This window comes from Thermobia domestica, chromosome 5 (genome assembly GCF_964235325.1).
Source record: "Thermobia domestica chromosome 5, izTheDome1.hap1.1, whole genome shotgun sequence".
In the NCBI taxonomy this organism is placed as follows: Eukaryota; Metazoa; Arthropoda; class Insecta; order Zygentoma; family Lepismatidae; genus Thermobia; species Thermobia domestica.
In genome coordinates, this window is record NC_137458.1 from 261,071,848 (window position 1) to 261,143,936 (window position 72,089).

Here is a 72,089-nt window from a genome sequence, read left to right on the forward strand (position 1 = left end):
TAAGTGTGGAAAGCATCAACGAAGGGTATTGGAAGATGACATAACCACATAACCAGATAAAAAGCATTTGAAAGATAACTCGAAAAGGTAATCTATCAGCTATAGCACGTTTACCAGATACCGGCCAAAATGGGTGACTAAAATGATTTTCGGTGAAAGAGAAATGTACAAATGTGTGAAGCATTCAAATATGGAATGTTAATCAAAGCCCTCTTCGCATGTGGCTGTTAGATGTGTTAAAACCACACTAGGTGTTAGAAATAATTTGTTGTGACTCGCAACAGGAACGATGTTTATTAAGAGAATGTGAAAGATGCAATAAGAAAACAATCCTTTTCAAGGAATTTGATGATCACGAAGCCGAATATTCAAAGTGGGTTACAAGAACTGAAAATTATACAGAGAGCAATGGATCGGTCAAATCAGTGCAAAAATTTGTTACAGAAAAATAAATACGACAGTTTCGAAAATATCAAATGAGTTAACAGAAACAGTAGATGATTTTTTGGAGCATGCGGCTCGAATAAGTCACCAACAAAATAGTTTGAGTTTATAAAAGGAGACCATATCTCAAAGAGAAGCAATAATTCATATGTTTTTTTAGCGAGAAGTATGCTTGTAAATATTCAGAAGAAATACAGTCATTTAACTTTGGAGGATCAAGACAACAAGTGGCAATGTACACGGTGGTGGTTTACACCCACGACAAAAGTGAGTCTAACATTAATACACAAAGGTTCTGTACTCTGTCCAGTATCCTTCTACATAGAGCACCTGCGGTTTGGGCCCATCTTCAACCAGTGATTAAAACACTGTCTCCAACTATAGATATAATCCATTTCTGGAGTGACATCCCTGTTACTCAATATAGGAATAACTTGATGTTTAGTGTTCTGTTCAGTGATTTTTTAAAATTGTAGCCAAGCATATCTAAAGCCACCTGGAACTATCATGAAGCCTGTTCATGGTAAAGTCGCGCCAGATGGCATTGGAGGTACATGCAAACGAGTAGCAGACAACATAGTAGCACAGGGTAAATATGTTGCAAACTCAGCAGCTTTAGTCAAGTGTTTAAAAGAGAGCATGCAAAGTGTAATCATGGAAGAGATACCATCGGAAGATATTAAACAAATACAAACCAGGAGAAAGGTTAAAAAATAAAAAATAAAGGAACCATGTCTGTACATCAAGTTGTCACTAAATAGGACACAAGTAACAGACGATTGCTGAGAATGAGAATGCTGTCTTGTTTTGATTGTACAGGCAATTGTTCTCACTATGAATTAGGTCAGTACTCTAATTCTCAAATTCCAACCAAAGAGAAACTTAGAGTTGAAGACATTTATAGTGGTGATGATGACCCACCTTGTGCAAACGTTTCTACTTCGCGACACATTAAAGAAGGAAAATTTATTCGCGTTAATATAAAGGGTAGAAAAAGGTCATTTCAGTACATTGCAATGTGTAGAACTGATGAAGTATGATGAAGTGAATATTGAGTATCTTATTCAATGTGATAAAAACACGAGACAATGGAAAAGGAAGCTTAATGGTATTACTTACAGTTATAATGTTCATAAAGTTACTGAAGTTCTTCCACAACCAGAAATTATTGTAAAAGGACATCATGCGTTCCATAAAATTTAAGAATAGAATGGTAATCAAGTACTCTGTCCAAGTTCTTTTAAATTCAATAGTACATTTGCTTCTATAGTATTATGAAAGCTCTATTACATGTATTATTGAACACGGACAGAAGTCACACTCTTTTAGGTAAAATCTTGTTTTATAGAAGTCATGTGAAAAATATATCAATTGTTTTAAATTTATACTTTCCAACAAAGCTTGTATGATGAAATGGTATGTTTATTTTCAGACTTCTTGTCTAATAGCCATCGTGTTTAAGATTAGAATTTGTGTGATAGGCTATATTCTCTAAGATAGCATGTTGTTGTTCCTAGTTTCGCAAATAAAAATCTAAATTTAAATTAGATCGAACGACTGTTATATATCATTTTCTAAAACATGCAATATATTATATACGTTTGTATTCATCTTGTAATTAAAACTAAGTATTATATCATAGATGGTGCTTTATTATTTTATGTTCTCCCTATTCTTTATGTAATAATACAATTTTAAACTTTGTTTCACACTCTGACCCCTTTACTTTTTAACTATAGTTAAAGATTAACCTTGTGTTAACGCTTAAGGTTATGTGAGTCTCTGACTGCCAGTTATGAGCATAAAATTAAAACATTATGCCATTCTCCTGATGCATGGATTTCCCTTTATGCTGTAAAAATGGTGACAACTTTAAAAAATGAATTGGCCCCGACCATGAATGGTTTAAATTCTTAATGCGTATGATGAGTGATAATTATGAGAACGATATTTCAATTATTTAAATTTCGCCGTTTTTAGCCTACAAAAAGCCAATTTATTTGCAAATGACCCTTATGTAGTAAGCAAGAGGATGCCATATACTTCTACAATATACCTCTGTCCGAAGACCAGTTTTCTCTGTGTGTAGTTGTGGAGTACAATGAAGTTCTGATATATTAAATTGTATTAGCTTAAAAAAAATCTTCACGCCCTTTCATAGAGTTTTACAGGATATATGATTACGGAAATCTTGCAATCGGTAAGACTAACGGTTACAAGATATGGAGAAATGAAAGAGACACCATAGATATATTACATTTTTGTATTAGGTGATAGAAGATTGGAAAGATACTCTAATCCAAAGATATTTCATGGCATTAAATTTTACCGCGAAACAAATATGTGTCTTAAATTTTCGAGATTCGCGATATTTTCCGAGCGTCAAATTCTGAAAAATAATTAAGAAATTCATTTAGCCATATGTTTTTGAACATCATAGAATCAATGTATTTCTTAAATACTTTTCACCATATAATCTAACATATTACTGATATATCTTTATGCAAAATGTTTGAAAGGTTTACATCTAAAAACGTGACATAAATATTTGAAAGTTAAAATAAGGATTACGGGAGTTTATCTATCCTTCATGTCGATGAGCAGAATCTGAAACATCTGCTGACTCTCCAGGGTCAACAAATAGTTTCTTATTGTCGATTTGTCAGACAATTGAGTATTTTTTCTGCAATATCATCTACTTTTCGAGTCACAGTGTTTCTCGACAACACTGTTGTTTTTAACATAAATTAACTTTCTATGTACACATTTCTTCTGCTAATGCAATCGTTCAATTCTTGATTAATTCGCTCTCAATAAATGATTTCCCATGTTTCGCTATTGAGTGAGCCACGCGGAAACTTGCACGACTTGTCGATTTTTGTTCAGCATTTTTTTGTTAAACATATTTGTGAGACTTGAACTCGCTTTTCAATTGTTCATATTTTTCTAACCGTAGGCTACTTGTAAATTTAGACTGTTTCCGTGAATGTTAAGTCTCATACTGACGTTTTATATTGTATTATCCACACAAGAGCAACGTAACTTCAATTCAAAATAATTCTAATTTATACCATTACTAACCGTGGCACAGCGGGACAAAAACGCAAAAAGTTGGCCAAAATTAAAAAAAACGAAAGTTAGTAATATAGGAATGTTTTTATGTAGTTGGCTAGAGTGATGTTAGAAGGGCCCAAATCCAAAAATAGAATAGGGTTTTTACTTTATTCCGACTACCTGAGCCACTCTTAAGTAGACCCTTCAGCAGGCCAAATGCGTAGAGAATAATAGAAGAATTGTGAGCGTCCGTTTAAACGGTTGTTACTTTCGAACGCCTTCATAATTTTTAAATCTGTAAAGTTTTCCTATATCGTACTGATAAGGAGAATAAGTGTATGAAGTGAACAATTAATAATAATGATGTAATAATTTATAATTTGAATCGCAAGTCAGGCAAAATTTTCAAATTGTTTATATATTTTATTAACTTAAAGCGTTGAAAACATTATGTGCAACCTTATATTTTGTAGAATGGTAGTCTGAAAATTAATTAATGCTTTCGACAAAAACGTAGCTGCCAAAACGTGCCAATTACGAAGCGTGTTGATGTTAATTATTGCTCATTAATGTTACAGTGACAAGCCGTTCCAGTTATCAAAACCGAATCAAATACCAATAATTTGTGTCATTTAAGTAATAATACATTTCTAATAAATAAGAACGTAAGTAACAAGTAATTGTTCATCAAAATATGTAAAAAAAGTGAATGTTGTTAAAGATACATTGTGAAAATTATTAAGAATGTTGACATTCTTGTTATTCCGCCATTTTTGATCCGCCACTTTGTTTTTTCAACTTTAGTTGCAGAATCGTAATCAGCAACCTCAATAACCCCTTAATACTAAATTTTATTCAATCTGAATATAGTTATCATATTTTGGCCAGCTTTTTGCGTTTTCGCCCCACTGTGGCGTGGTTTTGAATAAATAGGATACACTTATTTTATGAAGTCGCAATTAAACACGTTGTATTTTCACTAAGAAACTGAAATTGCAGTCACCAAACATATTAAACATACTAGTCGCGCTGTATTTTGCTTTTTAGACTGGACTTGTAGCTACAAACTAAAAATTTGGTACTTTACAACTTTCGGTTGCATTTATACTACTCGTCTTCGGTGGAAGAACTTATTCGAGTATGTTCGAAAGTACCTGGCCCTTCCAGACAAACAGATCATGCACAGAACGTTCTTCTACTCACTACAAGATGGCGCTGCACACATTGACTAATGACGTTTTTTGTCGTTTCACCACTTACCCAAGATAGTGCAAGCGCTACAGTATGATGGTATTATGACCTAGTTTGCCTTAGCACTTGAGACTTGTGAAGAAGTCTCACATCAATAACGTTGTTGTTCTCAAAACTATGGTTAGTTTCTCGCCCTTGGAGTGAGACATTCGGATGCGATTGTCCATTTGGTTCTAGACTCACTTCAACCTTTCGGTACTAGCGTTGATACAAAAGATGTATTTAAACTTTAAAGAAGCAAACAACAATTAGTATTTCAAGAAACAGAGAAAAATACACATAATCTTCCACTGAAAAAAAAACTTTTATTCTGAAGTGATTATATGTGGCAGTTTATTTCTTTATAATGTCGTAGAGATTAGCTTTTTAGGTACTTTCTATGTGGTAGGTATATGCAATGATTACGCAATGCAATTTAATATCAGTAAATTCGTCATGATACACGAAACGATTGGAATCAAATAAACAGAAGCAAGGGATTTCTTTTATTTAACAATCTGAGCAGTACATAGAATATTGGAAACGATTCTAAACTCATTCTGTTACGAATAGTTACAATTTTGACATAAATCAATAAAAAATATGCTCAAGTGTTGAAAGTAATAAACCCATAAAACATCCGTAGGTATTTCTATGTTACTTTCCTTTATTATCTGCTAAGCTTAAAGTTTATGTAAATACAACGAAGAAAAGATATATTTACTTGGTTACAGCCATCTAGTGTGTCGTTATACATTTTCGAAGCACTAACTACTCCACATATAGGTTATTCACGAATTTCTTCGATCATGTCTGTAACATATCTCCATTATTTCGCATCCCAGTAGAAATTTATCTTTCGAGTTGCGTGAACGTAAGTTCTTTGGTTATTGGTTTTCTGCACTCGCAGACCCAAATTGAAAATAGTCGCAAATCCACCTGTGCGTGTTTCTCACGAAAATAGAAAGAAAAGTTGATTTATTTGTGGTTTGTCTTAATAACTATTTTCCTTGTTGTCTCTCCTTAAAATTCCAACTTGCATGAAATATGTATATAAATGTGAAAAACGATATGTATATATGTCTGTGGTCGTACGATGTTTGTCAATTCAGTTCCTCAATTTCATATATTTTTATGCGGTTATGTAGTGTTACATGGTGAAAATGTGAATGATGTAATGAATTGACGAAAGTAATTGTAAAAATGTGTCATATTTGATACGTCATTCAGAAAAGTAGCGCCTAGTGTGGCCATTAATGGAACTACTATTGGAATTGTAGGAAACGAGAATGGGCTAAAACCACTTTTGGACTTGTCGTCGAACCGGTAAAATATTATATTTTCGTAATATTACATTAATATTACATGAAACTTCTGAATAGCATTTTGGTTGATTATTCGTTTCTAGTATTCCTGTTTTGTAGCGGAAGCGGAGCAACTCTGTAGCAGAGCGATTACATCTGGTGCATGGGATCCCTGGTTCCATCCCCGAACAAGTATGCTTATGGTGTAGAACATCCGCTGGCTTTCACGGGCTACTCCACTTACTTCCACATTTTCATTCCACCAGTTACGCAATCAATCATTTGCCTTAATCATCTGTCTCCCTTTGCATAATGGGCATAATCGTGAGAAGATAAACTGAAATATTTGCTTTTCAGTACAGGGACAACATAAGGCGTGAACCAACAATATTCAAACAAGTGAAGTGCGTTTAAATTGCTATGCCCGGTCAGCATAGGCCCGTGTTAGCTATTAGACCAGCGGGAAAGGCTAAAAGAGGTTATTACTAGTGGATAAAATAGCTTAACTATACGTTCCAATTGTTTACATTTAACTTTTTTAAGTTTGTGCACTAACTTGCGGTTACATGAAAGTTAATGTTCAAATCTAAATAAAGCTACGGCCCTTATCTTAATAATAAACAGAAAAGCATTGTCACGCACGCTCATCGATATCATCGTTAAACTTTGTCCGTGATTGTATTTTTAATTCAATATTCTTCAAAGGACATTCAACGAACAGCGAAAGGAAATGATAGATATTTCAAAATCATATTGTGATTAATTAATGAATTCTTTATCTGTAAAACTGCTATGTAATTCCGTCTTTGAAATCGTTGCCAAGCACTGAAGTCAGCTAGCTTTCACAATTCAACACGTAAGATCCATGCATTGACAAATATGATGACAGAAGTTTATTTCAGAGGTTTACGTCTTTACGTATTCCACCACGAGTACAGGAAGTTCTATAACCTCGTCTCGATTCGAGTAACAAAACTACTGGGCTTTTCCAAAGTCAGTAGTAGTAGCTTCGAAGACCTATCAGGAGGAACACCTAGTTACTAGTGTGAATCATATTGTTTATCTAGACTACATCAATAAGGAAACGTATGTACCTATTTCATATTTGTCAATGCCTAGTCATGAGTCAGTGCTTGGGAAGTTTCAAAAAGACGCTACTGATTTCTAATAGACGCTACTACAAAACTACACATATTAAAATCATTCCCCACAGATCCTATTCTTTTATTTCAACCGAAATGATTAATGTCGAATTTATTGGTGTACAAACTTATCGATGTCTAGATTATTAAGAAGGTTTTGGTTATTGCTATGACACCTCTTGCGTACGTCCCGTTCTATGTAAATCATAGATAACTCATAACATAACTGCAGCATATTATATTTGCAACTTAAGGGGAAATAGTCTTAGTACCTATATTCACCAACTCATTTAAGTGTTATCGAATTTTGCATTTTTTTACAAGGGTCGTTCAAGGTTGAACGGGATTTTCGTACGTAAATAATCGACGAATAGCCGGATCATGATGAAACTTGAGGGTGAGGTAATGTATTTCTTTTCAAGTAAATAGCAGGCGGTATGACGTATTTCGAGCATGCGCAGCAGTTGCAGTGAACATAGTGGCAAGCAGTGTTTCTGTGACTGTCAAACAGCGGTGTGTATTCAAATTTCTTGTGAAGAAGAAAGGTAAACCAGCTGAGTTTTCAGAAGATTGCAAGCACAGTATGGTGAACAAACGATGTTACGGGCAAAAGTGTACGAATCGTGTGAACATTTACGCGAAGGACTGGAGCTGGTGAAAAATTAAGCGCATGGACATATTCGCCTGACTTAAGTCACACCAGTGAATACCGTACTTTTTTAGAAAATGATTCTTGAGAACCGGCGAGTAACAATGCAGGATATTGCTGCCAAATTGAATATCAGTGTCGGAAGTATTGAGAAAATCATTCACGACCGCTTACGCTTCCACAAAATCTGTGCAAGGTGCATTTCCCGCCAGCTGACTTTTGATGTGAAGTGGACACGCATGGCGAACAGGTTCTCAATCGGTTTCGAGCAGAAGGTTATGAATTGTTGCAATCCATCATCACGTATGATGAAACATGGTTGCAGATTTCAACACCATAGGCCCAAAGAAGCATCATGGAGTGGCGCCATAAAGGTTATCTGGCGCCAAAAAAGAAAAACGCAGACATCCGCTGGAAAGATCATGGGAAGTGTCTTCTGGGACACGAAGGGTGTTATTCATGTGGATTTTCCGAGCAAAGAAATCACAATTAATGCCCAGTATTACTCCACATTGTTAAATGGTGCTGTACGAAAGTTCATTCGCAAGAAAAGAACTGGGATGTTGTCTCGAAATGTCATTCTTCTCCATGATAATTCACGCCGTCACATGGCCAATGTGACAACAACAACTCTGCCCGAAATGCCCTGGGAAGTTCTTTCTCATCCCCTTACAATCCAGATTTAGCTCCAAGTGATTATCATTTGTTTGCACCCCTTAAAGACTACCTGGGAGAGAAGAAATTCACGACACATAAAGCACTGCGGAACGATATCCAAGAGTGGCTACGACAGGAACCAAGTTCTTTCTACGCCAAAGGAATCAGGAAGCTGCAACAACGATGAAAACGGTGCCTCGATGCGCAGGAGAATACTTTGAAAAACTGACATAGTTTGGTGCTTTTTGTGCTAACTGTTTCCTCTAAAGAAATAGAAGTTACGGTCAACCTTGAACGACCGTTGTAATATTTACAAATAAATTACTGCTTACCAATATTTAGCATTATCAAAAGTCATTTAACAAATAATGAAATCGGACAAGTTCTTCTTTCAAAGTAGTAGTACGTATCAATCAGTGACACCTGAACCTAGGAGCTCAGACCCTGTTAGATTCCAAAATTTTCATTGGGGGCTGGGTTCTTCCCCAAGATGATGCATCTATACTTTAATTGATTTGCAGGTAGGACTATTGTTAATAGTTTCAATACTGAGCGCAGGGGTTTGTGTTTAATTATATAAATAACCTACTACATATACCGCATTTTCTATCAGTATATTATTTGATACACATATATGTATAGACATTTGAAGTAAGTTAACTTGTTTATATAACCCCTCATTTGAGTTAATTATAAGATTATTTATGTCCCCCGACTGTTACCTTTCTCATTGGCGCCTCTGGTGTCCGTATATCTTTTTCTGATACTGTTCTGTGTACTGTGATTACAAGATAACAAAGACTCCCTTTTGCCATTTCATCAGCCAATATTTCGCCATACTCCTGCACAAAAACACTTTACGACTTGTTCTTTTAACAGGTGGGGGCAACTTCATGCTACTGCTCTAGCTAGTCTACCAATCGTAATTAATCTTGAAGCGGGCGTTAGTTGGGTCGCCTAACTCACGGATTTTATACCTCAAGCATTTATGTGGCCCAGTGTACACTAGAACCAATTACAAAACTTTTTGCTATATGACGTGAAGAGATGAAGAAAGGAGCTTCACGTATTTCAAAGGAGGACTCCAATGCTTCATTTAAAAGCTCAAAATATATACACTGAATCATAATCTGGTTTTCTAGAAGAATAATTATCTCGTTATTCAACTGTAGGTCTACTTAAATCATCTCTGCATCACAACATCGCAGGTATCCTTAAGGATTACCCCAGGCATTATACTATAATCTCCATTCCTCTACGCGTATTCTTATCCATCTCAAATAATTCCCTCTGTAGTATATAAATGTAAATATTTCCCCATTTTTTGTGGTTCAGTTACTAATATCATATTATCTCTTTGTATTGAAAATAATACAGAGCCTGAAATAAATACAAGTATAAATAGTCACCAATCCACTCCAGAATATAACTATTGACTAACGAAAAAAATACATACAAAATACAAGGAACGTGATTACATCTCTCATTTGAGACTATAACTGACTGTCGTTGTGACTTAATCTCACACAAATATCTGAGACGAAATATGGTTATTTTAAACCTAGATCTTTCAAAGGAATTCAGATGGTTTGTATAGATTTTATTTTCAAGATTATTACCACAGTGTGTCTTACCAGGTGCTGGCAATCTAACATAATTTCCTGATTGTGCTTTTTTTTTATTTCGGCGAGTCACGTGATAGTTTTACTAAGTATAGAACTAAATCCAAAAGAGATCGATTGGAGTCCTCAAAATTGTGGGTAGCGTTCTCGTACTTGGAGTGGAAAATTCGGGTGCGATTCTCCATATGGGTCTAGAGTAGAACTAATGTTTAGACACGTATCATGTAGCATTGATACAAAAGATGAACACTAAAGTCAAAAAAAGGGAAAAAGTAATTATTACATGCAGATAGAGAGAAAAAGACGCTAGCACTTCTACTGTAAACAGAAAACGATTTTGCTTTGCAAATTCATTATGTGTAGTAGTATCTTTCTTTATAAACTTGCAGACAATAGTGTATTAGGTACTTTCTATGTGGGGGTGTATGCAATCATTTGCAATGAATTTAATATCAATAAACTCGTCGTCATACGAAATAAAAAGCGATCGTTACCATAAATGGACAGTTCCGTATGTGACAAATGAGTCTCCTGGAATGTTGAACCTAACAATTGCCTTCTTTCATCAACGCGAGTGGATTGATATAACCGTGTCTTTCACACCTGGAAACTAAATTATTTCTATTAAATGCATAATTTGTTTTTCTGAATGTTAAAAAACTGGACACCTTATTTTTAATTGATTAAGATAGATGTAATATTAGAAAACACTCGGAAGTCAACTTATGAGGAGTGATTACTATTTTGACAAAGTCACTATAAAATATGCTCAAATATTGAAAAAAGTTAAATCTAGAAAATTTCAGTATATATTCCCATGTCATTTTTCCTTACAATCTACCAAGGTTAACATTTATGTTAGTGTACCTAAGATGGGATATATTTACTTGGATCCTGCCATCTAGTATGTGTCGTTACTCATGTTCAAAGCACTAACTGCTCCACATTTATTTCACGAATTTGATAGATCATATCTTCATGATTTTGTGTCCTGATAGAAATTAAATGTACTAGTGAAATGAGCATAAGTTTTTTTTATATATATATTTTCTGTAACTGCAGACCGTAATTGAAAAACGTCCCGAACCCAGTGGAGCAATCGTCGCGAGAAACAAACAAAAAATATAATATTGAATATTTTGTTTCGATTTTTTGTGTGATTTGTCTTGATAACTATTTCCTTCCTGTCCTTCCATAGCGTTCCAACTTGTATAAAACATATCTATCAATAGTGGTGTATTTATCGGGAGGGGGACTTCTGGGTGTAAGCCCCCCGCAAATGTATTTACTATATTAAAGTAAATGAAATGTGTTGCATAATTTTCACATTTCCCTGAACAAAGTTAGCCAAGCAACCCCAACTGAAATTAAATTGTAAATAAGCCACTGGCTATCAATGTGAAAAAAATGTATATATATCTTAAGACTTGGGATGCTTTTATACTCAGGTCCTCAATTTGAAATAATGTTTATGTTATTAAGTACCGTAACATGTTCAAAGTGTGAATAATGTAATGAGTTGAAGAAAATACTCCCTAAACAAATGTCATCTTATTGTACACGTCATTCAAACTACTAGCGACAAATGTGGTCATTAATGGAACTAACATTCGAACTGAACGAAGGGGGATATCTAGCACCAGTTGTGGACCAGTCATCAAAACGGTAAAATCTCACATTTGTGACTGTACTAAATGATTGTAAATCATCAAAAATATATACGGATTTGAAGTCAAGTGTTTTTTATTGTTCTTAATATCCGACATTATTCAGTTCAGTTAATTTTGAGTTTAACATCCATTTCAGCATCGAGACTATATGAGACGTGGACCTACTGATTAACGTGGAATCCGAACCATATGAGCTCCCGATGGGAATCGAACCCGGGTCTCCCACCGACGTTTTTGAGTAGTGTGGAAAAATATCAATCTATGACTCTAGGTTCTAAATAGTTCTGGGTAAGAAAATTATTTAGAAGCCATATATTGAGTTAAATGTGGTAAGTTGATAATAACCTACTGATCAGTAACATAGTATTTATATTTCTATTGCATTTAGGGTGATTCAAAATTAATACCAAAATTAGAGTGTATTCTTTATTTTTATAATTATAATTTAATTTAAATACGTACCATAATGAAGAAAGGGATTGAAATGTTTTCCAAAACCCGAGTATCCCCGTGCGAAGATCGAAAATTTCGGCTAAGACAGGTGTAAAAGTGAGGGGGAATGCAGGCCGATGTCGTCCCTCCACTTTCATGAAATATCTATGGCGTCCTCCCACTTTGCATACAAATTACAATCAGTAAAGATAGACACGGGAAACGGCGTGATGTCTAGCGTCTCCTATATTTACAGTTCAACTTTTACTCCAGAGTTAAGATATACAGGGTGTTTCAAAACAACATCGACAACGTTTGGGAGGTGATTCCTGACACCAAGATAAGACAAAAGGTATATACCAACCTAGGTGCACAAATAATTCCTTTCGGAGTTATAGGCCGCATAAAAAATGGATTCTAATTTTCATAGCTCCAAAATTATGCGACCTACTGTAGTCGAGTCAATACTTCTCTTCGGAACTAGTGTGTGCCTTATCCAAATATCCATGTTTCAGAACCCTGCGGTACTTCCGCAACATTTTTATAGAGGTAGTTGGTGAGTACTTGAAATTAAATAGGCCTACCTATAGCCAAGCTACCTCTATAAATATTGTTGCGTGAGTACCAGGGATTTTGAAACATGATTTTTTGGATAGCGCACATATTAGTTCGTAAGTGAAATCTTGACTCGAGTACAGTAGGTTCCAAAGGTTTGAAGTTATCGTCCTTTAAAGTTCAATATTTCATGTTTTCTGCATCCCATAACTCCGAAAGGCCTCAAAGTTTCAAAATGGAACTGAAAATGACGAAAAATGTCAAGGTTGTTCATTAATTTTGGATATGTCAAATAAACATATTTTTGGTTAAATACATATCAGTTGATATGAAAATTGACATTCAGTTCTGAAAATGCCATTCATATGCCTTTATTGGGATAGGGATGCGTCCTCTGGGACCAGAAAAGGGGGCCAATTCAGAGCAGTTAAGCTGTTGTGCAACTCCTCGCTCACCTGGTCATATAGCCGGGCCAAACGCCCCAGAGCCCACCACGTGTAGGTGGGTGCACCCAGGGTTCCTCCGCCAGCCCTACCCAACCAACCAAGTATATGTGTGGCCGGATTAACTGATCCGATTCGTCACTGTCAGCAAAAAATGTCACAAATTTGGCCCTTGATTGAATTTTAGAGATAGCTTGCCTAGAAAGTAAAGTTGATCGGATCATCCCGTCTCTAAAATCGCTGCCACATACTCGGATGGCTGCTTCAATGACTAATTTCACTATTCTTTTTTTCTTTTTTTTCTTTTTTTCTTTCTTTCTTTTTTTTTTTACTTCTACCGTGCTGCACTGATCGACGGTGAAGAACCATTCTAGCACAGTGTTGTAAGGAAGTGAAAGCTCGTTCATGTGCTACTTGTTTGATACCGTCCTTAGAACTGGTGGTACAGTTAGTGAAACATCTGTGTTCCCCAAAAGATCATTTATTTTGCCTCAAAATTCAGTTTGGGAATGATGTTATATGTAATGGAGTTATGAAGATTCCCTCCTTCGTGTTCTCGAGCAGTAAGAATCGTATGCAATACATCTTGTCGGACAGCAAGTCAACCATCAGTCATCATGGCGAGAACATTTTCTGGGAGTGCGAAGAATGCATTTGACTGAATGGATGAACGGTTACAGCCTGATATTCCATTAGTAAGTACCTAGACGGATGAATGATCTCAAAGTCGTGACGAGAACCATGAGCAATGAAAGACTGTATCCTGACATGGTATTGTATAACCACATAGACTATGTATGAATGTCACAATTTTGATTAATTTCTTGGTAGGTTTCTTTGTTGCAATATACGATGTTAAAATTCTGTAAGCAGTAGTGAACCAGCGAACTTTGTTTAGTTTCCCAGGGGTCATAGAAACAAGCTCTTCCGGGCATGCTCCGGGGTCATTGGTTTGGGATATCTGGAACAAGTATCTCAGGTCCTCACTGTATGTTCTGAGCTCTTCTGGACTATGATGGGGTAAGTCACATTTTAGTGGTTTGAATGGCTCCACTGCAAGCTTTTCACTGTCAGATAGTTTTGAACCTATGGGACCTGTGTAAGAATAGGGGCTTGAATAAGCTCCGTCAATATGCGTGAAGAAAGTTCATAACAGCAGTTCATTAAAATGCAAGAGACAAATAGCTCATTGCATAGGTTTTTCTGTTAGTTCCTCTGATTTTCGAACAATACCTCAATTCCAACCGGTGTTGGTGTTTGTTCCATCACACACAAGAACCTCAACTTCATCAAAGCTACCTTTAAATTAGTTCATGATATACTCGAAAATAGCCATGGTCTCGTCATGTGCATAGCAAGATGATGGTGTCACGTGACCAACGTATTGAGAGTTAGGTTAGCCACAAATTATAATTGCTATTCTAAAATAATGCCTCTGTATATTTTAGTGTCATTCCTTCGACCATCAATGTATAGGCTTTTAATGGGATCATCATTTCTAGAACTTTCTTTTAAATTCTGAGCAACTTTAAGTTTCGCAAATCCTTATTTTCCTCCTGTCTACACTTAAAGCAGATGTTATGTCACAAGATTGTTTAGAAGTTATAATTTGACCCCTTAAAGCTGCCAGAAAAACAGTTCATGTTATATGTGCCTCAGCCCTCTTGCTTAGATTTATCTCTGAGCAATCGTAACAGTTTCAGTCAAAACTACAAAGTTGATTCCGAAAGTAATGCTCTTGTTTTTTAATGGAAACTAATAGAGATACATAAATAACAACAGCACAGCTAAACAGAGCAATATTTCAGCTACAGACTGTCATTTTTCCATATAGTTAACACCATTCGTCCATTCGGCATAGTTCCCACTTTTGCCAACGATCAAGAAGAACCTGCATGCCGCACTTGAAAGAATCGGCATTCCATGGACTGTGTTTTGAATTTCGGCTCGTAGTGATGACATTAGGTCTCATCTCAAGTCACGACACTATCAACCTTCAGCTTTGTATCGGTCCAGCAGGTCCTGAAGGAAAAAGCAAGGACGGGAATAACTGATGAAACGTTTAATTGTACTGAAAGTGCCATCTTTTTTGGTCCCACAGCAGAAGCCCCTATTCCACCGCAGGGGCATATAACTGGCATTTTGAGACTTGAATGTCAGTTTTCATTGCATCTGGCAAGTATAAATCCAAAAATGTCTTCACTTTAACATAACTAAAAATAATGAACAACTTTGGTATGTTTTGTAGTTTTCAGCGAAATTTTGAAACTTTGAGACAATAGTTCTCACAGAAGATTTCATCCGAATTGAAAAATATCCATACCTGCAATGTAGGTGGGACACTTTTGCCAAGTATTACATTTCGTTCCGAAAAAAGTGGCAAAACGACCCACCCTAGTAAAGCACCCCAAGAACCTCTTTAGGAAGTCGTAGGGAGTGACAAAAAAGTATTCGAAAACGAATGATATTGCTGTCAAATTCATAGTTACAGTAGTCTTTGTTATTGATAGTGACATTATCAATGGTACTTGAGTAAACGTTAATCCCTACGGGCATAAGGAGTGCAAACTAGTGGAAGTAGAATGTAAGTAATGAAGTGTTCAATAAGTAGTTTTTGGCCTCTGGAATTCTTCTGTTCCGTTTGAATTGTATTTTGAATCATAGCTATTACCAACCTCAAACTGGGTGTTTATGATGCCCCTTTAATTAAAAGGCGTATTCTAGGGGATACAAATCTTGGCAAAATTTATTACAAAAGTAAAAAAAAATATCTTAAAGTTTTTAAACATTACAGTTCCATGGAAATTTGTACTCTACGAAGGAAAGGGTCTAGAACATTTCACATAAACCTAATCTGTCCGTTCGAGGAATCGACATTTCGTCTCGTACCTATAATGTTACAAGTTTTGTATGTAACATTGAACTAATTGTAGTTAATAAATGGTAATAAGTTATTCGCCAAACCTTGTCATTTTAGGAAAATCAAAAGGAAACAATTTCCGTATCCACTACATCCCTATTACTTCCAAAATATGTATAAAGTTAATGCTTCGAGGTTGAATGTAGTAACTGACAGTTATGTTTGGAGCGTATAATTAAAAATACCACTTCAACCATCTAACCTTCGTCACGTCTGTAACTTGCCAGCATAATGGAACTTAATTAACAACAGACACATAAACAATATTTTGTAGTCGAATTGAAACTCCCAAAAAATAACGCCGTCGTACAACATAATTTTTAACGGCATATATTTTTCTCGGATAATGTAACCTTATGAATATCTATTTATTAATCTTCATGTAGTTTATTAACTGGTATGTCTATTAATTTGGAACTTTATTGAACTTAAACAAAACTTTAAGTTTAAGAGTAAATTATGTGTTATTTCATATTAACCACTTTATTTACTATAATCTTTCTAGTATCTAATGAAGAGCTTAGTGAAGATATAATTCAGTATGAGTTTTACATTAATATTCAGTGTGTTCTTATACAAAATCAATATTTAGATTAAGAACAAATTCCATTTCTTTGATTTAAAAATAACTACACATGAGGCTTCACACTCGCCCGTATAATTTTGTACATCTTAATAAGTTCTAATATATGGTATGTTCTTTGTTTAGACAACGTTTTGTTTCGTAAACTCTACTTATATCGTTGAATTTGCTTTTAAATTTCCCCAGAAACCACCTCTAAGATCGGATCATATTATGTAGTTATTTATGGACTTCCTTATCCATAATATTGCGTTGATTTACAGCGATAGGTCAGGTAGTGACATCTACTATCTTCATTTGGAATTAGCATTTCGTACGCTGTGATATTTGCCAATTCTTAAGAATCGTTATGAAGTTTAATAATAATATGGTGTCATTTTGTTCTTCGTCAAGTACATATTCTTAATGGTGACCAGATTTCAAGTTAGTAATGATGCTGTTGGTGACGATTTTACCGTCAACACTTGTTGTTTCCTTTACTATTTTATCAATAATAAGGAATTAAGGAATTGGATAAGAATTTGACGGTGCAAATTTAGGTATTTTAGTTGTAGAACCTAGTACTTCCATTAAAAAACTAATACGAAAAGAATAATTATTACAGGCACAACTGGCTTCTTTTCTTTGTTTGAACCATGGATCGGCTATGAAAGATAGCAAATGACTTAAAACTAATGCGACCACCCTACATCAAATTAAGGAGAAAGTAGAATTATAGTAAATTAACAAAACTTTTCATTATAGTATAAATAAACAACAGTTAAAGTTTTATACCAAACTGTCATTAGAATCTGTATATGTAACTTAATATTAAAATACTATTGCATAAAATAGTACATTAATATCCTATTGCAAAAAATAGAAGTGTTAATGAAGGCATCTTGGTATACTTTTGGTAACTTTATATTCTGCAGCAATTAGCAATCAGCAAAAGTTAGTTTAAAAATAGCACATACCATTTTGTACAAACTTTTATTTTAAAGACTTATTCGTTGAATCAAACTCTTGGATTAAAACTTACAGGAATTTTCTGCCAAAGCAACTTAAATAAATGTATTACATTATATTATAACAAGCAAAACACATTACTAGTTGAAAATACAAACTAAATATGGAAACGCGGAATTCAAAAATACTCAACTTTGTTTCATTGCACTAAATTGCATATATTTTGCTCAGTGTAATCGCCATATAACATTCTGCATAACAACAAGATCTTTTACTTTTGATCATATAATACAACAGTACCATACGATCAATCGGTATTATTGGATTGCATTGCATAGCCTCCGTTGTAGTACAGAAGCCTTAAGAAACAAACTTGCCATATGATTTCCACCACATAACATCCCATCTTAAATGAAGTCGAAATTCATAAACTGACCATTATAACCATGAGAAGATCGTATTAACATTTATCGTAGTGTTGTTGAGAAATAGCTGTCACTGAGTACTGTATAGTAAGTGATAAACCATTAGTTCAAAGATCGCCTCGTCAACCAAATAGCACTAACTAAAAATATGCTTCAGAATTTATTACTTTTAGTTATTATAATTCTCATAGAAACTTTTTTAAATGTATGTATATCAGCAACACATAAAAGAAATCTGTGAAATATATACAATATTTTGATACCACTCAATGTGATATTTTGTTTAGACCAACACTAATATCAGTAATAAAGAGCAAGGAAATTCAAGTTTTTACCTGACATCTAGTAACTACTATTTTCTACAAGTCAAATGAAAAATTTTATAATATTGACAGTATTTAAAGGAAAAACAATCTCTGAAACTAGACAGATTCCAATAAATGGCTCAGGTTCATCTAAACAACGTTACGGAGTAAATCCTTATACTTACGTTTTGAGAAAATAAAGAAAATACTATTTAATGTGAGTTTAAAAATTTATGGCATACAATACACACAGGGGTGTCATTTGACCCACTAAATTTCAGATTCAGCTTAATACATAGGACAATAATATAGCAATGAAAAACGTGAAAATCTTTTAACATTGCGGAATTTTCCCCCACCCAATATCAAAATTGATATAACGTCGCTGGATAACTATGCCACCAAATAAAATCTCATCTCACACAAAGCGTTCGAAAAATTACTTACATAACCTGGTAATTGTTATGTAATTGGCTTATGAACAGACGAGTGTGAACTTAGCAGGACCACTTTTGAAAATTATAAATATTTGCACACCATACGCTTGCACTGCTTTTGTACCGGTATGTACCGTAAAAATTTTCGTTTGTACCTGTCTCAAATTCGACAAAACCGAAAAATAAAGTGGTCCTGCTACGTTCACGTGAACATAGCAGGGCCACTGATAAATTTCTACAAATTTGATGATTTTTCTGTACGAATCGTTTCTACTGCGTTTGTACTGGATTGTACCGTAAAAATTTTCCTTAGCTCCGGTCTCAAATTCGACAAAATCGAAAAATAAAATGGTCGTGCTAAGTTCACGTGAACATAGCAGGACCAGAATACAAATTTCTGCAAATGTTGAGATTTTTCTGTTGGAATCGTTTGTACCGGATTGTACCGTAAAAATTTTCGTTTGTATCGGTCTCAAATTCGACAAAATCGAAAAATAAAGTGGTCCTGCCACGTTCACGTGAACTTAGCAGGGCCACTGATACATTTCTACAAATTTTATGATTTTTCTGTTCGAATCGTTTATACTGCGTTTGTACCGGATTGTACCGTAAATATTTTCGTTTGTACCGGTCTCAAATTCGACAAAATCGAAAAATAAAGTGGTCCTGCTAGGTTCACGTGAACTTAGCAGGGCCACTGATAAATTCTACAAATTTGATGATTTTTCTGTTCGAATCGCTTATACTGCGTTTGTATCGGATTGTGCCGTAAACATTTTTTCATGCCGGTCTAAGATTCGAAATAATCGACAAATAAAGTGGTCCTGCCAAGTTCACGTAAACATAGCAGGACCAGAATTTAAATTTCTGCAAATCTTAATATTTTTCTCTTTGAATCGTTTGTTCAACGATTATACCGGATTCTACCGTAAAAATGTTCGTTTGTACCGGTCAGATTTCGTAAAAAGTTCAGATTTCGTAACATGCATCAAGGAATTTTTAATATGCCAATAGGTTCGAAGCAATCTCTGTTTGCCATATAAAAGATCGAGAGTTCATTCGACAATGTACGGGACAAACGTAATTTTACTCAGAAACAAAGTTGTTATTATTATCAGCGAGGCCCAGAATAAAATTTGGTATTTTCTTTCAAAAATATATATAATGTAGGATTACCAAAATGTATAGATATTATCTGCAAAATACTCTTAAATGAGACATTGAAACTATACTTCGTTAACCGGAATTTTTCGAAAGTCTGTATATCATGAAAGTCGACTCATTTAGTTCAAATGTTCCTGAGAATAATTGTCATTACCACATGTACTGACCAACACCATAGCTGGAAAATGTACAAGTGCACAATATGCAATCGAGTCCTGCAATGCAAATGTAGAAACATGAAAATTCGCCTCCAACCATAGGCGTTTAGAAAAATGCTTCTATACATAATTTAAATATAAACATTTTAATATTCAGTAATAGACACTCTACTCTGGAACATCAACCAGATACCGACATTTGGTCTTCCACCTAGGAAAAAGCAAATGTGCGAATACGCAAAATACAAATGCATTATAAATAAAAACATTTCTTTACGAAATAATCTATACTAGATCTAGTAAAAGAGAAACATGGGGTGTAAACACAAAGTATAACCAACGGAGTTGCAAGTTTCTTGTTGTATCTAAAACATCAAAATTAACTTCCCTAAAAAACAGTTACGACAAACTTTCTGATCATCTTAGCTAGAAAAGGTATTCAAAACATTATTATAAATACATTAAAATTCAAAGTTATCTAGTATGTCAGATAGTTAACAAAAAGGAATTTTCCTAAAATGTTACGGCTTCATGTTGCTGAAAGGAATAATACGTTTATCTTTACGGAATCTGTCTTAGTATTAAAATAATTTTGGAAGAAATTGTAACTAAAATATAACTTTCACAAAATTTTTATAGAAAAACATTACAACATATTATGATTTAAATACACATACTAAAATTATGACCTATAAATACTAAAATATCTGCTGGAATATTACTAGAAAACAAAATATACTACATATTATTTTGTTATAAATATACAATGAAATTATTTAACAGAGGAATAGACATGTTTAGTTATGGATTACTGAAAAATAGAAAAGAAAAAAACTATATTCAGCAATTGAAGACAAAATACAGTTACCAATGAAATATCCAATAGATTACAAATACCCGTTTTCCAATAAAACTACAACTCTAGGAGATGTTGCATCCCTGTAAAATATGTATAGATATTCCCATAAAATATCCTACCCGACGAAATTTTCCTACGGTCGCTGTAAGAGGAAAATGACGACACTTCTTGACGAACCCACTCATTATTCTGCATGACAATGCAAGGGCACATTCAGCAGGTGCGGTCACTGATTTGTTGCATCGTTTTGGTTAATTTCTGTATCACCCCCGTATACGCCAGATTTAAGTCCTTGGAGCTACGACCTCTTCCGGAAAAAAAGGAACCATTTTGTGGGACACGCTTCCGTACAGTTGATGATCTCCTCCAGTCGACCAATCGCTCCATCCAAACTATCCAGAGATTAGGCACTGCCAACGGAATCCAGAGGCTTCCATATCGCTGGGAACGCGTGATTCTCAATGCTGGTGATTACATCGAGAACCTGTAAAACATCTAATCTTGTAAGTACTCTACTTCCCAAGATATACCGTTGTTGCCATTACTAAAAACCCAACCCTTGTAATATATATAGTACTCCAAAAGGAAAATACTGATAAAATTAATTGTTATGACAAGGCAGTATACAAAGTATCCATACAAGTTTCATAAAGCCGCATAACACACAATGCATGAACGTTATGTCATATAAAGTGTATTTCTACTATCCTCGTATGTGTGTATACAAACCGTCGCTCACGCGCCTCCTAACTACGGACTAAGCTACTCGTTGCCCGCAATGGATTCCTGGCCTGACTCGGTTAGATAGTATACGTGGATTTTAGTGACAACATATGACAGGGGGGTTCGTGTTTTAGGTGTAATATTTTTTATGAAGTACGTCCATACTCTATTATACTCAGCCCGGGTAAAATTTCGTAGATGGTGGCTCCGAAAATGAACTTAAAATCGACGATTTTAAAACTTTCGTAGCTTTTAATACATTTTTGGTTCAAAACCAAGCGGACGTCCAACTTCTGAATTAAGGTATATGTTCGTATAGAATTTACTTGCTTGAGTAATGCAACTTTAAATATAGTATTTCTCAAGAAATATCGATCTCACAGATAAGGTTCATATATTTGGATTCCTTATGAAATGCGCTTTCAAAATTATATTTCATATTTCTGCGTAGATTTTAAATTTTGTGTATCTGTATACTGTGATTCCACCAATTATTTTGCAAACTTGTAACGTTACTGTCAGTTTATTTACCCGCTTACGGAAGTTTCTAGTATCAGAATAGAAATTGCTCCAACCCATCTACCTACAGTTTTGCACCCTGCTTTAGCGTCGTCACCGGACCTGGCCTCCTTCATCCATGTAGAGACCTATTTGTTACCCCAAATTTAGGGCCACTAAAATAACAAATACACATTATCTAACAGTAAAATATATGAAAAGTAAGCTTACCTCGAAACAGATCGATTAGGTACTGTAAGATGTCGATTATCTGCAGCAAAACAAATATCGACTTTTGTTATATCATATGCTTTAATGTTCCCTTTCGCTCTGACCGTTCCGTTAGCCAAGGAGCCATTTGCATGATTAAGCACAAGTCAAGTAGGTACACGTGACCTTGCAACTAAATATTTCTTTCAGAATAAACAAATATCTTAAGATTTCCTTGGCATCACAAACTTAATCAACCAAGTGCTTCTGACCAAAAAATACCGTATTAAAGACCAAACGCATTTGGTATAACTGACCAAAAATTGATTAGACTGAACAAATAAAGTGAACAATTGCCCTGAACAAACTAATTTGGTATTCCTGACCAAGTCATATTTTTCAGTGTAGTACCATGTGTATAATTAATTGTTTTATGTAATGTATTGTGCGCACGAGTACGCGATAGTGTGTATGTCCTTTTATCAGAGATCGTTTTTGTCCATCGATCACAGATCGTTTTTGACCCTCTCGAAATAATTATACGTGTGTCCCTGGCACTAAGCATTCTTTCAATACAGCCATATATAACTATCTTGGATAAACTACGTTTACAATTAATAACAGAGATATTGTTAATATACCTAATATACCCGGTCAAATTCTGTTTATAGATTTGAAATAAGTACAAGATGTATATTTATTTGTGAAGCTTAATATTTCACTAAATTTTATGTATGTTTTTGAGGCATCAGATTTATGTTTAGAACGAATATCTTCTCATTGTATATGGGCTACTCTTAGATATAAGAAGAAAAAAGATACCATTCTCTGTTCTATTTTATATTATTTTCTTAAGACAGACCTCTTCTGTCCTGTTTGGAAAGTTAAAAATACAATCATTAAATTTAGTCACCAGGAAATCATATTTTCTCTGCAAAATTTGACACGCACAGAATTCCGAACCAATTTAAAGAGTTGACAGATATAAAGAGATCCATCACCACTCGCTTGATCTAGTAAACAGAGAGCGGGCGCACCTTTGGTAAAAGGGGTCCCGATGAGAAAACCTTCAAGTTTGAACACACTAAGCTGGTTTCTATTCCACCTTTACCTAGGTACAATAGTTACACATTTCACACTGCCTTGACGCTAGAAAGGATGATAAAGCTCTACCAGCCAACCAGCTCCGCCATGTGAATAGAGTATAAACTATGAAAGCATTTACCTGGAACAAGTACGGTCTTTCTATCAAGAATTTCTAAAAGCAACCTTGTTTAGAATACATATAATTATATTGAAAAACGCAACGACGTTTGAAAAGGTATGTAATTTTAGAAAATGATGGAAGTTTACTGGCGTTACTTTCGGTTTAAGTTTAGATGTTCATGAACCAAGCACTGTGAGATATAGTTAGAAATGATTTTTAAGATGGATTCAGCGACTCAATTTTAATAATTCCACTGAAATTAAAACTATTAAAATCTGGAACACATTAATGTTTCAACGTTTCTCCTTTAATAATGTTAATTGTAGTAGAAAACGACAATTTTTATTTTTATGTGAATCCAGCGTCCGGGTCTGTCTCCGACATTATTCCTATAGTTGAAGCAGGAGTTATACATTCACTGGTGCCGGCTTCACCACCGAATTGACGCATTTTGGGAGTCTACCGTAATTTCACAATGGGAAATTGAACGCACTTGTCTTCCAAATGCGAAATCGTACTTCTGTTGATTTCTTTTATGTAAAGAAAAGAAAAACAAAGAAGTTAAAACACAGCTTGTATGGGTTAAATGTCTACCGGAAGTCAAAATCATTGAGTTATATCACAGATAAAATCGACCAAAATCGTGAAATACATGCACAGGGGTTAATACTTTGAAAAGGAATAGCGACACATACAAGGTGCCAGTAACAACTAATTATATCAATTGTTAGTTATATTAACACAAACGTTAATCTTCAACAGATTGTAAACGACAGAAATGTGGAAATATTTGAGGGCATTTTCTTGGTTTAAATGTATCAGTACTTCAGTAAATTATATACGTGAACGGACGCTATGGACCTTATACACTATGAAAGGGACGCTAACGTCGAATCCGAACAAGCAGGAAATGTATCCACTTCTATTGTAAGATTTCCGTCTCGTCTCGAAACTCATCACTATTAATATGTCTCGTCCCATCTTGTGAACAGCCCTAGACTGGAAGTCATGAGTTGAATGAATGGCAGGAAGTCACGAAAATGTATCTTGCAAGAATCCACATTAAACTATGAATCTATATCTCATAAAACCAGTGGATTTAAAATGTAAAAATCCACTAACCTTAGGGTATAATAATGTGAAACATGTTTTGTATGTCCTGTTTAACTATTAAAAGTATCATTCTTTTCTTTCTTTGGAGTCTAACATCCAAGGATTGTGTTCCGATACTAACAGAAACATCGGTGAAGTAATGAAATAAATTGTCATAGGACGAATGTGAGAAGAAACGAAAGAACTCCGAGTAAACATAACACATTGTTTGACTACCTTAAAAGAGAAGTGGGCGCGAGCTGGGTTTGATCCAGGATCCCGGGCACAATTGGTGAGCACTAAGGGTTTTCCCATACTTGCAAGAATTAGCTCGTTATGTACTTGCTGAAACAGGGATAGAAACTGCAACCATTTAAAATCAAGATGAGGTGGAGTAATTCGAAGCCAGAACCTTCCGTTTAAGAAGTAAGAATAAAAGTTAAATAAGAGCAGCAGGTAAACAGTCATGATATCCAACAGCGTGCTAAATCATTTCGAGACAGCTGACTAAAAATAGTTCATATCCCTTGCTTGAATAGAACCCATCTAAATTTTGTTGAATTTGTGGTTGCAGTATAAATAAGGGTATTTTTCTCATTAGGAGTTTGCCGAAATTATTAGATATTTTAAAAACACTTATTATTACTTTGAAATATTTTATACGTAACAACCTTTTTGGGAACCTTGTTTATTCGATTACTGAAATCCACATGGAAATATCACCATCGTTTTTCGTGGTAACTGCGTACAGCCCTGGATAACTTTCACGTGTTTCAACACTAGGTTCTAGCTATAAATGCACTTCACACGACACTCATAAAAGAAACAATGTCGGTCATCGACAAGGATCGGCAAGTATCAGACAATAACGGAAACACCAGAAATCTCAAAACACAAAGCGACAGCACATGGATAAAACATCAATGTAGCCAAGTTAATCAACCACAAACTCTCTAGAGACGCTTAGTCGTTTAAACCTCCCTTTCCTATACTCCCTGAAAAGCTCATTAAAAGCTCCTTGTTATCCGTTTCCGACACACATAACCATTAAAAACCACATATCCTATACTCTCTAAGACACATGGTCATTTGAGGTACGTAAACAGCACAGCCTGAAACACGTAGTCATTAGGCTCCTATATTCAGTAACAAATCGCCACGTTATTTAAAAAGTTATACTTATTTATAATATTTATTTGTATTTTATACAAGAAACTTTTATAACAGAAGGTAACAAAAAGTTCAAACTCTCATGTAGATTTTTTAACAGTACCCTAAAAAAGTTTTTTTGCACTACATACACACATCCAGATCAAAGTGAGTTTAAAAAAGTAAGTTTATTAAGTCCGTTTAAAAAAGGTATTTCAAGATATTCGAATTTTCACACGGCAATAAGGGCCTATACGAAACTAAGTATTGTTGTGTATATTTTTTTTGAAAGTAAAACTGAAAGAAGTTTAGATAAATTCAATCAACCATACTTCCAAATGCCATAAAAGCAGTTCTATTTCCTAAATGCTTTTTAATATTTTAATGATGTTTCTTTATGCGAAACGGTTGAATATTTTACAAGACACATGGATTTCTATTCTTTTCTAAAAGTTTTTTTAATATCTTCTGATTGATAGATAGCAAACAAATCACCCACAAATTTCATCTAACAGAAGTGTGGAGCAGTTTCAAATATCACCAATGTAAAAGATACATACTAGATGTCAGCTACTATCCTACTAAATCTCCCATTTTGTTGTGTTTGTGTAAATATTAATCTCCAATAAGTTATAAATATTAAAATAAAAATTTTTGGTAAGAACTTAATTGGCGTTATCTGTATTAACACTGTATCATATTTTACACTACATAATATAAACATAATAACTCGCAAAGGATTGATTTCAAGTGTTTCTAAAATGGTACCCAGTGCTGCAAGATTCAGAAATTATGAGTATTCTAATATAAGGTATGTTTCCGGTATAGACTAAGAAGTCATAGTACTGAATTTTATAATATGTAGTAGAAGTTTTGATACTGTACGGTGTTAATTAGAATTGTCGTTAAACAACTTTTACACAATTGAACAGTATTCATCACAAAAACATCCACATTTTAAAAATTAGTTTTCCTTACTTCTTAGGCTAGTAGTCATAGTTTCTTTGTTTTCAGTTTAATATACATATTTAAAATCGAAACTACGTAATGCTTTTTCTACGGTTAAGCAACATGCGTATTGCATCACCAACTTCGTCTCTCCAAGGATACAAGAGCTAATCACTCAGGCGCGATACAACGCATTGAAGAACTTATCTTGCACACTATTCATTCCTTTGAAGCATTTATAAAGCCAAAAGTCCGATATGGTACTCAGCACGTAAACTAAAATTAAATGGACATCAAATTATATGCCGGACTTCTACTAAAGACTATATTTCAAATTTGAAGCTGATGAAAGTGGTACTATGTTAGTTGTTTGACTCAGAGTTTGGCGTCCCTTTCAGCACCTAGGCTATATGGAACATGCACCTGCAATGGGGTCCGATCCATATGAACCTCCACCGGGAATTTGGTGCTTTGCTGAAATCTACATGTTCATTATGACAGAGGTTATATTCAACGGCGTTTCCTATCTTTTTCCTTCGTACTCAGAACGAATCTACACAATCTTTTCGCATCAAATAATGTCAAATCATAGTCCGGGAATACCATTATTTATATATGGTACACTTCATTAACATCCTGTTGTATATTTCTAGTGTAACCATCAATGTAAAGAAATAATTAACTAAACATTTGAAAGAGCTCTAAAATTAACAAAAAGAAAGAAATAAGCACAAGTAATTATCTGTTAACGAAAATATACTACTATTAGGATTTGTTTTCTTGTGTGTGATATCAAAACAATGTTGTACTTCCACGTACAAGCAACGCCGAAAATCCTTGTATAAGGCACAATAATTTACCTTTTCTTGCAACTTTATATCACATTTCACTTTACCAAAGTACTGCAGCCCGTAATAGGAATATCGTATCTCACTTGGATCTAATGCAACACCGTGTGCGTGGGTTTTCTCGGGGTTCTCCCGTTTCCTCCCACTTACTTCATTCCACCATTTCATTCATTACTCATCATCACCGTCTCCTTTAGCCTAACCGGCATAACCGTGGGACGTAAAACTCAAAGATTTCATTTCATTTTTTGGATCTAATGCATACAGAAATGTCGTTTGAGGAGGACGTTAGATCATTTCCCCAACTGAGGTCGAAAAGAATGTGTTTTCCTGTAAAAAAATATATAGACCTACTAAAAATGTGAAACTCAGGATGATGGAATGATCAAATGTGATCCTCACACGTCATTCCTTTACTCATTCCCAAATATCTTTAAATACACAACATGAAAGAAGAGAACCGAGTCATGAATGAAATTGGTAGTCTATGTTAATCTGAAAATACGAGTAATCAGACCGCCTTCAAAGAAACATGAATTCCATATAGCAAGAGCGTCCATCGTATTTTTGCGATATTCGCAGACAGCTGAATATTCAGGATACAACTTGCTGCACACAATTTGATCTTCATTATCAAGAGTCTGTAGTTTCAGGAAGCATGGAACAACATTTATAGACGAAATCCTATAGTTGAACAAAATTAGAACTCAAGTAAAGTCTAATTCCCTTCAACAGAGTACAATAATCATAAGCACACAAAATTTCATACGCAAATATAAAATAAGGTTTCAAATCAATTGTATCAAGAAACAGCTACATCATACACAGGGGAAAACATGTCAATCAGAGACGTTTCGCCCATAGCATTCCTGCCTGAGGCGGATCCAGGCTGAATGTTTGGGGGGCAGTCTTTCCAAGTCAATATGTTTTATTTTGCATTTGTAATACAAAGGTGAACATTCTTAGGATAGGTTTTACTTTTAAAATAAAAGATACATTCTGGGGTGCGGCGATCGCCCAGATTGCCCCATGGATTCGCCCCTGACTGAAGTAACTAGTAAAGTTGATCATATAAACCTACAACAATCCATTCCGAACAACAAAAGACAAGTTTTAAGACTTGTAAACTCAAAAGAGGAAGAACAATTGAAACATGTCATCAAAGGGATTTACGCCAACGTTACTTAACACTAACAAGCCAGTAACTTGTCAAAAGTTTAAATTAATAAATCGTATACGTATACAGACGAACAATGGAACTCTTTCCTTAGTATATGTTTTCTCTTAATTCTGGTACCCTTCGAAAAATAACAGACGTTACAAAATCGAAGCATCTGGAAAGAATCTATATCCGAAATGTAGCAACTCTTTTACTATATTAGTATAATATGATAAATGTATCAGTTCACAACTACGTGCTTGGTACTGTATTAATGTCCCACGGGTAAGCCCTCTTTGAGTAAAGGAAAAGTATTATTAATGAAAGTAAATGATTATGGGAGAACTGGTGCAATGAGCAGGAATGAGAGAACCAAGAAAATTCATAGACATTTTATTGTATACCATAAATTCTATGGTTTAAGGTTGAACCAAAGGACCCTCTCACCAATAGTTGATCTATCCCCTATTGAGACACTGTGACTCCGGATAACGAAATAAGAAATAATATGAAATGAGTCAGCAGCATGTCTACCCCGAACTGAGAAAATGGCCATTGCCAAGAAGATTGTGAATTAACCAAAATTGAACTTAAGTCAACAAGTAAGGAAATTGATAATAAACAAGTAAAACGAAACGGAAAGAAAATATGAAAGGTTTAGGAATAGAAATAAGTTATTCATAAGAAGATGAATTAAGAGATAGAGAAGAAAGATTTAATTTTAACAGAGGACCGAGAATATGTGTAAATAAAGGAGGTAGAGAACAGAGGATCGTTACCAATGTGAAATATAAAGCAAAGAGAAAGGATGTTATGTAATATTCAAAGTCTACTTCTATTTGGATGGCGAAGAGAAGTTACGGTCAACTATATTGGGAACCTATCCTCATGATTGTGCAGGGGAATTACTTTTCTGGTTTCGTAAAATATTGACTTCATTGTTAAGTCCGGTAAATATGTGACTTGATTTCTGAAAATGATTTAAATTTCAAAATTTTTTCTTTGACCGATATAGAATAATAGACTACAAGATGGCAGATACATTTATTGTTATTCGTAGCTGTTTAGCAAGGACAAGCTGTGAAAAATTAAGGATAAAATTCTTGGACGGACAGGAGTATAGGAGAGTATTTCATGGAAATGGAAAGTTCTGTAACGTAAGTAATCATACAATGTTTTGTGTTAATTAGAGGAGAATAAAGCAGAAGAGACACATTTATTTTTAATAGAAAATATACCAGTCCTTTCATATTATGTATGAAAATAATGAAACTGTTCATAATGAAAGTCGAAGAAAACAAATTTTTGTGTATTAAGAAGTTTTTCGTTTGTTACGAATAAAAATAACTCTTGCTCTTATTCTACGGGGACATATATTGTGTTATTTACATGCTGTAATGCTCTTACGTAGCACATGGTATTGCAACACAGAAACGACATGATCGCTTATATGTTACAATTTCTGAGACTTAAAGATTATTAGTAGATTTTATGGCATTGTAATAAAATATCTTTACAACAGTTTCTCTGCAGCAAATAATTTCTATCTATGAAATTTTCTACGTATATTAAGAAAAAGAAATTGCCTTCCCGAAAATTTTAAACTTTAGTTCTAAATAGTGTTAAAATTAAATTCATCACTGTAGAACTATATCAATTGTTCCTTGTTTTCTCATAACTATAGTGCACGTACATTACCAGTGGTATAAGCAATCCCAACAGCGAGGCACATATTACTTATAAATATACTGGTTTAAAATTGTTTCTTTAACGAGTTTGGTTTACCAAAACTCTTTTTGTATATTTTATATAATTTATAAAAATATATATCCTGTCGGCATGTGTGGGAGAAAAAAATCTCAAGAGCTGCTTGATGAGTCTCTACCAAATTTGGTCACGGTGTTGAGGGTCAACATTGAAAAATCGACTTCATTGAAGTAGGTGAAGAAGACCGGAAATTGTTCCAATAAGTCATTTTCGGTTTCAAAGTGTAAGACTACAAAGCAAAAGCAGTAACATGTAGTAACATGACGTTTACTATAAGTGATAAGGGTTCAATAAATACAATCCATTTACATTCTTAACTAACTACCAGAACAGGATGTGTTTATAATCCACTATACTTTCCAATTTCAATATGGTTTACATAGAATGAAAAAAGGAAAGACATCTAGCGTTTTCCTTGCAAGGGATGATCCAGGACCGACTTCTGGGAGGCGGTGGGTTGTCATACTGTTACTTTTGAAGGCTCCAAACTTTATGATGGGTTTTATTTATATGTATAAAATATGAAAGTTTCCTTTCCTGGGGGGATTGCCCCGCTCTCTCTCTCCCAGATCCGCCCCTGTCTCCTTGCAGGGCTATCGCCTTAGCTTTCTAATAGTAAGTATTTTCTCTCTACTTTAACTCTCTATTAAAATCGGAAAAAAACAGAGAAAAAACTCTTCCGGTGTAAACGTTGTTACACTTAGAATAAATTTCGTAATAGATAGCGAGAAGTAATTTTGTGCAGTCAATTAAGCATCCCAAGAATATGTTCAGTCTCCACTCTATTTTTTTTTAATTAAGATAAGAAATCAAAAACTACCTAATTTACCGTTAACCGTTATAAAGTAAAAAGTTTAACAAGTAGCAGGGAGTTTGTTTCTTCAGTCACTTTAACTTCCAAAGAATCTTCGCCTTAATTTCTGTATTAAAACCGCAATTGGCCTAAAATCGACCAATTTCGGAGTTAACGTTAATCCCTATAGAGCACAAAATGTAACAGATAGCGAGTATCGGTTCTGTGCAGTGGATTAAGCGACGGAAGATTATCATCTTCATTACGTACTAAAACCCTAAGTGACCAAAAATCTCTATTACGTCCAATTTTAATATAGGTCTACATAGAACGAAAACCATAAAAGATAACGAGATGCGTTTCCTCAAAGTTGGCATAGCAGTTTGAGAATAGACACCACTTTCATTCTTGCTCCTCTATTAAAGTTATTTTGGCTATAATCATTGATAACAATACAATAAAAATTGTAATGGATAGCCAGAAGTGGTTTCTGTAATCATTTTATCACCCCCAATAATATATTTCATCTCCACTCCTACATATCCCCATTATAACAGAAAATGATAAGAAATACACAATAATTTCCAGTTCCAATTTTAAATTAGAAAATATCAGGATGTACAAACTAAATTCCATCTCGCGATACTGCTTCTTAATTTAATACGCTCCGGTACTTGTATATTTCACACTGTTAATATAATTACGTGAATTCAAATTGAGATTTAATATATTCTTCAATTGAATTATGATAACAATTGAACAGTAGATACAATAAAAATACTCTGGCCACCAAATTAAAGAACCTCTAAACTAGTGGGAATTTTCGAGGAAAAGTTAGCATACAGAGTTCTCGCAAAGTTCAATGTCTACATAGTACAGACCCTATTCATGTCTCCGTTGTTTTATAATATTCACCAGAAATTATATTCGCTCAAATATATTTTACAATATTCACTCAAATTTATTCTTTCGTTTATTCGAATACCCCAAAATGGTACAATATTCTTCGATTGTAAAAATGATATTTCATTTCTTTAATTTTTATCGGTGGTACAAAACTAAATACTCCATCGTTTATTTTAGTAGTACAAAATGATATTAAATACTCAGTTAATTAAAATAGCCCTTCTTCGCCTTTTCTAGGTGAGTACAAAACTAAATAGACTTCTCAAATTTATCCCTTAGTTTGTTTAAATACTACAAAAGGTATAAAATTCTTAGTCAGTTAAAATGACATTTCTCGTTGTTGCAAAATTGAATAGATCACTCAAATTTATTCTTTTGTATATTTAAATAGTACAAGATATAAAATACTCAGCTAGTTAAATTGGATTTTCATTTCTTTCTCGTTAGTTTAAAAAGTAGACCACCTATATTATTTCTTTTGTTCATTTGAATAGCACCAAAATGTACAAAATTATGAACTTGTTAAAATGGTCCTTCTTCGGTATTTTTCTGGTTGATACAAAAAACAGAACATTCAAATTGTTTCTTTTGTTTATTTGAGTAGTACAAAAGGTACATAAATTCTGAGCTAGTTAAAATGGTCATTTTTCTTTTTTTAAAGTGCATATAATGAATTAAATTCTAAGCTAGTCTTCTTCACTTTTCCAGTTGGTACAAAAGAAAATGGTCCACCGAAGTTTTATCCATTCTTTACATATTTTTTTTCTGTTTGGTACAAAACTAAATATTCTATACAAATTTATTCTATCGTTTATTTAAGTGGCATAAAAAGATACAAAATTCTTACTTAGTTAAAATGGTACTTGTTTGCTTTTTCTCGGTGGTAGTACTTTACTCCTTTGTTTATTTAGATAACAAAAAATAGCATAAAATACTCAGCTTGTTAAAATAGTCCTTCGGTCTCCTTTTATAGTTTCTACAAAACTAAAATCTCCATTCAAATTTATTCCTTCATTTATTGGAGTAGTAGAAAATGGTACAGAAGTTTGAGTTAGTTAAGATGGTCAATCTTTTCTTCTTCTGTTTAGTAAAAGTTTATTGTTTCGTTTATTTGAGTAGTTCAACATGATATACAACTCTGAGTTAGTTAAAATGGCCTTTTTTGCTTCTCTAGGTTAGAATAAATTTATTCTTTCGTTTATTTTAGTACAAAATGACATAAAATTCTGAGCTAGTTAAAATGGCATTTCTCCGTTAGTATACAAAATTGAATAAATCACTGAAATTTATTCTTTTCGTTTCTTTAAAAGTACAGGATAGTATGATATAAATTCCTATGCTAGTTAGAAAAGCATGTCTTTGCTCTCTTTCTCGTTAGTACAAAAGTAAAAAAGTCACTCAAATTTATTCATTCTTCATTTTTTCTGCTTGGTACAAAACTGAATAATTCACACAAATTTGTCCGACGCTCTGCTTACAAGTTATTAAGGCTAAAATATTTTACTTTTACCCTCGATAGTCAGTACTTTTTGGGCATGTAGTAGTTGGTAACCTGTTACTAGATTTGGAAACATCACCTCAATATGTGGCTCTGTTTACAATTCATTCGAGTTTAAATATTTGATCTTTGACATCGATGGTCAGTGTTTTCGGGACATGTAGTAGTTTATGACCTATTGCTAAATGTAGAAACAGCACCTCAATATGTGACTCCATTTACGAGTTATTAACATTTAAATATTTGACCTTTGATTTCGATGGTCAGTACTCTAGTACTACTTGACCTATTACTAATTGTGTAAACAACACCTCAATATGTGGCTCCGTTTACGAGTTATTAACGTTTAAATATTTGACTTTGACCTGGATTGTCAATACCTTTGGAGCAGGTAGTACTTGATGACCTATTACTAAATGTGGAAACAGCCTCAATATGTGGCTCCCTTTACGAGTTATTCGGGTTTAAGTATTTCACCTTTGACCTCGGTGGTCAGTACTTTTGGAACATGTTGTACTACATGAATGCTTGTGTAATTTGTGGTATGTTACATATTGGTTGTTAAAAGGTACACCCTAGCTATTGGTTCATTCTCTGCTGTGTTAAATAGGAGCTGGAAATAGGGTGAGTTCATAGTCTTACGTATTCTGTGCTTTGCTACATAGGGGTTGTTAAAAGGTACAAGCCTTCTATTGTTTCCTTCTCTGCTGTGTTAAATAAAGGTTGAAAGAAGGAGTTGTAAAAGACAACGAGTACTAGTCTATGTTACATAGGGATGCTGCTAAAGTAGATGTGTCTCGTGTCGTCGTCTCTGTGTTCGTAGTCTAATGTAATAACTGCTATGTTACGTAGAGGTTAAAAAACGTATTTGTAGTCTTAAGTAATTTCTGCTGTGTAAAATTGGAGTGGAAAAATAAGCCAAACTCTTTTATTAGCTTTGCCACGTGTTCGTAACCTTATAAAATATGTGCTATTTAACATAGGGCATGGAAAATGTATTCATAGTCTTTTATTAGCTCTCCTATGTTCGTAGTCTCTGTGTAATCTCTGCTATGATAAAATAGGGGTTATAAAAGAGAACGAATACACCCCATTATTGTCTGTTATGTGTGTAGTCTTTCGTATGTTACACAGGAGTCCTGCTAAAATATGCGTTCGTAGTCTCTACCCTCATAATCTTATGCAACTCTTACTATGTTAAAATAGGGTTGGAGAAATAAGTCAAATTGTTTTCTTAGCTTTGCTACGTGTTCGTAGTCTTATGTAATTCTGCTATGCTACATAGGGATTGGAAAATGTGTTCATAGTCTTTTATTAGTTCTACTATGTTAAAATAGAGATCACAAATGAAACGAATACACCTCCATTATTCTCTTTTATGTGTTCATACTATAATGTATTCTCTGCTATATTATATAACGGTTGATAAAAGTGTTCATAAAACAGAACACATACACCCCCAAAAAGTGGTCATAAGAGAGAACGAATACATCCATAAAATTCGGTCATAAAAGAGAACTAGTTTTCTGGGTGTTCGATTTTCCTTGGTTGGATGGTACGTGGGTCATGGCGTATCGTGCGACACTGGATTATCGAGTACTTCGTCTCAGGAGGAACCTGGATTGTTCTAATATGTTCTAGTATGTTCTAATATGCGCCTTATCGATCATGTTTACACTACTCTAAACCCATGTACAGCTTCTTGGAATTTCAGAAGTTGAGTGACATTTGCATGAATTTTTAACTGAAATTTGATCGGAATTTTAACGTTCGAGCTGAAATAAAATCAACAGTTTGAAACAATGCATCATGTACTCCACATACGTGTTTTATCATTAGGAAATACTAAATGCCCTAGAAATCGATGCAGTGTCATTTCAAGAAAATGATGTTCCTAGAGTATCGAATAATGTTCTTATCAAGTTTAGCGCAGATACGTTGAACGGGAAGTAAAACTTTGGAAAATAATTTTGTAATAGTTTGGTAACATTGACAACTGGGTGGTTGAATGTTTTGAATCTAGCAGTCACCTTTCCAGACCATCAAAGAATATTCATGCCAACTTTAATAGAAAATTTGTTGAACGGTGTGCAAACTTCTGTTGAACAAACACATTATTCAGTTCTGTATGCTACAAAAAGCACTTTGGAGCGCCATTTTCTTTTTTCAAATTTCTGAGAATCAGTGAATGTTACAGCGTAGCACCCAGCATATATGAATTCAGCAGCAAGAAATCATACTGAAACAGCACTTGATATATTTTCCCCTCACAAATGTCTACCCAAATTTATCCTTGAGGATTTCTCCACATGTGCACCTGAGTAAAAGGAAATTCCAGAGTGGTGAATACAATGCCGAGATACGTAGACATACGAACGTATACTACAAGAACGTATACGACATACGAACGTATACTACATACTACATGACTTTACGAAGTCCATTAAAGTCAGTTTGAACCATGTTTAATGTGATGCGGTGCATCACGTCCTAATCCATGACGACCCTAGAAAATATCACGGGAAAGGACTAGGGGTGTCTTATACGAACTGGGAGATGACTTAGGATTTAAAAGGGGCTAAAACTTCCATCAATTAACTAAACTATATAAAACAGCACTAGTATATATTGTCATTCTACAGATTTTCTAAGATACAGAAGATCGATCCAAATTTATGGAAACGAGGTAGGACGTCCGCCAGAGCGCTAGAACTGCACAGACAGTAAACACAACAGACTAATCAGAAACCAGTTATATGGAAAACTTAGTAGCAGGAAGTGAAGTGTTTCGAGTGCAGACTGACTGCAAAAGTGACCCCATTCTAAGAGGGGTATATAACTGCTCTTACAGACATCGGATACAGATAAAGTGTAATGGTGAAACAGTGTTTGTCGAAGGGTTTCAACATTTCCAAGAAGAGTATTGCCAATGTATTCAGACGCAACAAAATTGCACAGCCAGAGGAAGCGAGTGTGCGCGGAATGGCACTAAACAATACCCCCATCTCAAACGAACAGTGGATGTGGTTCGAGAAGCGCAGATGTTGGTGACCCACGAAAATCCACAAAGAGACATTGCCAGGAGTGTTAGAAGATCCAAATGAACTCTGCAGAGGATAACCAGCCAGGATTTACGCACACAAATGGAGCATACGGCTCTACGAACTGTATTTGCCGGGTGACAAATGGAAATATGTTGCCACGATAGGCAAGGCCTGGATCTATTTGTCAAACACCAAGCAGGTTTGAGCCTTTTACAATCATCCAAAGGATGCCAAAAACTATTCAAATTTTGTCCGCACGTGCCGCGAAAGTTTTCCCCGTGGCTTGATGGTAGTTGCAGGTTTTTGCCATAAAGAGGAAATTTCCCTGCATACAGTTGCACGAAATGTGAACATTAACACAACATACTATCAACAACACGTTCTGGAGCCATTATATCGGCAGTTTATTCCATCGTTGTTTGGTGATGAGGTGTCGAAAGTCTTCATTCATCGAGACAAAGCAGCCAGCCACACGGCTCGAACAACTGTAGCATACATGGCCCGAAAAGTGCGTGAAACTGGAATCCATGCTATCCCATCTTCAGACATCCTTGTCAAGTCTCCCGACGCTACACCTATGAACATTTGTGCTTTCGGATGTTTGAAGCGATCGATTTCCTTACGTCGCCCACCCACATTGACTGGCTTTTGGGAAGTTTGCAACGAGGAGTGGTCCAAACGTGATCAGATTTCTCTGAACAGAAACTTACTCCAATGTAAACTTCGGTATCGGGCTATAGTTTATAGTCAGGGTCGTAAATCGAGCTCAACCGCTGGTAGAAATACGGCTTTACTACCTAAGATAGGAACTCAAAATCGTTTATATAAATGTAGACGAACCTTCTGTAGTAGCTGTTTTAGAAAGCGTTATTATGTTATTATTATTATTATTATTATTATTATTATTATTATTATTATTATTATTATTATTATTACTCTTGTTAACAAGATTCGTAATATCGTCAAGAAATTGAGAGGATTCATTACGTAACACACGATGTTATCCTTCATTTTTTATGGCATAATTACAATATCCTAATTCACAGATGTGTTAATTTCCTAACTCATATTCTAGCCAAATGTTACCCCCATCAAGTTTATTCTTGTTTCTGTAAAAGTTATAAATCGAATACTACATATCTCTTTCCATTTCAATAAAGAAATTAATTAGGTTAACGCAATTATATTAAAAATTAAGAAAATATATACAGAAATTAATCATGGGCTTCTCCAGAAGTTTTCCAGGAAAGGGTCGAAATATAGTTGCTGTATTTCTTCATATTATATGAAATACGCAGTATTACGCAAGTATTAAATGTTTGAACCCACGAATATTATCTGTCCTTACTTCTACGAGTGTTTGATATCTACGACGTAGCGCCCGCCAAAATTAAAGTATTGTCTGTTTGTTAGGCGAATTTCAATATATATTTCGTACAAAAAATCGTAGTTAACCTTAATATACCGTACAGTGAGTTATATACTGCTTTTTGAGAGTTGTTAAGAGAAACATTAAACAATATGACAGGCAGATACAATACCAGGAACTGTATTCAAAAAATAAATGTGCTACAAACGACACCAAACGTTCTGTCTGAAACAGATGAGGCTGTCTTTTTAAAAATATATTTCAGTACCTATTTACAAAAAAAAAAAAGGTGGGTAATGGCAAAGACAGTTGATGAATCAGTATCCCGGCATTCGCCTGGTGAAACTGAGGGCGTACTTCGTACATTTTCGCCCCGCTCATCTTTTCTGTTTTCGTTCTAATATTTAACTTTTTTCTGCATTGGTGGCAACAGCGAGCAAAGGTTCCGTCTCATCAATATCTGATTGACAGGCCATAGTTCTCCTGAACTGCAGGGCCCATTATTTCTGATTCCGAACGCCTGCTACAGGAATCCTTGCACACAGATTTTCTATCCCCATTATCAAATTGCACCAAATTTGGTGCAATTTTCTCTGAGTGACATCGCGACCTTCCCTCTCCATTGTGATGACGTGTTTGTCAGTGGCCTTTACAGATACATAGGAACACTAATACATAATGTCTACAGTAGCTATAAGAAGTGTTCCGTTTTGTCTGGATATACCGACAATTATCTGGTTAAAGATAAGGAGCATTAAGAATGTGACAAAATTGTATCTTACATATAAATGGATTCGTGATAGAACTCTAACAACAAATTATTTATCTCAGTTAAAGTACAGATGAAGGAATATAAAATACAGGAAATATAGTCTTAATCATTGTGTCAACGGTAAGATGATGGAGAAGATATTGCCAGACATCTTAAATCTTGCCGGTATTATACTGATCGATCCATTCTTCACTGTTTAATCAACTGAAAATGCAAAGGACTTATGATACATGTTCTGGTAAGTAGATATGGAAGATTCAAACTGGATAATGGTATGTTGTCAAGATGAAGAAGTGAAAGCACAAACATTCGGTTTTCCATTAGAGATGATTCGCCCTTCAGAGACTGAATATGATTTAAAAGGCACTGTTGATGGAAATAAAATGAGGCTTCTGGTGAGAAAAACTGGTTAAGAGACATACAACCTACAAGCAACCAAAATATAAAATGAAATCTTTAATTTAATGTCCCTTGTTTATGCCCTTTTCGTCAAACGTACATGAATGATAAATAATATAATTGTTATGAAAGAAGTAGTGGAATGTGTGAGTGGGATGAAATGAAAAAAAAACAAACAAGAAAACTAACGGACATGATTCATATGGTCTAAGATGGAACCAGAGAACCATTGGTTAAACGAGAGAAAATTTCACCATTATGCCACCGTCACTCCAGATAATGAAGTAAGAAATGAAAGGAACATGGTAGCAGTATATCTACGCAGAACCGAGGAAGATGAATAGTAACAAGAAGAAGATTATGCGAGATAAGAGTCAAGTTAGAAGTAAGAATGTGGATTACAAACGAGTAAGACAAAAGTCATGAAAATATGTAGACTTTTGGAATGAATATAAGCAAGGGTAAACGTGGGTCTGAAAATGTTGGAGGACGTATGACATCACTGCGTTCCCGTGCCTATCTTTGACTACTGTAACTTTCTTTCGAATTGGAGGGACGCCATAGATGTTTTTGGAAGTGGGCAAACGATGTCCCTCCGCGTCCACTCTCACTTTTACCTTTGGATATAAGTTATTTTTAAGAAGATGAATCAACACACACACACATACACACAGAGAGAGAGAGAGAGAGAGAGAGAGAGAGAGAGAGAGAGAAAGAGATAATTTTTACAGTAAATCAAGAATATTGGAACCTTAGGGAGGTAGGAAAACATACTATCTATCTTCACTAAATGCGCATCTTATAATTTGTTGTCTGTTTCTATTAGGTAGATAGAGCTTATTTTTATTTATTAAACAAATTCCCAGATAGAGTAGCCGATAATTTAGCCATATGCAACATTTGCCAGTTAACGAGTTTCAAAATTTATGCCTATGAATTTGTGTAGCAAATTATTATTCTTTTCTTTGAATACAGATTTTATCTTCAAGATCGGTGAAATTTAAATGTTTTATATGAATTACATCTGTAAACGTTTTAAAATTGATATTTAATAATACATTCAGAGATGGCAAATGTAATTAATATCTTCAATTCCTGTTCAGGATGGAAATGCTGTGAGATAATAAGAGTCTAATGCCTTGCACGAAACCGAATCTAAGTGAATTGTTTTACCTAAGTACTCAGTTATATAACGAAATTAATCATGTACTATTTTATCTTATTTATATTAGAAAAAGCGGAAGAAACTTTGGAAAGTTTCTCAATAAAATTTACCAGTCTTTTCTTTACTGTGTATAAAAATAATGGGTATTAATTATGTGCTGGATTGGATTACAGATTTATTTACCTTTTTATGTTGTATAAATAGTATAGTAGTAAGTAGGAGATTGTACAGGTCCTCAGAAATGTCATCATCACTGAGGTGTTACAATTTCTGAGAGTGAAAGCTTATTAGCGGCTTTCACAGCATTGCCATGGAATTTCTTTACAATAGTTTTTTTCTGCAATAAGTAATTTCGTGTCTATCACCCTTCCCATTTTGTTAACAGGAATTGTTTCGTGAATGGTTTTAACTCTAGATCTATATAGTGTTAAAGTTCAATCAATTGCTGCAAACCTTTCCTATTGGTGCTTATCTTCTTCCAATAATGATACGTTGTTCTACTAGTGCTAACTGTGATATAAATACTACTTACAAGCTTACTACCGCAAATTAGTTTCATTAAGGACGTTGATTAATCAAAACTACTTTTTATATCTTGGTATATCTGGGAGAAAAAGAAAAGATCTCTAAATCTACATGATGCCTCTTAACCAAATTTGGTCACGATATTTAGGGTGAAATGTTACTTAGGATTCGCATTTTAGATTTCTGGGCTTTCGGCAACTATGGCCATGTTAGCCCGTCACTTTTGAGGATGACATTTCTCGGCGAGCACACAATGCGGGAAAAGGAAATGAAGAAAATTCGACGTTTTTTCACACTACGTAAAAATAATGAAAAGCAACAGCAGATCCATCAGAAACTAGAAAAGCATGAAAAGGAAGTAAATTTATTATTTTCATTACTGCAAATGATTTATGTTGTCGGTCGTGTTTTATAATACTAACGTAAAACAAGTATATTTCTCCAAAAAACATATTTTTTAAAAACTGATGACACTGAAAAAGACAGCATTTATTTTAAAGAAACTAAGATAATACATGGGACGTGGATAAGTACTTTTCTATCAATTCATATTTTGCAAGTGGCTGTGGGAAAAAGTTATTCAAATTGACATGGTTTGAAATATTTTTCTGCTGCATAATGCATGCTTTTTACACTAGAAATTAAACAGTGGGAATAGGAGTATATGTGCGGGGACATTCATACTTAAACTACCCATGCTAGCTAATCATCAAAATGTAATAAAAACGGAGATGTCTGAAGCCAAATAAAGTAACTCTATTTTCATGTTTTGCGGGAACGTAGCATTCTTGGAAACAAGATACATAAAGGTCCATTGGAAAATGGGCTTCAAATGATGGTTATGTCAGTTTCCTTAATTAGTTTGTGTTCTGGTGGCATCAGATTCAGACGCCTAATTCAAATGTTTCTATGCTTTAATTTATAATTCTGCAAAATGCAGTTAGTTCACTCTGATTTGAGACATTTGAATTGGCAGCATTATCCACGTCAATTAAATCATTAACCTAATAAAAGGACAAGTAATCTACAGAACATTTAACATTTAGCAGCATTCTGCAAATATTCCTACGCATAAGGCAAAACCGTTATCTCGTTATGGGATAGCATTTATACCAAGATTACTTATCAGATTCATCGGATACATGAAATGAATATATGGAATATTCATCACTAATGTCTTCATCTATCTCACACACGGAAGACGTGTCACTGTCACTGTCTTCCTCAAGTTTATTTTCTTTTTCCTTGGTATTATAGTGCATTTCAAATATGACGAACTTTTATCTCGAGATAACGAATTCTAAGTCTTTCCGCTGCTCTGACTCAACAATCTACAATGTCTCTTTGCATTGTGTTGATACATTCGCCTTCTGTTTCCGGTGAAGCAGTTTACAGTTATAAGCTATATGCGTAATTTTTCTGGCTCTGGAAATAGTCAGTTTATTTCTTGACTTAGAATTTTTGAGAAGATTCTTAAGCATCTTTCTTTGGTGGCTGGTGATACCGGTGCTTTTAATATCCTCTGTGAAACTTCAGATAAGTCAGTACTTCCACACAAACCTTGCCACCAAATCACTGGGTTCATTTCACCAGAGGTTGCCCCACAAACCTTCTTTTGCACTGTAGTGTGCAAAATTTTACACCACATTTACAAGATTTGCTTTCATGTTTTCTGCAACCTTGCGTATGAACTCCAATTCATCGATATATTGTTCTCGAGTCAAGTCACACCCTTGTGATGATGAATCTAGCAATGCTGCGGTATAGTGAATCGGTTGTAGTGCTGTAGCTTTTCTGCATTCAAAATTACTAAGAATATTTGTTTCTTCTGTGTGGACAATGGGAATTCGGAAACAGTCTTTCTTAGTTGCTCTTCGATTTCTTTGACAGCAGGAAAGACTCGGTGTATGTTACATTAATCAGATTCTAATATATTTATCCAGAATACTATTGGTCTGAGAACATATATTAGCTTTTCAACTGTCACACAGAGAACCTCATAGTCAAGCAACCTTGTCTTGTGGTATTTGATAAATGCTGTACATCTTAGAGTGGTTTCATGAACAGCTAAGTTCTTTAGGGTTACTCTTGTAGCTTTCAGGAGATTTTAAGTAGCTTTCCCAACGGGTTACGTGGAAGAGTAAGAGAAGTGTACGTTTTTCTCATTGTTAATTCAATGAAAAAGCGCATTCAAGACCTGAGCATTTCTAACCGTTTTAATGATGTCTATAACATTTGCCATAGATGATGAAATTGAAGTACACTTCAAAGTATGACTGCAGACAAGGTTCAATGTGTGTGCTATACATGACTTGCTTGCAAATGGCGATACGTTTCTTGGACAAGAGAAAAAGCCTTCTTCGTATTTGCTGCATTATCACCAATGAGAACAAAGAACTTGATGGCGTCTTATTTTTCAATGACTTCGAATACTTGATCTCTTACTCGTGTTAATAAAATGAAGAAAAATTGGATGAGGGTTTGTAATATTGAAGTTGATTATTCCATCATTGCGAACATGACCCCAACCGTCACATTAAACATTTAGATCCTTCGAATCTTGTAGCTCTACACACAACTGTGATTGCATTTCATTAAGCTGGGCATCAAGTTACCAAGTTGACAACGACTTTCTATTTGGAAGTTTGAATGAAGGTCTTAGACGCTTGAAGAAATCTATCCAGAGAAGATGTTCCACCATGGGCAATGGCGCTCCAGTTTCATAGGCAGCTTTCGCTAGGATTCTGTGTAACACTGCCTGAAAAGATAAAATATAAAAATATGTTGTGAAATAAACCATCGTAGGTTGAACACTGTCATAACCTATTTCACTAATAAATACATAAGACTGTTTGCACAAATAACCAGCATGCGTTCAATTTTCACTGTGGGTACAAATTTATCACATGAAAAAAATCAGCTACAGCTATACCTGTTACGTGTTGCCCTTACAGAAATTTGTTATCTTGACCTAGAAATCTAGAAACGCAAAACAGTTCCTGATCTTAGCAAAGTAAAATTCAACCATTTGTGTGTAGATTGTGCATTTGGTTGGAATTGGTTTTTGAAAGGTAATATGTATTAAAGTGAAATAATATTTGAAATTATGTCCTTGTGCTTAACAATTATATAGTGTTAGAAAATGGCGTTACATTTGACACTATGGTTCACACCACTATCATTTTCTAAAAACATACTAGCAGCAATATGTAATCGTTTCTCCTGAAAAGTATGATGGTATTTTCTAGCTTATAACATAAATTGCTTGTACGCTGGAAATTGACCCAATGCATACATACTTGCTGGTAAATGAGAAATTGTGCTGGACCAGAGTGAAAGCATGAATTTTCAACGTTAGAAGTTAGTTATTTTTGGACGTATTTTTGTCAATAACAGTATTAATTGTACACATGTAATGAAAGTAAAAAGATGAATGTTTAAAGTTTCCCGCAAGGGTTAATAACACAGGTAATAAAATAGTGAATAAAACGTGAAAAAAAGTAAAGATGAACAATTTTTGAATGAATTCACACATTAAGAATGTACCTCCACTTTAACTCTGTACGATGCTAGTATAGAAAAAGCTTTTCTTTGAAACTAATTCGTTCGTTTAATTTCGATGGAAACAATAGTAACAACATAGTGATTAACGTGAATGCTTGGGAATTTTGATGAATGTCTTAAACTACGAGTACCACACATTTCTTAAGTACAAAGTTAATATTTTCTTGCGTAATGTTCTTAACTCTCATAATTACTTTACTTAATTGCTATTTGGCAAATATTTACAAAATATAAACTGTTTGAGAACACTTGTAAAGTCCTTGACCAATCTCTTTTGACCTGTCGTTTCTTAATTCGTTACCCAAGATAATATGAAACTCTTCAGTTAAATGAAACAACAGTACTTCTACACTTACAAGGAAAAGTCCTAACTTGACAAACTTGAATTGGACGACATTTCGTATAGATACTAATATGAGGTAGGTGAATAATGTGAAAATAGTCATACGATTCGCTTTTGCGTACTTTAGGAGATATACAGGGTGAAGGAATATGCAAATGAAGACAACTATGTAATCCCAGTCCGAATTGGACGAAATTTCGTGTAGGTACTATTTGAGATCGGTGAATAACGTAAAAATAGTCATTCGATTCGTTTTTTAATACTCTGCTAAATATACAGGGTGATGAAAAAGTAAAATAACAGAAGCATTCTCTAATACATCGGTACACAGGGTCAGTCGTTAAAGTAGTAGAACTGAGTCAATTAAAAATAAGATATTGACAGAAATAACACATACGCTTAATATTCTTCGAAATATGATCCTCCTACATCCACACACCGCTGCCAGCGAGATTTCCAGTTTTCATACGCTTCCTGGAAGGCGGAAAATGGAATGCTGTTTAGCTGCCTTGTCACGGCCTGTTGTAATGCTTCCACCAAGCCATGTTGATGCCCTTTCAGTGTGGTTTTGCCTGGTGAGGCAAGGTCGGGACTGTAGGGTGGCTGAGGCAAGTTGCAATGTTATGTTGGGCCAGATACGACACCACTCGGAAGGCTGTATGGCTCGGCGCATTGTCATGATGCAGTCGCAAGGAGTTATCGATGGCTGGGCGGACGCGGACGATGAGTTTCCTCAGCCGTTCAGGACCTGGAGATAAAAAACTGCATCAACAGTGTGTCCGTGTGGAACAAATTCCCTGTGTATCACCCCTTGTGAATCGAAAAACATGAGCATGATTTTCACTTCTGATTTCGTCATGCGCGCGTTTTTGGGGCGTGGGGAATTTCGGATGTGCCATTCCGCGCTTTGACGTCTGGTGGCAGGGTCGTCCTCAAACGTCCACGTCTCGTCCCCAGTCACCACATTGTCTAACAAGTTTGAATTTGCACTCACTTCTTCGAGAAGGTCCTTGAAGTTCCGTTTGCGAACGTCCTTTTGCTCGCCTGGCAGCACTTGCGGCACCAACCTTGCACAAATTTTCCTCATTTGCATTTGTTCGTGCGCAATTTCGTGAACTTGGGTTTTTGCAATGCCAAGTTCATCGGCAATCATGCGAACAGTTAATCTTCTGTCCAGCAAATTCTTCACTCTTGCAACATTTTCCTCCGTTTTGGAGCTCGAAGGTTGTCCTGACCGTGCATCGTCTTCAACTTATTCTCTCTCCTCACTAAACAACCTGTGCTACTCAAACACACTCGATTGTCCAATGGCGTTATCACCGTACGCCGTCTTGATCATTTCCTGAGTCCCTTTTCCAGTTTTACCGACCTTCACGCAAAATTTGATGGCGTAATGCTGTTCCAAAAGATTGGCCATGACGCAGCGTGATGAGGTTCACTCGCACAGGTTACTATGGCGAGCGATCTTTACGCTGCTATGGCTGGCAGCCGACTGGCGCTGCTTCCTGTCTTTCTTTAGACCCACCCAAACTAACAACAGGTGGAGTAACCGCCTTTAGACTGTAAAAAGAAACGAAAAAAGTCCTACTACTTTAAGGACTGACCCTGTAGAACCATGAAAGACCACATGTGGATATGAAATTGAACATGCGGAATCTCATGGCGATAATGTAAAACGCAGTGGCGTCGCAGGAAAATCTCCCATTGAGTAAAGGGGATTTTACATGAAAATGAAAGGAGAAATAGCGTTCGATGTTGAGATCGTGGAAAGAAGTACGAGTCTTTGAGGACACATGTCCCTGAAATATCACCTTTTATCAATTGCAGCAGCACCTTGGAAGGTAAAATTAGAACGGAAAACTGGACTCTAGCGACTCTAAAGTAAACAGTAATAGCCAAAGTTTGACAAAAGAAACAGCCCAACTCACATGCTAGTGTGCATCAGGGCGCGCCTCTTTTGTCAATGTCGCTTACGGTGCAGTGCTTGTCAGACTGTCATTCTTCATATACAATTCAAACATAGCAAGCATCTCCCTTACCCACGAACAGAAGATTCGTACGACAGGCTAATCTAAGTACATTAGCAAGTACGTAAAAGCGAATCGAATGACTATTCCCACGTTATTCACCGACTTCAGATTAGTATCCATACGAAAGTTCGTCCAATTGAGACTTGAGAGTTTGGAACCATTTCCTTGTAACTAGAGAACACTTCCATCATTCATTTTTTTCGATTTTTCAATACCGTGATACCTTTGTTCTTTCGGTTCAGCAGAATTTAATTAATATGGTCAAAACTTCCCAAATTTTAAGCCAACCAGTTCCTACCCCTACTCTACTTATCAGTAGATTGCTCTACTCTACCCAACAATACTACAATACAAACTTTTAAAACGATCCTACATTTCGTTGGGCAGCTGGAGCATTGGAATCGAAAAACATGATTGAAATGGCTAAAGTAAAGACTTCCCGTTACATTAGTTACACAAGTAGTTAACTGTTCTTTGTGGTTTGCAATTTTTATCTGACTTTTGAGACACGCTATAGTCACTTCGGGTCAGCAGACTACTCTCTTCTCGCTCAACTCAAAACGAACTTGATACGTGAAGGGCGTGTGAGCTCATTAACTCATTAACTTACATGTGTTACGCTTTGTATATATACTTAAATTTTTATCAGATGTCATTGTATCCATAAAAGTGGCAATGCTACTAGTTGAACTTCGTTTATTAACGGTGGAATTCTTCTTATATGAAATTGACCTCAAAGTTTTATCAGTGACACTCGTCACTGAATATTCATCCATGCCCTTATTGGTGCAACAACTTGGCGTAGGTGGTTCACTTTCATTCACTTGTACCGTCCCAGTATTTTGCCAACAATCAGACACACTTCTCTCTTGTAAACTTTTTAAAATTGTTTTCTTCAAATTTTCAACATACTTGAAATCCTTATTCACATGATCTTACATTTTATTGACATTTGCTTGTTTATAGTTTTTACCATAGTACTTCCAGGTTATTGATTTATCGCTTTTTGCATTATACGCGCTCCATACATGACTTTTCCTTCTATCAATTGTTAGTCTTTTTCTCTCCCTGAGTAAAATAAAACTTAGAAAACTCAGTAAAGGTAAGAGGCACCCCTAATCTCTACAAGTCTCAAGTTAATACCAGTACTGAACTAAATTAAAAACGGGATTGATTGAAACATTGTTACCAGATATAAATTGAGTTTCCAGTGTTGCATGTTTCCATCTTTCTTTAAGCACATTTGCGCCTGGAAGACTTTATACTGTAATTTTAGAATCCACTATGTCTTATTATTATATAATCTTGCAGTTTGTAATAAATCCACTATGTCTTCTTATTTTATAATCTTGCAGTTTGTAATAAATGCACTGTCTTATTATATAATCTTGCAGTTTGTAATACATACCCAGTTTTGGGTAGGTAAATAAAATTTCGGTATTTACCGAGTATTTACCCAATTTTAATTTACCTACCCAGTGGGTAAATCCTTAAGTCCGATCCCTATATGGCACCTAACACTTACAAAATTCAGAAAGGGCAGGTTACTTTTGGAATATTTTTTTCGACGATTTTTCAAAAAGCCTTATAATATTGTTTGTATTTTACAAATATATATATCAGAAATTACGGCTACTAAAATTGCTTATCTTTACTTTTGAGCCAGAACATCTAACGGCGCAAAATTTTATTTATTTATTTTCCCCCAAAGTATTTAATACAATCAATTAAATTACATCACTTTGTACGTATATAGACTAATAGATAATTCATTTGTTGATGAGTTAATTGTTCCTAAACTTTCAAATTGATTGCACACTATAAACCATAGTAAAGGTCATTGTTTTCAGATTTTTATCTAACCAAGGAAATTGGAAGAAGGATCGCAGATAAAGACTATTAAAAACACAAGAATTTCACTCCCATCCGAGGATGGGCAGGCCATAGAAGGCAATATCTTCTCTGTGACCAGAGATATTTTCTAGGTTTTGAGCGTTAAATGTTTGAATGGTTACAGACTGTATGAATGCCTATTTTTTTGTGTGGAATTTCTTTCCCATTCGAATATGTGCGAGTCGTTGAAAATAACGCCTTCTCTGGGGTCTTGGGCATTCATTTATTGGAAATATCATTGGGAGATCGGTATTAGAATATATTTGTTAAGAATTGCTTTTAAGTTATGTACATTTTAAATTAACATATAGTTTTTAGATCAATATATAGATAGGTTAAACAAAAATATTCTTAAATCTTTATTAATTCTTAATGTGCAGATAAAGTTCGTCTTTATTTCAAAATTAAAATATCACTTAAAATCAGATTTTCTTTTTAAATTTGTTTCAATGCATATCGAAGGTAATGGCATTCACTGATCACTCTTGCTCCAATATATATAGTGGTGAGAATTGCTGCACTCTGTAGATCAACTTCAGATATTTTTACAATGTAAATCGTGAAAGGCGATAGTAAAAATTCTGTTAGAGAATAATCAGGTGAAACAGCATAAGGATATGAATCGAGACGACTTTTTAAACTGAATTTTGGGAAATAATAACAAATTTTCCGGGGATGTGTAATTTCCAGTAATTGCATACAAAACACTTACTTATCAATCGACTAGTTTTCACGAAAGAAACCGTGAGAGATCACTTCCGGTACCTGATATCTACTACAGTTTTCTGCGGTGAGATATTTATAGCGATTGGACATATGCAACATATATATTAATACAGGGCCGGCCTTAGGTGGTGCGGCGCCCGATTGGAAACATTTTGCGGGGCTCCAGGTTTACAACTAACTTGCACCAAGATCTGTAAAACCATTATATATATATATATATATATATATATATATATATATATATATATATATATATATATATACACTCTCTCTACTGGTCTAGTGGTTATATCTATTTTCCTTTATTACGTTTTTCCATCTGCAAAATGTTCTGGTGAAAACGCTCACCCTGTTCATTGCTTATAGCAGCTAAGTTTCAGAGAAATAACTCAAATGGAAATGCAGACAGTGAATTAATTTTAAAATATATATTTCACCCTTCTGCCTCTCATTTTTTAGAAAGAAGGTTCTGTACCAGTATTTCATAGTTTTCTTCTCTTACAAGTAAACCTATCGATGTCAAAATCGAGTTTCTTGACCAAACTTGGCAGAGAAGTGTGAAATATCAAGAAACGAGCGTAACCAAAATTTAAAGTGCTTACAGCTGCTGTGGCCAAAATCCTGATTGATTAGAATAATCCATAACACTGTGTTTCAAGTTTGAAAATTTTATTTTATTTGTAAAACGGGTAAAGGGATTAAAAACAAAAACACATTAACCGACACCGGGAGAAAGTAGACATCTATTTGAGGGTATCATGGCCGCCATCTTGAACTCGACCATCTTGTATCTCGTTCGACTTTTTTTAAAAATAGGAAGGGGTTTTGTAATGTATCAAATTAGGTTAGAATTTTACGAGAAATACATTGTTCAAGTCTATGTTTCCATAAGTTTATTTTTGTAAGACATAATGAAATATACATTGATATGAATTCGTTGGTTCAAACATTTCTTAACAGCTGTATATTTTTAAAATAATTCAACTCACGAAAACCTAATGCACGTTAGTGAGAACATCGTAGGTAGTTACTTATGAAAGGTATAATCAGTTTGAAATCGACAAAATGAAATGATGATGAGACGATCACAAACCTTAAGGAATTGATGGAAGATGGATGACATATTTTCCATTGGATTATTTGAGTTAGAAAACAAACCTTCATAAGCAGCTACCTATTCAGTACGTACTAGTATACATTCCGTTTTCCTGACTTGATTTTAAAAATATACATCCACAGGTTTTTCGTGGGAGAGGGCAAAGTTTGTCCTGTGCTTTTGTATTTTTAAATATAGCTATAATAAGAAAAAGGATATGCAAAGTAATTGCACTGAGGCTCATTTATTTGATGTCATCTCGGTATTCACGCTAGTATTCCCATGCCGCAAACGTCGCCAACACCTAGTGGTCCCCTTGGCGGTAAATGTCGATCGCCGATATAGCCAACGCGTCGAAGGATTGCTGCTAATGTGCTACTGGCGGCGGGGTTTCGTCGAGTCGAAACAGATATCTAGATTCGGGGTGTTGAAGTTACCACCGCATGGCAGCGAGGACTTCATTTTGGTCCGTGCTCCTTCGATTCGTCGCAGAGAATCGCGAAAGGACCAACACGAACTGTCGCTAGTCATGTCCATGCGGTTATTATATATATATTTTCTGACGAATTGATCCTAAAGTGAGCTCCGGGGGTCAAGAGTAACTCCTGCCTCTACATCATGAAGTGAAAAATCTTGAGATGAGAGTATAATTGTGTGAATTTAGGTGGCAACTGTCGCTGATCATTAGAAAGTGAATATGGGAAAACTATGAAATAAAGGAAATAGACGCGCGTCATTTTGTTATAAAATACTATTGCGAACGCTGCTTCCATGGCAAAGTCGGAAGAGCACGCGCCTAGCAATTTCAAGGTTGGTGGTTCGTGCCCATCCGGGGTGCTCTTTTCTTAGTGTTTTTTATACTCACTTTAATGCAAACAAATCACGCATATAGGTGATTTAACATATTTTAAGGGAGTAAATTTGTGGTTCATTGGCATTTCGTAGCGTCTCTGCTGCTGGTGGGCCACTGTGGTATAATTTTCAAAACAGAAGTGGGGCCACCACGGATCGTTGCTGCGGGGCCGCCAATTTTCGCCGAGATATCACTAATTGCCCATCGGTGGTCCATCGACGCTTACAGCATGGGGTTACATGATAATCAGTAAAAACGCCAGGAAATTTTATTTAGTGGGGTGTAAAATAAAAAGTTTACTTGTTAGGGAGAGGCCATACCCTCCCTTGTGGAATCCATATCCCCTGGATGTACCTGTATTCCAAAATGTTGTGCGTACTTGAGAACTGAGTAGCAGAGCCATCTTAACGGTACCATAGCCACTTGGCCGAGGGTCCCGCAAGCATTGGGAGCCCCGCGAGCACAATGACATATATTAATTACATGTATTAGAAGCAAAATTTAGTCATAGGGACCATAACACACTTGTTTGCTATGGGGCTAAATATGCTGTTAAAACTGCACTGGAGAGTAGATTAGAATGGTCAATTGAGTAGACCGCACTAGCGTGGGGCCCCCTTAGGCGCGGGGCCCAATTGGGAGCAATCGGTCCAATCGGCTTAAGGCCGGCCCTGTATTAATCAACCTCAATTCACAAATGAAAGAGATCATTAACCGAATTGGTTACATCATCTCAAACATTTCTAATGCATTTTACTTAATATAGTTTTCGAGAATGGTTTATTTCAAGCGAAAGCTATATCTCTCTCTCTCTCTCTCTCACACACACACACACATGATATATATATATATATATATATATATATATATATATATATATAGGGTGGTTCAGTAATGTGGGAGAGCCGTGAATATATCGGAACCAAGAAGAGATATTAACAAGAATGTGGTGGATCCAGATATTTGTGGAAGGAGGGCGTCTTTTGAGGTACAGTCCGCGGCATAAAATTTGTTACAAAAATTCTAAGTCCAAATGAATAACAAACTCTTGCCCAGTTTTCTTATGCATTCCCGCAATACATGTATCAATCGATTAGGTCCTTCTAGTATTTATTCCAACTCCTCCCCGTCCTCCACCTCTCCATGTCTAAAGCAGTGTGTGTGACGTAGTACACTCTTTCCATTCAGGTGAAAAAGAAACAGGAATCAAGTTTACAACGTTATAGCTTTAAAACAGTCTTTTTCATTCGTTAGCTCTGAAATATTTTTAAGAGCCTAAATTTAAGGAAAGTCACACAATCTTCCCAGAGCTTCATAAATATCTTTAGTTTCATTCTTTTCTTTCTTTAAAGAGTGCAAGCTAGTAAGATGCTCCCTAAGAAATCTATGGAAATTGAAAAGAGCTCTAAAATATCTACGGACAGAAACGAGTTTTATTCAATGATTCATTGAATTTCTTTTCAGTAAGTGCAAGCAAATGTTTCAGGGGCGTCATTTGGGCAGGACAGGAGGGTGTAATTCCCCCTCTCTTGAGCTTCATAAATACGTATTTTTGATCAAATGTATAGTAATACACTAATAAAAAGTGAAAATCTTATGTCGCCGGAGAATCTCTTCCCCCCCCCCCCCCGAATAAAGTCTAAAAGACACTGGTTTTAACAACAAACCTATAGAGCTACGATAGCACAATGCTAAAGAGCTTACATTTGGATTCAAGAGTCGAAGGTTTGATCTAAAGCCATATGATTTCCTGGGTGATATTGAGAGAGAGAGAGAGAGAGAGAGAGAGAGAGAGAGAGAGAGGGATTCAAGTATGGAGACAGAGAAGGATGATTTGTATACACAGATTTAGAATTGGGGAAAAAATGATCGGACAGCATTCGTATTATGACGAAAATTCTGATTTTGTGAAAGATAAGAAGGGAAGTTTTCGAACTGCGAGGATCACATTAGGCAGTTGTCGAATTAATGTGGAGAACTCTTTTTAGAGCATCAGATTATTACGAAAGGAGAGAAAGATCTTCAGAACTGAGGGATTAAGATTTTAAAATATCTGGTTTCGGCGACGGGTTTCGAACCACGAACCTTGTGGTCATCGAACCATGACTTTATCCATTCTGCTACGGAGGATTCTATTACTCACCCACATACGTTTCCCTTACCTGCGTTGAAAGCTACATTAAGGGGAAATTCCAAAAGTTGACTCGGTAGATGCGCCGTTCAGTTAGGACGTAAACCTCTTGTAACTTAGTTACAATGTGCAAAACGAACTTTCTCTTCTTCAGGACACTTTTTAAAGCTTTAAAATTTGTTACTATTGTTTTAATTAAGTGACATTTGATAGAACCATCTGATAAAGTAGTGCCAAGCCCTGTTCGTCATTGTCTGTTAGGTGAATGGTTAATGTGAGTTAATTTTACGTGGATGGTCCGAGCTTCCAATCAAGACAATTCTTATTGATTATTTGATTTTAGCTACGCTCATACTGTATATTCCACAAGTTCAAGTTTGAAGTAATGTAGTCACAGCTAGTTTAATTCGAAATAATTTTCCAATGTTATATTTGTTACTAAATTTACATGGCACTCATCACTTGTTTGTAGCCCTGCATAAATACAAAATTGTTTTAAAAGTATATTTTACTTTCAAGTATTATTGATTTTTTAAAAATTGTCCTTCAAATTTATTTTATAATTATTTTCTATTTCTTAATTATAACATATTTTCTATTTATATTGTATTCTATGTTACACGTTTATTATTTACATTTTATGTCTTACCTTTGAAGAGGAGCTTTTGACAATTCAGAGCAGCAGGGACATACACAGGATGCAGGCCTTGGCAATCCAGAGCTTTTGCCCCCACGAAATCACTACTTTTTTGTCTGTATATATATATATATATCTAATTTTATAGGTGGTGATAGCAGGGGCGGATCCAGGGGAGTGTGTTTGGGGTGATCGCATCCCCCAGAATACGGAACTTTTTATACTTTTTATTTTAAAAATAAAACAGATCCTAAGTATTTTTCATCTTTGTATTATAAACGTAAATTAAAACCTAAAGTAGATAGGCCTTACTTTCTTAAGAAAGTTAATTCTACAGAAGAGCTCTTTCTCATTTTCTATTTTTTCTTTTCTTTTCTTTTCTTTTCTTTTCTTTTCTTTTCTTTCTTTCTTTCTTTTTTCTTTTCTTTTTTTGCAATCCGCTCTTACCATGATTTGACTTCGAACGATCGCCCCTCCCAAACAATCATCCTGGATCAGACCCTAGATGATAGACATTTTAGTAAAATATGCCCTCAATCGCTGAAATAAATTCCTGTCAAGCCTTCGATCGCTGAAGTTAATTTCTGTTTACGGCCCTGCAAAACAGTGACGATTTTAGGGAGTGATCAGTTAGTAATGCCTCCCTGGAGCAACGACACTTCCCCAGAAGTCATATCTCCGATAATTCAGAATGTGATTTGTGCATTACCACTTTTCACTCTCAGTGTCTTGAAACGCACCAAAAAGGAACTGCTCTGAAGTATTTACCGGTTTCAATATGGCCAACCTTGGACATATACACATCTGGAATATCACCTCACCTTTTATGTTAGTGATCTCGAAAACTATCCATTCGACACAAATATAGGATATGTTCAATTCTTAATTCCTGTCACCCTCCCATTGTCAACTCGAAGCCAACCAAGGCTTATTTTGGACTTACGCAGTATCCACAGTGTCACTTTTCATCTTTGCATATGAATTCGACACTAATTTCGTTCGTATTTGACTACTTTTACATGTCAGCTTCACCTCTTGGTAGGGATTTTTTCAGTATCTCGCCCCCACAACTATGGAGAAATTTCAACCAACTAAGTATAATTATAAATTATCATCTGAAACACAACAGTACGGGTGATCTTTTTGGCAAAGGAATTCGTTAACTACTGTTTCAATATCAATGTATTGGCTTTTTTTTTTTTTTTTTTTTTGCTGTCCATGCTGAAGATTGCCAAAGGGCTAAACTTCATCTGCACTATTGTGCAATGAATATAGGTTTTAGTGGTTTAATTTACTGAATACTCGCTTAGATGTTGCTCTCGTCACAGAAAAAGTGATATACTGTTATAAAAGAAAAATGAAATGAAATATCTAATTTTTACGTCCCACGAATATGCCGACTATGCTAATGGAGAGAGTAATAGTGAGAAATAAATGAAATTGTTTAATGAAAAAAGTGGGACGAAACGGGATAAACCCGAGGACACTCATGCACACGGTGTTTGTCCATAATAAAGTTTATTCAGCGCGAGCTGGGATCTAACCAACAACTCCATGCACCATAGGTAAAGTTATAAAAGAATAGGCGTCTAAACAAATACGGAACACTACTATCAATGAGAGTTGTATAAGATTAGATTTTTAGATTATAAGATTAGATTCCATTCTAAGTTGAAATTTCAATCAATTTTGATCTTCATTACTCTTCGAAATCCGGACCAACCAGTATTCCCTACTAGGGTAAAAATTAATTGATCGCCAACAGAAATCCAAAATCCTCTGTATAACCCCTCGTTCCATTATTCCATATACACAATTTCGAGTCCAGCGTAACCTACCAGTTAATAAGTTTTCTTCTTATTATTATTTTTAACACCTCAAAAATATAGGCTTATAATTGAACCACTGATTGGAAAAAGGGAATAAGTACATAAAAATATTTTTCCACTTTTAAGCTTTTCTCACCAATTGCAGTGCTACAATACAAGATTATTCTTGTTGTCTTAGAGTTTGTCAGTTCTTTTGCTACAATTAATCAGTTATACACGTGTTGAGACGAATACAAATACGCCTCGGGAAGGTTTTTTAGCGTTTCTGAAAACGTAGGTCTGATGTACTTATTCCCTTTTGCTGGAAATAATTGCTGCAAATAGTTGCTGCAAGGACGTGATAAATCTTTTCGGTAGACTCCATAGTCTATAGCTCCTTCAGAACTTCCTTTTCATCTAAGGCTAAGTAGTTACATTTTAGACATTGAGGAAAAAGTGTGAAATTAATTAAAACCCTTCAAAGTGGAGTTACGAATCTTCAATGGACTCCATTTTGCTGTTGGTCTCGCTCAACGCACTCCCGTCACTGTTCAGGGTGCACGATGGAGTTTCTCCCTTTTAGGAACACTTTCTAAGACAGTACTAGTTTTTTAACGCTGTTTCAATTGAGTTGTATTTGCTAGAACTGTATGTTAAAGGAAACAGAAGATCCTGTACTCAAACACAAATCATCTCTCTAGAAGCTCTAATGGAAAACGAAACGAATCGTCGTAAACATGTTACGTTCTTGAAGAGGAAAACGGCAAAACATTGATTGCACAAACGTATGATGGTATCATTTGCTTTCAAATTTAAAACTTATAGAAGTTGATGGCTTGTTAGGTGAGGGGAGACTCGCGTGTTAGCTGCCCAAGAGGTAACACGTCTTTCGCTGGTCGTCCGTCCAGTGTTGTATCGTGCGAGAGGCATTGAATGCGCCCAGTGTACTTTGTGTTTGCTTGGACTTTACGCTGACTAGATTCTAATATATTTCAGTTTAGTGGTGACTAGTGAGTTTATTTAGAATTATAAAATGTCTATCAAACGTGTCAATACATTAAAATTAGGATTTCGTGCGATTCCTAACCGTCCGTCCACAATAAAAATCCATGAGTTTATTCAAACTACGTTTAAGTTAAAGGAAGAACAAATACTAAGTATTGAGTTGGATATTTATCGTAAATGTGTGTATATTAAGTTATTGTCTGACTTGTGTGACAAATTGTTAAGAGATCATGGTGATAGTGTTAAATTTCAAGATGATAGTGGAACATACCCAGTGACATTAGAATTAGCTGATCGGCCTTTAACCTATGTGCGAATACATGCTATTCCCACAGAATATAGTGATAATGATGTCATGCGTGCCTTGTCTATCTATGGAGAGCGTAAAAGTATAAAAGACGAAATTTATGACGATACTCATATTTATAAAGTTAGATCTGGACGATAGATCGTGACTATGTATTTGTTTAAACCTATTCCGTCCTTCCTGGATATTCGTAACCAGAAGTTCCTAGTAACTTATTTCGGTCAGGACCGTACTTGTTATTACTGCCAATCTAGAGATCATTTACAAAATCAATATTTTCAGCGTCAAAAACGGGCCTTTGTTTCAACAACAACCATAGAACATACTGAAAGTGATAAGGAACGCTCTCGGGTTTCGCCAATCCAAGAAATTAATGTGGTTAAACCTGCTAATTTGCCTACTTTAACGTCAGGTGTTGACTTTCCAAAGTTAATGACTGAGCTTACTACCCCTGTGATTCAGGGCCGTTCTCTAAACACTACTCCGATAGTGCCAAAAGACAGTGTTCCTAGCCGACCATGTTCCGGAGAAATTAAGGAAAACGTCTCTCCGAAGGATATTAGTGATAGTCAGGACAAGACCTCATCTGCAGCCCCTCCAGCTTTACTTGGTACTTCTTCACTGGCTGAGTCAGATTTTCCACGGGAACATTAAGTTGTCATTGAACAAGATACAAAGAAACTTTTGATAGACAGTCATTCCTCCTCCACTAGTGTTGTTGATGGTGATCAGAAGCTAGAGTGCATCTATAGTGTATCGGAAGTTTCCTCTGTAAGTCCCATTTTTCCAGTTCAGTCCAAGGAAAAAGATCAACCTTTCTCCCCTGTGAGTTGTCCTAGAGGAAAAAAAGGATCTGATGCCCGGAATTCCCAGGAAGCCTCCCAAGACAAGAAACGGAAGAAAGCAGGAACGGCTATAGCTCAAGTGAAACAACCTAAGAAGACGGATCAGGGACCCTTAGAAGTATCACCTAGGATCACCCGGTCGTTTGTAGCTAAATTAGTGAGTACGGAATATCTACCTGATACCGCAGTTCCTTCTTCAGGTGAGTCACCAACAGTTTCTACTCATACCTAAACATTCAGAAACACAGTGCTTGCAGCCAAATAGTGGTGTGGTATTATGAAGTGTGTTGCTAACATTAGACAACTTCCTATAACAATATTTATGTGTACTATCTTAAAACTGGCAACTATAAATATCAACGGAACACAATCGCCAGCTCTGAAGCTCTGAATGACTTTCTACTTAAATCTGAAATAGATGTAGATTTCTCCAAGAAGTTGGTCCAAAGATTGTAAACGTACATCCATCATATAATGTATATAATAATTGTACATACTCCGTATAATAGCCTTGGTACTGCAATTTTGGTTAAAGAAGGCATCCCGCTTACAAATGTAGAATTACATCCTAATGGTCGAATTATCAAAGGCCAGGTTAATGATATAACTCTAATCAATGTTTATGCGCCCAGTGGAAGCCATAATAGAAAAGAACGGAATAATTTTTAGGCAAATGAGGTAGCGCCGTTTTTTAGTGGCCCAAATAGTGTTATCTTTGGCGGAGATCATAATTCAAGTATAACTCACACAACAGAACCAACTTACCATTATTGCTCTACCTTAAATGAATTGGTAAAGAATTTGTCTTTGGTAGATGTGTGGGACTTCAAACACCCAGATTTAAGGGGGGACACATTTATTACAAAAACTTCGAGGTCAAGGATAGACAGGATTTATGTAAATGATAACTTCAAATCCCAGGTTGTTTCTAGATAGCGATATCCCACGTGTTTCACTGATCATCTCTGTTTAATAATGGAAATTAAAATTAATGACCAGAAGATTGCTCGGGGACGGGGATATTATCACATGAATGAAAGTCTGCTCAATGATGAGTCATTTTGTCAGCTCTTTTCTAAAAAGTGGGCTTATTGGCTTTAACAAAAGAAGTGGTTTAAAACATATATTGAGTGGTGGAATCAATACTGTAAGGACAAAATCCGAAGCTTTTGTAGGTGGTATTCCTCTGAAATTTATGCTGATAAGCGAAAACTTTATAATTTCTATTATAGATGTCTATTAGAGGCACAAACTGAAGCGATGACAAATCGCTCGGCCCTTATCTCTGTACGTAAATACAAATTATTACAATTCCATAAACAGAAAATGGAAGGGATTAGGTTACGTAGTAAAGTTCCAGGGTTTCCGGAAGAAGAACAATGCTCTCTTACACATGTGTTAACAGAAGCCAAACGTGGACGGAGGAAACTTATGACGTCACTCACATATGCTCAAGGCTCTATTCAAACTACTCAGGACAATATTCGTAACACCCTGTATGATTATTACTACCAGTTATTTGGGGTCGCTGCTGATACCTGCTGCGAAAATAAATTACTTGACAGTGTGCCTGCAGTGCTAAATGATGAAGGCAATCAAATTTTATGTGCTCCGTTTACTAAAAATGAAGTACAAAGAGCTGTAAATGCTGCAAAAAAGGAAAATCTCCTGGCCCCGACTCTATCTCTGGCCGTTTATATGTTAAATTTTGGGATATAATGGGCGATACACTAACACTGATTGTAAATGAATGGTTCTTTGCTTCAGAGACTATCAAGCGCCCTAATACAGCCGTCACGATCTTTATCCCTAAAACTGCTCAACCACCTAATGTTAGCCATTATAGACCTATATCCTTTATTAATACATATATCAAAATTTTTAGTAGATGTATTAAAAACAGACTACAGGACTACATGGATAAGTTATTACAAAATTTGCAATATGTGGCTGTTAAACAGAAAACCATCTATCACCTTTTATTAACTATTCGAGATAGTATTACTATTTGTAATGATTGCGCTCTTAAAGCGGCCCTGATAAATTTAGATTTTAAAAATGCCTTTGATAATATTGAACACTCGTAGTTATGGTCTGTTTTCAGAAAATTCGGTTTTAATGAACAATTTGTTACATGGATGAAATATTTTTATAAAGACGCTCATACGAAGTTAAATGTTAACGGTCACCTATCCAACAACATTCCCATCAAACGTTCAATAAGACAAGGTGATCCCCTTTCAATGTTGAGTTTTGCTATTAGCCTTGCTCCCCTGTTATATGCTATGAATGACCGCCTAACTGGTCTAAATATTATCACTCCTGCTATAAAGGTGGCTAGTTATGCAGGTGATGTAACAGTTTTTGTCTCTTCTAAACTAGATTATTCTCTCATGATGGAATGTGTTCGTGAATATGAGGTAGCATCTGGGGCTAGATTAATTGTTTGTAAATCACATATGTTAAACATAAACAATAGTATTGATTTTAATGATATAGATACCGTCCCTCAGGCTGACAGTATCAAAATTTTAGGAATTACCTTTTATTCAAACATAATGCACACTATTGATCATAACTATACGAATATTGTAAACACACTGCGTCATTCAGGTTATGTAAATCAATCCAGAAATCTATGTTTATATTCTAGAGCTAAATTTATAAATGTTTATCTCTTAAGCAAAATCTGGTATTTGGCAAATGTATTACCTATTCCTCAACTCATAGGAAAACAAATTCAAAGTTTATGTGGTTGGTTTCTATGGAAACATCAGGTCTTTCGTGTTAAATATGATGTAATGTGTTGTTTATATTCACAAGGTGGCATCGGTCTGTTCAATGTGCAAGAAAAAGCTGCCAGTTTGTATGTTACTCGCTCAATGACCTTGTACACAGACGAAGCTAATAGTGTAACACAACAACTGCTCACTTATGTATTAGCACGAACAGACAGGAGTCTACCCCTGTGTATGGCTGACCTCCCTCAAAGCTGTAAGTACTTGGAAACTGTTTTGTGATTATATATATCTGTCTCAGCTTTTTGATTTTAAAACTTTAAATAGTAAAAAGCTGTATGTTTTTAAAATGACTAGATTATATGTCCCACCTAAAATTGTGTTAGATGAGTGCTTGTGTAATTGGTCCAATATTTGGGCCAATATCAATGACTCGACCTTGAGTGTTGCCAGCAAATCTATCTGGTTTATGATTGTCCATAATGTTATTGATACTAAAGAAAAGAGAAACAAATATGGTTTTAGTCCTGATGCTCTTTGCAATAGATGTAACAATATAGATACGTTGATTCATAGAATCACGACATGTCTGCAATCCACAAAAATCTGGTCTCAGTTACGACACTTTTTAGCCATTCTTACTCGTAGATCGGAACTCAATATAAATATTAGCATAGTTTTATGACCTGATTATCGTTTTTATCCCGTTAGTAAACAACATAGTGTCAATTGGTATATAGGAACGACCGTCAAATATATTTTTAATTCCAACTTAGAAGCAGGGGGAGCCTTCTATGTACAGTATTTATTAAAAGAATACTCCAAATTAGCAAAGGATGTACGTAATAAGCTATTTGCAAATTTTATAGCCAACTCATTGTTCTCGTAATTTCCTTTTTTTGTGACAAAAGCATAACCACTTCAATGTAATTGATTCTTTAGTTACAATAAATTTTCTTTAAAAAAAGGGGGGTTAGTGAACAGGATTTTTGTACTGGTGATCCAGGGTTCAAATCTCGTCCGTTCTTCTTACGTTTTGTTTCTTTAAGCTACACTGAGTTTGTTCATTCCAATTCTTTAAGCTTGAATTAAATCTCAATACCAGTTAGTGAATTAAAAGTAGCTAACATTATTTTCAAATACGAGACGTTATTACATGCTTGTCACTAGCTCACAATACTCAACTTTGATATAAACTCTTGCAGCCTTCTTTTAACTCATTTCGTGACGTGTTTTGTTACAAAACTCATGAATCGTGGCGAACAAAATTGCTTTACCAGATAATGGTGACTGCTTTGAAACCAAATGACAAGTATGAGAATTAAACGTATCATATCTGTAGTTTGGTGTGGAGAAGAAACCAAATAGCGAACGAAAGGTTTAAGAACAACCACGTTATTAATATAAACTATGCCAAAGATTATTGACTTATATGATTAAAAAAATCGAAAGACATTTTGAAAGAACGAAAAATACTAATTAAGAATTTTGTAACTGGAGGCAAGGAAATCTAATTTAAACATACTAAACATACCATTTAGCGCATATAGAGCGTGGATCTGTGCTCAAGGCGCTAGCTAATAATCTGGAGGTTCTCAAGTCGGAACCATGTGTGAATATTTTGTTTAAATTTAGAATTTTTGGTGATCATTAGTCGGCGATGACACACGTTTAATTGTCTTAAGGTATTTGAAAATTTTGATCTTTCAATATTTCAATGATCAAATCTTCAATAATAATAATAATAATAATAATAATAATAATAATAATAATAATAATAATAATAGTTATTATTATTATTATTATTAGCAAAGTAATTCAATAACACGTTAATATCTTTAATTATTTCTCGATAACTACTCGAACTTAAGACGTCTTCGAATCTAAGTCGCACCCTGATTTCGCTGGGCTAAATTAAAGAAAAATGGAAATATGTTATGATTTTACTATTACTAAAGCACTCTTTGATATTGGTCATTATCGATGATTTTATTGTACCCCTCTCCCCTCTCCATGTTGGGGGCACGGTATGACGAAAATTATCCCAGGCCCGAATGTCATGTACGTTGGAAATGTGATCGAAATGTGTTGGATGGTTCAAGAGTTGTTCTATTTATTTTTATATATTAATCTCCCCTTCTCTTATCCTCTCCTATGTTCTACCGTCAAAGTGAAAATATTAAAACAAAAGTTTCTAGGCCCGAACGTCGTCTATGTTGAAAATTAGATCGAGATCGGTCAGGTGGTTCAAGAGTTGTTAAGTTTTATTCATTTTTATAGATATCTCTCCTCCCCTCCTCCTGCCGTACGTTCTACCATCAACGGGATATGATAAAAAACACCCCAGGTCCGAACCTCATCTATGTTGACAATTTGATTAAGATCAGTTCGGTGGTTTAAGCGTGATGAAGTCACCAAGACAGTATTTTTATTTTTATTTTTTACATAGTCCCCCATTCCCCTCCCCTACATTGTGCCGTCAAGGCAAAAAATGAAAACATCCCAGGTCCGAATCTTATCTATATTGAATGTTTGATTGATTGGGATCAGTCGGATTGTTCAAGAGTCATTAAGTTTTATTCATTTTCATATATTTACCCTCACCTCCTCTTCCGCAAGTTCTAATATCAAAATGAAATAACAAAAAGCTTCCCAGGTTCGAATTTCATCTATGTTCAAAATGTGATTGAGAACGATAGGGTAGTTCAAGAGTTATTCACTACCGAATATTGTCACTTTTATTTTTATATTTATAGCTGTTATATATCTTCCCCCTCCTCTCCATCCTCTACGTTATTCCGTCAAAGTGAAATGGTAAAATCTATCCCTTGCGTTAATCGAGACGGGGACATATAGCCTCATTGCTGACGTCCCCATTAATCCCCCTACTCATACCCTTTAGTGTGTTTAAGTTAGTTATTTTTTTTTGTTTTCAGTTGCACATTTCTAAGTTATTTTTCTTTGTTTCAAAATTCTCGCATTTCTTGTATGATAATACAAGTTAATAATCTTTGACTTGTTTTATATTAATAATCTGAGTTGTTCTTAATCCTTTGGTTTCCAATTTTGTTTTGTCTCTACACCAAACTACAGATATGACAAATTTAATTCTCATACTTTACATTTGATTTCAAAGCGGTCGCCATGAACGGCTTAAAAGCACTTTATCCGTCACGAAACACCCAGCAGAGTTCGTACGATATCGTCTACAGCAATGAGATGAAACTCCGCCTTGTTACGTGACGTGACATGAAGCACGTTCCGTTCAAACACCTAAGTAAAGCTATCATTTTGCTTCTGGCGTGAAAATGGCTCACTACGAAGCTTCTGTTAAAAGCAGCGTGATTGCCTTAATTGAGCATGCGGACATGAACTATAGCGAGGCAGGCGCGAGATATGGCGTTAACCGTGCTACAGCACGGAGGTTGTGGTGGAGATATGAGGAAACAGAAGATATAAGACGTAAAAGAGGAAGTGGGCGACAAAGAGTTTCCTCTGCCGAAGAAGACCAGAGTGTAATTGCCCAATGCCGTGAGCACCCTTTCATGTCTGCCCGACAGTTACGAGAGGAAACCAATTTCCGAGGCGATGTTACGACTGTTCGTCCTAGACTCAAATCCTTTGGTTTGAGATCATACAGGGCAGCTGTTAAGGAGCGACTAACAGAAGACCATATGGTTGACCGTCTGGCGTTTGCACAGTTAAATATTGCGCGTGTTTGGGACGAGGTCGTTTTCACAGACGAAAAAATATTTTCCAGTGCAAACTTCGGGCCGAAGCGTGTTTACCGCCCCCCTGGAAAAACGCATGCCTCTGAATACGTTTCCCGTTCTGGTTGAATGGGACATGTAACTGTCCACTGTTGGGCATGGATATGCAAGGCTGCAAAAGTTCGGAGGAATCTACAGGATTCCTGGTCGCCTAAACGCCCACACGTATGTGGAACATCTGGATGAAACGCTTCCGGAAATAAAAGCTCATGTAGGTGACGGCATATGATATTTGCAACTTGACAATAGCTCGATACATAATTCAAATCTGGTTCAGACATGGTTGCAGACGCAACCTGATGTCGAAATAGTTGACTGGATTCCTCATGGAGCAGATCTGAACCCTATTGAAAATATGTGGGCTTCTTTTGCAAGAACATTGCGGGAAACCTGGTCGAACAATCCTCCACGAACATCTAATGATCTTTGGGAGCTTGTTGAAGATGCGTGGTCGATCTGTTGCACCCAACGCTATATCTATCGCCTGGTGGATTCAATGCCACGGCGTATGGCAGTTGTAATCGAGTCCTAAGGGGACTATACACACTATTAATAAATGCTCGCCCACAACACCATCAGCCCTCTCGAGGGCTACCTAATTCGACTTATTAACAAAATTTTATGAAATACTTTACGCGACACCAGTGAATGTAAGTGTCACAATATGTTCTGCATTAATAAAGAGGCGAACGTGCGGGACTTGGTGGCCGGGTGGTATTATGCTCGCTATGTAAACCAAAACCGCCTGTAACAGTGGTTCGAATCTAGTGAAGAAGACCCGTACTTTTTATGTCCGCCTTCGTACGGTCTATTATATGACACATAATGTGGACCGCCATAAGTTTTTACTAAGTAAAAATTTATAAATATATGAACAAATACCTAGGTATATTAGAGTAACAATGGAATACAGTACTTTCGTCCGAATGACGTCGCTCTGCAAATGTTCATTGTATTACACCTGAAGATGAATTAAATAAAGACTGGAAAATTTGATATAAAAATTGATACGTAATAAGTTAAAGACAAAATATGTAATTATAATCTCATATTTGAAACTAATTTCGACTACAATCAATTCTCTACCTGCTTTCATAAATAATCCAAACCAAACTTCGAGGTTTGTAATGCACAAACTATGTGTAGCTAAGAGAAAAAAGTAACAAGAAGAGCAGAGATTCGAACCCACGACCACCAGCATAAGAATTCCTTTTACTAACCCTTCATCTATCAAACCATGACGTGAACATGACTTTTGTAAGTTATAAATTTGTATCCAAGAAACACCATTAAGCGTATGTGCAACTACTGCTTTGCTCTTTTTCTCTTCAAATGCGTAACATGTTTAGGACGATTCGTTTCGTTTTCCATTAGAGTTTCGAAAGAGATAATTAGTGTTTGAGTGTACGATCTCTAGTTTCCTTTAACCGACACTTCTAGCAAATACAACATAATTCACACAGCAGTTAAAAAAAACTCGTACTGTCTTAGAAAGTATTCCTAAAAGCAGAAGCTGCATTATGCATCCTGAACAGCGACGTAACTAACGGCAGTGCGTTGAGGGAGCCCAGAGTAAAACGGGGCCCACTGAAAATTCGTAACTCCACTATTTTTCCTCGATGTCTAAAATGAGACTACTTTAGCCTTACATGAAAAAGAAGCTGTGGAGGGGACTGCGAAATCTACTGAAAAGATTTATCACGTCCTTGCAGCAACAACTTTGGGTTTTCGAACAGTAATGAAGAACAAGATTGATTGAAATTTTAACTTAGAATGAAATAACTAAAAATCTAATCTTATATAACTCTCATTGATAGTAGTGTTCCGTATTTGTTTAGACGCCTATTCTTTTATAACTTTACCTATGGTGCATGGGGTCCTTGGTTCGATCCCAGCTCACGCCCAATGAACTTTATTATGGACAAACACCATGTGCATCAGTGTCCTCGAGTTTCTCCCGTTTTCTCCCACTTTTTTCATTAAACAATTTCATTTATTTCTCACCATTACTCTCTCCATTAGCATAGTCGGCATAATCGTGGGACGTAAAAATAAGATATTTCATTTCATTTTTCTTTTATACCTGTATATCACTTTTTCTGTGACGAGAGCTACATCTAAGGAGTATTCAGTAAATTAAACCACTAAAACCTATATTCATTGCACAATAGTGCAGATGAAGTTTAGCCCTTTGGCAATCTTCAGCATGGACAGCAACAAAAAAAAAAAAAAAGCCAATACATTGATATTGAAACAGTAGTTAACGAATTCCTTTGCCAAAAAGATCACCCGTACTGTTGTGTTTCAGATGATAATTTATAATTATACTTAGTTGGTTGAAATTTCTCCATAGTTGTAGGGGCGAGATACTGAAAAAATCAGTACCAAGAGGTGAAGGTGACATGTAAAAGTAGTCAAATACGAACGAAATTAGTGTCGAATTCATATGCAAAGACGAAAAGTGACACTGTGGATTCTGCGTAAGTCCAAAATAAGCCTTGGTTGGCTTCGAGTTGACAATGGGAGGGCGACAGGAATAAAGAATCGAAAATATCCTATATTTGTGTCGAATGGATAGTTTTCGAGATCACTGACATAAAAGGTGAGGTGATATTCCAGATGTGTATATGTCCAAGGTTGTCCATATTGAAATGGGGTCATAGGGAGAACCAGTAAATACTTCAGAACGGGTTCCTCTTTGGTGCGTTTCAAGACACTGAGAGTGAAAAGTGATAATGCACAAATCACATTCTGAATTATCGGAGATATGACTTCTGGGGAAGTGTCTTTGCTCCAGGGAGGCATTACTAACTGATCACTCCCTAAAATCGACACTGTTTTGCAGAGCCGTAGAAAGAAATTAATTTCAGCGATCGAAAGCTTGACAGGAATTTATTTCAGCGATTGAGTTCATATTTTACTAAAATGTCTATTATAGAGGGGCAGATCCAGGATGATTGTTTGGGAGGGGCGATCGTTCGAAGTCAAATCAAGGTAAGAGCGGATTGCAAAAAAAGAAAAGAAAAAAGAAAGAAAGAAAGGAAAGAAAAGAAAAGAAAAGAAAAGAAAAGAAAAGAAGATAAAGGAAAAAATAGAAAATGAGAAAGAGCTCTTCTGTAGAATTAACTTTCTTAAGAAAGTAAGGCCTATCTACTTTAGGTTTTAATTTACGTTTATAATACGAAAATGAAAAATACTTAGGATATGTTTTATTTTTAAAATAAAAAGTATAAAAAGTTCCGTATTCTGGGGGCGATCACCCCAAACACACTCTCCTGGATCCGCCCCTGCTATCACCATCTATAAAATTAGATATATATATATACAAACAAAAAAGTAGTGATTTCGTGGGGGCAAAAGCTCTGGATTGTCAAGGCCTGCATCCTGTGTATGTCCCTGCTGCTCTGAATTGTCAAAAGCTCCTCTTCAAAGGTAAGACATAAAATGTAAATAATAAACGTGTAACATAGAATACAATATAAATAGAAAATATGATATAATTAAGAAATAGAAAATAATTATAAAATAAATTTGAAGGACAATTTTAAAAAAAAATCAATAATACTTGAAAGTAAAATATAGTTTTAAAACAATTTTGCATTTATGCAGGGCCACAAACAAGTGATGAGTGCCATGTAAATTTAGTAACAAATATAATATTGGAAAATTATTTCGAATTAAACTAGCTGTGACTACATTACTTCAAACTTGAACTTATGGAATATACAGTATGAGCTTAGCTGAAATCAAATAATCAATAAGAATGGTCTTGATTGGAAGCTCGGACCATCCACGTAAAAGTAACTTGCATTAACCATTCACCTAACAGACAATGACGAACAGGGCTTGGCACTACTTTTTCAGATGGTTCTATCAAATGTCACTTAATTAAAACAATAGTAACAAATTTTAAAGCTTTAAAAAGTGTCCTGAAGAAGAGGAAGTTCATTTTGCACATTGTAACTAAGTTACAAGAGGTTTACGTCCTAACTGAACGGCGCATCTACCGAGTCAACTTTTGGAATATCCCCTTAAGGTAGCTTTCAACGCAGGTAAGGGAAACGTATGTGAATGAGTAATAGAATCCTCCGTAGCAGAATGGGTAAAGTCATGGTTCAATGACCACAAGGTTCGTGGTTCGAAACCCGTCGCCGAAACCAGATATTTTAAAATCTTAATCCCTCAGTTCTGAAGATCTTTCTCTCCTTTCGTAATAATCTGATGCTCTAAAAAGAGTTCTCCACATTAATTCGACAACTGCCTAATGTGATCCTCGCAGTTCGAAAACTTCCCTTCTTATCTTTCACAAAATCAGAATTTTCGTCATAATACGAATGCTGTCCGATCATTTTTTCCCCAATTCTAAATCTGTGTATACAAATCATCCCTCTCTGTCTCCATACTTGAATCCCTCTCTCTATGTCTCTCTCTCTGTTTCTCTCTCTCTTTCTTTCTCTCTCTCTCTCTCTCTATGTCACTCAGGAAGTCATATGGCTTGAGATCAAACCTTCGACTCTTGAAGCCAAATGTAAGCTCTTTAGCAATGTGCTATCGTAACTCTATAGGTTTGTTGTTAAAACCAGTGTCTTTTAGACTTTATTTGGGGGGGGGGGAAGAAAGAGATTCTCCGGCGACATAAGATTTTCACTTTTTGTTAGTGTATTACTATACATTTGATCAAAATATACGTATTTATGAAGCTCAAGAGAGGGGGAATTACATCCTCCTGTCCTGCCCAAATGACGCCCCTGAAACATTTGCTTGCACTTACTGAAAAGAAATTCAATGAATCATTGAGTAAAACTCGTTTCTGTCCGTAGATATTTTAGAGCTCTTGGCAATTTCCATAGATTTCTTAGGGAGCATCTTACTAGCTTGCACTCTTTAAAGAAAGAAAAGAATGAAACTAAAGATATTTATGAAGCTCTGGGGAGATTGTGTGACTTTCCTTTAATTTAGGCTCTTAAAAATATTTCAGAACAAACGAATGGAAAAGACTGTTTTAAAGCTATAACGTTGTAAACTTGATTCCTGTTTCTTTTTCAGCTGAATGGAAAGAGTGTACTACGTCACACACACTGCTTTAGACAAGGAGAGGTGGAGGACGGGGAGGAGTTGGTATAAATACTAGAAGCAACTAATCGTTTGATACATGTATTGTGGGAATGCATAAGAAAACTGGGCAAGAATTTGTTATTCATTTGGACTTAGAATTTTTGTAACAAATTTTATGCCGCGACAATCACTTCGTTATGGGTTTATCCCCTATCCATTCTCTCTTGCATCTACTATCAATTACTTGAATGTCTTTATAAGAAGCGTTCCTTGTGCTCCTTGCTAACATCCCCAACTTCTGTGAAGGGAAATCCAAGGTGAATGAAGTATTTAAATAGAGTGGTGCCACTTGGGGTTGTTTTTTGCACCAGATTTAGTAACTTTTTCTAGCCTCTTATGACCACTTTTTATACAGGGAAAGAAGTCTACAAATACTTTATTTATTTCTTTTATGGTCAGGTTCGGTACCAGTCCGGTTCCAGTTCCGGTTACAGGAGCATTCAATGAAGAGCATAAAGACTGTAGCCGTTAACGACCAGTCTCTAAGACTACAAACACACGCATGCCCAGAAACATTACATAAAACAGCAGCCTACTAGCATAACAGAGTTGATAAAAGATTATGGCTTATTTTCTCATCCTTTATGTAACAGCATGATTACGGCCAAGTCACGTGTATCACCCATCTACGGAAAACGGAGTACCTCCGGAGAACTCGTTCTCTTTTACTACCACTTTTTTTTCAAACTCAATATAAGATTGTAGAGATTATACAAGTAAGACTACAAGCATTTTTTTCAACATAGGAGACTTGTTAAATGAATATGACTTGTTTTTTGATTCCTATTTATGAAAGAATGAACGTATAGCAGGGGTACCTTTTATCAGCCCTATGTAACATAGCACAAAATACGCAAGACTATGAACACATATTCCAAATCCTAATTAACATAGTAGTAAAACTATGAACACTAATTTTCGCAACACCCCTATGTAACGTAGCAGAGCTGAAAAAAAAGAGTATGACCACCTTTTTAAAACTCTACTAACGTACTAGAGATTATATATGGTAATGGTACATAATAGATATTCCAACCTCTATTTAGTAAAGCACAGAGTAAAAAGTGCGATTACTTATTACAACACATCAGCCTTTAATCCTCTATTTAGCATATAAGGGTGTACTCGTTCTCTTTTGTAGTATCTTTTTTCAATTCCTAATTAACATAGTAGAGATTGTTAAAGACTATGTAGCTTTTGTTTACTATTATTATCAACGGATACAAGAACTGGTTTTTAACCCAAAAGCAGAAACTTCGATTCTTCTACAACGCATATTTCGAACATGCTATTTACAAACATTATATTAGCTTATGAGGGATACGCCCTTTTATAACAAGTTTAGCCTATTTAGATGAATCTCCATATCCAGAGATTTTCGAACATGCTGATAACGAATATGATATTTATTTTTACCTAGACCTTAGAGTTTATGGTGACACGCACTTTATGTCCATTTTAGTTTATCTAGATGAAACTGTGTATGCAGCGGTTTTCGAACACTCTGATTACGAATATCATATTTATTTTACATAGGTCTTAGAGTCCATTTGACATACGCCCTTTCTATTACAATTTCATCCGACTTGACTGAAACTCGCTATCTAGAGGTATTCGAATATGCTGATTACGAATATCATATTTAATTTTACCTAGGTCTTATGGTTCATGTGGGACACGATTTTATTGACAATTTTAGCCAATTTACATGAAAGTCGGTATATAGGGGATTTCGATCATCCTGATTATATTTGTTTCTACTTATGTCTTATAATTTATGTGAGATAAGCCTTTTTATGACAATTTTAAGCGAATTAAATTAAAGTGTATCTAGAGATTTTTGAACACGCTGATTACGAATAGCGCATTTATTTTTAACTAGATCTTAAAGTCCATGTGGCATACGCACATTCTATGACAATTTTAGCCGATTTATATGAAACTTGGTATATATGGGTTATCGAACATGCTAATTAAAAATATAATATTTATTTTTACCTAGGTTTACGGGTTATGGGGATACGTACATTTATGACAATTTTAGACAATTTAGAAGAGACTCGGTATATAGGGATTTTGGGCATGCTAAATGTGAATATCATATGTGTTTTTACCTAGGCCGTATAGTATATGAATGATACATACTTTTATGACA